Below are 70,088 nucleotides of genomic sequence, written 5' to 3'. Positions count from 1 at the left end.
TCAGCACAGGCCGTCACAAAGCAAGGGCACGGTTAGCAGCCCTCCTAACAAGCTGGTTGCCCTGTTTCATATTTGAGCAGTTAAGCCACTGAAGTAATAACAACTAATATGCATTGATTAGTTAGTAGGAGCCAGGAACTCTTCTAAGTACATTCCAGGTTTTAACTAACTCATTCCTCATGCTGTCGTGACCCCTATTTTGCACAGGAGCAAACTAGGGCACCGAGAAGCTTACCCAAGTTCCCCCAAGTGATCATTGGCAAAGGCACCCCTTGAACCCAGGTAGTGTGGCTATACGGTCTGTGCTCATAACCACTCCATGACACTGCCCGTAAGCGTTCGGGCTGAGGCTCAAAGCCAGGTGTGTCGTCATCTGTGCCTGAGCGCCGGCCACTCCCCTGCGCGGCCCATTACATGCTGACACTCTCAGCAGAATCCCAGGCCTCTGGCTCCCCACCTGCCCTCCTTCCCGGGCTCTCCTCCCTCCAAAGGGGCCAAGTGCAGCCCTGTTGTCCTCCGGGGCTTCTCCGCCCACCTCGCTCACCTGGGATGGACCTGTCCTGAAGCTCACCTGCCCTCCAAGCCTTCTGGTCAGAGGCGAGCTAGGACCCTGATTAGTCAACTCTCTGGCCATCTGCTGTTCATTCTGGGGAACCTCAGGGCCCTTCTCTCGGGTGCTCATGGTCAGGTCAGGACTCTCTTTCTCGGGCTGCATTTAAACCCTGCCTTTCTAAAATCAGAGGCCCCTCTCTGCCAGACCTTGGTCTCCTCCTCTTCTGAAGTTTCTGGAGCACATTTTCCCAGACACATGCCCACTTCCCTTCAGCTCCAATGTCTCCTCCAGGGTCACCATCATGGCGCCCTCGGCTCCCACCCCACTGCGTGAGGCTGTCGGCAGCGCCACCGTGGCCCTGAGAGGCTGTGTGGACGGCAGCTGGCGCAGCTGCCTCCTGGGCCTGCTCCTGCACAGCAGGGCTGAGTGCTGCCAGCCCAGGCGAGATGAGCTTCCCAGCACCCTCCAGAGGCAGCACAAAGGAGGGCCAGACAAGATGCACGCTCGGGTCCCTGGCACTTATGCACCGTGCTCTCTAGGCATCCATTTCTTTTTACAAGAAGAGGTTTCTAGCTGAGCGTCCTCTCTTACAAAGCTTGCTACACAGCATCATGGTCTCTGTGTGCGGGGGAGGCACAAAAGACGGGCCGACCTCAGGCCTGGAAGGCAACTTCCAGGTGGCCGCCAACAACACGGGTGGCTGAGGGTCAGCTTGGAGTGGCCACATGCCTTGGCATTGTAACAGTTCTCCATCCTCACACAGGCAGAGCTGGGCTATTCACAAAGCCCATTTTTACATGAGCTTCTCTCAAACCTCATAACCCAGGAAGACAGGTCTATCTGGATGCAGTTCACCAGTGAGGAAACTAAGGAGCAGAGAGATTGACTCCTCCAATATCGCCAGCATATTAGGGGCAGAGCCAGGGAAGAGCCAGTTCAGCCTGTCCCCCCAGGAGAAGCTGTGGCCGGCAGCCCGGCCCAGGCAGGCCACTGCATTCCCACGTGGGAAAAAACTTAAGGCCTTTGAAGACTTGAGACCAGCAACTCTTTGGCTAAGTCTAAAGTAGTTAGGTTTCTCCGGGTCCAGTGAAGAGCCCGCGTCCCTAGAGAAAATCCCTGGTGTCAAAAGGGGCAACGTCTCGCTGGGGCGGGGGCTGAGGGAGGGCGGATAGGCCTCCGTGGAGTAGAACCTCTGCCCGCCCTGGAGAAAGCAGCAGAGCGGCAGAGGGCTGGCCCGGCCTTGGGACGGAAGCGGTGGCTGGTGGAGCATGTGGACTGCAGGGGTCCGCGCCAGGCCCCACTTAGAAGCGGCTTCTGAGCGTCTTCTGGGGGCTCATCAGTGGCTCCTAGGAGCCTCCTGCACTTTGTGGGAGGGTCTTAGTCTCTGGGAGTCCCACAGCTTGGAAACCCCACCCCTTCGGCTCACGGGGTTTGCCAGTGTGGCCTCGATGGGCAAGTCCGGCAGCACGGGCCACGGGCTCTCACGGGGGTGTTCGTGGGTGCGACTCACAGGAGACCACAGCTGTCATGGCCGCCCTGAGGTGCGTCTCGACCCGTTCCCAGAGGACAGGGCTGTCAGCGTCTCGCTCACCTCTCAGTGCCCGGCACCCCGCACCATCGCCCAGCTCTGTGGCCCTGGGCAAGTCACTGACCGCTCCCCCCAAACAGAGCGGGGACTGGGGCTGTGGGAGGTCTCTGAGGAGACCAGGAAGCACCAGGGCTGCCCTCTGGGCTGGCGTCCCTGTGCCCCAGAGCACCCAGAAGCCCGAGCGCTGGCACCCAGGCTTCTCCCGGCTCACAGTCATCAGGTACAGGGACTTTTCGTCCTAGAAACTGGAACCGTCATCAAAGGAGGAGGCTAAAGTAGCTGGAAAACCTGAAACCTGGGGAATGTTGTTTACCGAGAACACTTCACGAAAGCAATCCTTGTTTTTTCTGAGAAGCAGCTCTCCAAAGGGCACTTGAAACACCTTACCAAGAAATACTCCAAGAACAATTGCTGTGACTTGCTTTGAGGGCTGCCTCAGACAAGGAGACTCCTAGACCTCGCTCCATCCAGATCCAGAGAGGTGAGCCTGGGTCCAAGGCCAAGGACAGGGCCAGCTCCTCCCGCAGATCTCAGCTTTAAAACCCGGGGTTTAAAGCCCCGACGCATCGACTTGTGAATGGATCTTAATAGAAAAGGACCACACTCTGTCACAAAAGGAAAGAAACAGCATTGAGGCATAGTGCTTAGCATGTCTCAAGAGATGTCAGCTATAATAATAATTATTACTTATATGTGAATATTATTCTTATAAATATATAGTAATGCTATCACGCTATAAAAAATGAATGACATTGCCTGGAAGAGTAGGACAGACACTCAGGTGCCCCCCCACATTCGTCAGTTTGGACAAGTTCAGAGGAAATTTGGCAGGGTAAGGCTGGTGGAAGCTATGCAGAGAGTCAGGGATGGAGGTGGGACACGCCCCAGCTCCTGGCTCCCAGGGTCCTGTTCATCCGACTCCAGCCCTTCCCCCTCACTGCCCTGACAGAGCCCTGCCCAGTAGAGGCACTGGCAGCCTCCAGCCGGGGCCTATGCTGTCTCTGGGCAAAGATGGACACCAGCACCTCTCTCTACCCTCACTGATGAGGTCTACCCACATCAGCTCAGTGACAGACCTGGGAGAGACCAGGGCCACACCAGCTGCCAGCCTACCCTGCATGGAGGGGCCCTGAAATGGCCAGAACCGGCAGAACGCCCCTGGGAAGTCTCTCTTCAGCCTTCACTTACACGTGGAGGGCAGCAACTTACCCAGGGCCTCCAATTCAGAAAAGGCAGCAGCCAGCAGGGCTGTGAGCATCAGGGTGGCTCCCTGGTCCCAAGAGTTTCCGCAGGAGGCTGGGCGGCTTCTCTCCCCGAAGAGGGCCATCCAGTACTCACTCTCCGATGAACACTAGCACTTTGGAATGAGAAAGAATTTTGAAGTTCTGAAGCCAGCTTTGCTTTCTCCTGCTCGCCAGGGGGCTGGGGGGGGGGGGGGATAGAATCTATTTATTTTATGTGCATACTTAGCAGGGGTGCACAGGCTCAGACACCGGGTTTGAAACAGGCAGTCCCCTTTCCAGTTGCTTGGTCTTGGGAAGTCCTTTCAGCTCCCTGAGCCTCAGGTGCCTCCTCTGCACCTGAGGGGTGCCCACTCCCGGAGCTGCTGACGGCAGGAAGCGAGGCGTTAGTGGAGATGCGCTTAGCCCCGCCTCCAGTGTCAGCCACTGCGATGAGTGAGGGGAGGGGCGTGCGGCAGCAGCTGTAACTATTTGCTTGGTGAAAAGTCTGAAAATGTTCATCAAAATGTTAGTGGGCCCGGGTGGTTATCACTAAGGGGCAGGATTTCATCCACTCCATTTTCATGTCTTCTTTCCATGTTCCTGAATTCATTGTCATTTCACACTGATAAAGTGAAGAAGAAACTTGGGCCCGCTGTGGTGAGTGGCAACCTCGGTGCAGAGACGAGAGCCCTGGGGCGACGGGGAGGATGCCCCTCCCGGGGAGGAGAGGACCCCCCCCAGCCAGGAGGGGCGGCTGCGCCTGGCTTGCTCTGGTTGCGCCCGGCTCAGACAATGCGAACACACAATCATTCATTATAACTCAATTACACTGATTAAAGCTGGTGGCATGCAGAGGCAGGAGGGAGTGTTGCCAACAAAATTTACACTCCGTGTCATCAAGGAGAGATAACAGCAGCTGACGCAGTCGCGCGCCTCCCCTGCCATCTGCTCATCGCAGGGCCACCTCAGGGTTTGGCAAAAGAGGACCATGCCGCAGAGAGCCACCGCGACAGGGTTGCCCAGCCTAGGACCGCAAAGAGCCCGCTGCGAGCTGCGGAGTTGCGGCTGCACCCCTCTCTGCAGATACGGCCGCCCAGAAGCCCAACATCTGGAAGAAGGGGGGTCTGGAGAGGCCACAGTACTACTGTTCTTGGGTTCAGCCAATGGAGGCGAGGGTGGGACTCTGAGATCTGCTTTATTACCTCTATCTTCCAGATGAGGAAACTGAGGCACAGACTCAGGAGGCCCACAGACAGTAAGCCTGGGGCAGGGCCTAGCCTCACACCTGCTGTAGCTCTCCTGAGGACATGCAAACGGGGGCCGCTCTGGACTGCCTTGAGATGGGAGGGGCTGGGCTGAAGCCCGAGACCCTAGGGGCTCCCAAATGAGTCCAGGGTGGTGACAGGAGGGCCCATGGGAGCAGTGCAGGGGACACTGCAGGCACAGGGCAGGTCTGTTGGGGGAGTGAGGGTGCAAGAGTTGGTCCTTGATTAACAGGTATCAGATTCAAACATGGCAGCTTCTGGGCAAATGGCCAAGACCAACTAGGGAGAAGAGAGGAAGGCAAAGTCCGTGGCTGGGGTCTGCACCACCATGACAGAGGGATGGGGCAGGTGGAGCTGCCTTTCAAGGGGCAGCAATGACCTTTCCAGAACACCAGGCCTCCAGGAAGCAGGATGCCGGGTGCCGGGCCAGCTCGTGTGTCCGTCCCCCACCTGGAAGAGCCTCCCTGGTGAGCTCCTATCGACTGGAGGTGGTGTGGGGACAAAGTGGGTGTGGGCGGTAAGAAGGAACTGAGGTTCACCCCACACGTTTTTCAGGCTGTGCCAGGCTCTGGAGCTGGTCACCACGGTCCTGGTCCAGCTGCTGCCTGCCCAGCCCGGAAGCCCTGTCCAGTACCATAGCTGTAGCTGGTGTACCAACGCCCACATTCTGCCACGAACTGTCGGTGGCTCCCTGGTTCCCGGGATACATCTGACCCCTCGGGCGTCCTCCTGGGAGCCTTATCTCTTATTGTCTTCTCCCCGGGGCCTTTGCATGTGCTGACTTTGCACACACACGCACAGACTGAAGCACTGCCACCCCTCCTTTGGCCGTCTTCATCCCACTTGGCCTTCAGAGCCCAGCTTAGGCATCTCTCCTCCAGGAAGCCATCCCGATATCCAGGCCAGGTGGGCACCCATCTTCTGGGCTCCCACATTCTCAGGCCAGTTCTCCTGGAGCACTGGCCAAGGAATATTGGGGTGATGAGGACAGTCCTGTTCCCCACCTCCAACCCTGGCAGGAACTTGAGGATACGAGCCGGGCCCTCTTTACCTCTGGAGTCTTAGGGATAACTGGATAGATGCTGACGGTGGGTGGGCGGGAGTGTGGCCCAGGCTAGAGCTGAGAAAAATGGCTGCTCAGGAGGACCAGCCTAGGAGAATGCACAGCCAAGCCCACCGGTGAGGTAGAGTTCAGTGTCCTCAGAGGGAAGAGTGAAGGAGGGAAGGAGAAGGGACAAGAGCCAGTTGTCCAGCCCTGGCCTCTCCCACACCTGTGGGGCCCCTCAGTCCATGCCCAGCGGGCCCTGTGCTGCTCCCTCAGCTCCCAGACAGGCCAGATGGGACCAGCCCTCGGAGCCTCTGAGAGAGTGAAGACCGGGCTGCTGCCCTTTGTCCCCTGCACATCGCACTTCAGGCCACTGGAGACTGGCTGCAACCACAGGGGACGCCTGGAGGCAGGGTCCGGGCAGGACCACACTGCCCTGTCCGAGAAGCACAGTCCCTGGAATCCCCCAAGAAGAACTGAAAGAGGAAGCTGGGGAGAGGTGTTGGAGGCCTGGCCTGGGTGGGGGAGTCTGCGATGCAAACATCACTCAGGGGCAAGAAATCTGGCTTTTAGTTTCAGTCTTGACTCCCGACTGTAGGAGATACACCCTCGTTCACTCTGCCAGCAGAGTTAGGGACGCAGAGAGACAGAGGCTGACAGTGGTCTTGCCTCCGTGGAATTCCATTCCAAGTCACCTGGGCTCTGTGGGCCTCAGTTTCCCCATCTGTAATGGGGGCAATGGAGTGGATCTGGTCTTCAAAAGTGAGGTGAGATGGGAGACTTTTAAGTAAGACAAACGGGCACTGAACACCATGGACCCACAGAGCAGAAAAGCCATTCCTTTCTGCCTCTCAGTCATTCTGATTAGCTCAAGGAGCACGTTCCCTGCGGGCGCAAAGGGCCCTCGGCACCTCTCCAACACCACCCTGGTCTCCTCCCCACTGTCTTTTCCTAATGAACAGGGAGTACGGAGGCCTGGAGGTAGGGCCCCCAGGTTTGCTTTCATTGCAGTTACTAGCATAGTTTTTTTTAAAAGGTGAGATTTATCTAGGAAAATAATGTAAAGTTAAAAGATACTTATATTTAGGCTTAAAAATGAATTTGTCTAAAGAAATACTATCAAGTTACTTCTGGGTTGGTAAGGTTTAGCAAACCAGGGAAACTATCACTGGATGGTACTTTAGAGATGATGGCGATTCTTTGATCCGTGGCTCCAGCCACTCCGCATTGCCAGGGCGGCCCTGCTCTTGTTGAGGGGCCGCACTCAAAGCCCTGGCGGCGGTGGCCCCGGGAAGCAGGCCCGCCAGGCCCAAGGCGGGTGCCTCCCCGATACAAAGGTGATGGATGATGAGTCAGCTGGTGGAGACTTGGGACTCCCCAGGGACTAGGGAGTGTGTCCCCAACCAAGCTGGAATGCAAATTAGTTTGGCTGAGGAACAGGCTGATTTACATCCTGTGTGCACAGCAGTTGGTAGTAGTTCCTGAACAGCACTCTGGGCAGCGGGCACCTATCTGTGTTCCCGAAAGGGACTCGGGCCTGGGGCCCCCTCTCCCTTCCTTCCTCCCTCCCTCTCACAGCTCCTGCAGCGCTCTCAGGGGAGATACTAGGGATCCTCCGAGGAGTAGCCCCGGCCCCAACTCAGGGGATCTGCAAAGCCTCAGCCACCAGCAGCAAACTAACTCCGCACTACAGTGGGGCAGGCAACAGGGACCAGTGGGTCTAAAATGCCTTTTCTTCTCCCAACCTAAACCCCTCTTCATCCTTAAACACCCAGGATGAATGTGGTCTCCTCTGCAAAGCCTTCATGGACATCCCTCGTTCTGACCCTTCTAAAAGGTGCCTGATTCTCCTCCCCAGGCCCCACCAGAAACCACTATTCATGAATAACACTGTTTCAGAATTGTTCCACCTGTTGGAGTTTGTTTTCCCCACTGAGCACATTGCCGCAGGGAACTGACCCTTCGCCCCTTTACCCTGTGTTCCTAGTCTCCAGTACTGGGTGTGCTCTCTAATGTATCGACTGAGTTAATAGGTGGGTGGGTGGATAGCTAGTTTTCAGATTCCACCCACCCTACTTCTCCATTTAAGAAGAGGAAACTTTTTATTAAAAACATTTTTTCAGGCATTCGATAACTATTTACTAAGCACCTCTGATGTATTAAGTACTCTGTTAGGAGCCAGAAATACAGCATGATCCAGACTTTATCTCTCTCCTCATGAAGTTCGCAGTTAACTGGAGAGTGAGGCAAGCAATTAATGGATAATAACTAAAGAATGATTTGACCTTCACCATCACTTCGGTGTAAACTGCTCAGAAATTAGTTTTCTTTGACAGGAAATTCAAATGAGTTTAAGTAAAAATCCGCAACCCTGAATTTGAGCTAGAAGTATCAACAGATTTCATGATGTGTTTTATCTTTAACAAATACACAAACACAGACACGCACATATTTCTCAGCTCTGCTATAAACATTGACCAGTCCCTAGCATTAAGCACACCTAGCTCCCAGATTATGGTCTCTAAACACCACCTTTTGCTAAAAGGAACTGGGACTCCTTGGAGAAATGGCTGACTCCAGATCTCGGACAGAAAATGTTCAAGGCAAACCAGAAACACTGTCTTACATCAGAAAGCAATGGAGCCGTCAAGACTCTTAGAGCCTGTCAAAAAGACTCTGAAGGCATCTTCAAGAGGTTTTCTAAAATAAGATGACTTGAGAAGCAAAAAATGGTTTCTCCTGACTGAAACGTATCCAATATGTTTAAATACATGAGTTCGTAATAAGATTTAAAAACTAGTTAGCTTTCGAGGATACTAAGAAACTAACACATTACTTTGAAAAACTGCAAATAAAAATGAATCAAGCACTTATTCTGCATTTAAACTAAGCTTCATGATTGCCAAGTGGTTGATGAGGGGCAGTTTCTCTGTACAGCAGTATTCAAGCAAAGAGATGGAGTAATCGATTAAAATATCGCCATTGTTAGTCCCTCATAAACTTATGACTTTAGGCAATAATCATCAGTGACAGCTAACACAAAAGGAGAAGCATCTAGACAGTACGTGTCTCCTGAGGACCAGTGGGGTGTCCTCACCTCCTTCCCCTCCCCGCTGGCCTGGATCTGGTCAATCTCCAAGACCAAGCATAATTCAGCCATCAGCAAAACTCAGATTCTGAGAATCTCTCAGGACAAATGATTTTGTTTCTTCAAGAAATAAATGCGTGTGTGCATGTATGAGAGAAAGAGGGAGAGAGAGAAAGAGGAAAGAGGAATCTAAAAGACATATCAATCATAGTGGCTTTGTGTGCACCTTATATGGGTCCCCATTTAAATGAAGTTATTAAAAAAATCATGAGAATCGAGGAAGTTGAAATACAGACGGGGTGTTTGATGACACTGGAGATAATTGGTCATTTTTAGGGGGTTAGTAGTATTATGGGTATATTTTTGAATTCTTTTTACATCTATTTGTCAATTACAGTTGACACAAATATTATATTAGCTTCAGGTATGCCTGAACATCGCGATCACCCATAAGTCTCATACCCATCTGACACCATACATTGTTATTATATTATTATGTTCCCTTTGCTGAATATTTTTAAAATAGATCTCGCCTTTTGGAGATATGGAAATATTTACTAATTAAATGGTGAGATGTCTGGGATCTGCAGCCTGACACTCCGTGACGGTGGCCGGGTGGAATGGGTAGGCACAGATACAACCAGATCAGCCCTGAGCTGCCGCTGAAGCTGGGGGATGGGCACATGGAGGTTCATTACAATGTTCGCTACTTTAGTGGCTGTCCAGGGTGTTTTACAATGAACAGCTAAGCAAACTTAACCCATGTTGTCCCTGCATGACAGCTGCGCCTGCACACCTGCAAAATCATGAGTCATAAAATACTTAGGCTGGAGGGGTCACAAAAACTGCTCATCCAGCCTTCCAGCCTCACTCCGTAGACGAGAAGAGAGAGGACGCGAGAGGTCCAGCGGCCTAGGGGAGACGGCACGGTGAGTGGGCTTGGGCTCCGCTCCCGCGCCGCTGGCGTGGAGCAACCCCAGCCTGCACCCACCGCGTCCAAAGGGGGCTTCTAGTCCCCAGAAACTGTAATAGGAATGATTTATTATCAAGACCTGATCTTTGTGGCTTTTAAAATTGAATCTTCGGTTGTGAAACATACCGAACTTGTAGAAAGGAACAGAGAATACGACACTACCGAAGCTGCCACGCACGTTTCTAAAATGCGAACATTTAACTGTGTGCTTCACATTTTTTAAGGCAGTACGACCTGACGGGCACAGCAGAGCTGCCACCGCGCCTGCTCTCCCTGCCCCGCCCCCGCGGGTGACCTTTATCCTGGTGCAGCGCTGTGCCCCTCCCGTTCCCGTGTGTGTTCCGACTCGTGATTGTTTAATGTGGATTTATACGTGACATAAACAGCACCATTTCATGTATTTTTCACAGCTTGCTCTTTTCACACATTGTTTTTGAGATTCATCCAGGTTGATACATAAATATCTAGCTCATGCATCTTAATGTGTATTTCATTATACGAAAATGCATAGGCTTTTTTCTTTACCGATTCCCCCATAATAGAGACGTTATTTCTAGTTATTTTTGCCCCTTCAAATAGCGAGGCAATGAAAGTCTCCATGCACATCTCTGTGTCCTCGTGTTGAGTTTCCTCAGGGCACGTGCCTGGAAGCAGGAGTATCAGGTCATGGGCTGTGTCTATTCTATCTGACTGGCGTCAAAGGCTCCACAAAGTGGGGGGCTCGGTTTTGCTCCCACAAGCAGCCTTTGACATATTAATCATGCCTCATCCTCTCGGAAGCTTCATATTATTAAACAAAATTTTTGTTTAAATTTTTAAATAAAATGAGTTGTACTCCCTCGCTGTTTTTAATTCGCATTTCCCTGGTAACTGGTGAGGTGGGGCACTTTCATGTTTACTGGCCATTCTCCTGTGAGTGGCCAGTCTCTGTCGTCCACTCAGCTTTTCTGGGTCATGCGCGTTCACAGACGGCTGTGGAAGAACTCGTCACACGTGCCGGGGCCCCTTGTTCTGTCAGTGAGAGGTCCTGCATTTATGGGGCTCATGCTGTGTAGCTTTACGGCACGCGTTGCTGTACAGGTGTTTTCCATTTCGACACAGTCAAAGTGATCCTTTTTAATTTTTTCATTATAGTTTTTGTTTTCTGTGTTGTGTAATTGCTTCCCTCCTCAGTTGTTCTCCAGTCTTTTATCCTGAAAGTTGAAAGACGTTAATCCCGCTAGAATTTATTTTTGTGCAGTGTGTGAAGCAGAGATCTATCTTCTCCCCATAACGATGACCTTTGTCCCACAACTGTTTGCTGAATAATGCTTTTCTTTGCTGACACATAGTGCCACCCAGGTCACAGTCGGATCCTCCTCTGTACGGAAGTCTTCTTATCAATTCCATTCTGTTCCATTGGTCTTTTTGTCTATACGTGCACCAAGAGTGCACGTACTGCTGACTGTACCTTTACAATAAGTCTAATATCTGGACAACATGTCCTCCTTTCTTATTCTTCTTCAAAATTATATTTGTGGCTTGGCTGGTGTGGCTCAGTGGATAGAGTGCTGGCTTGCAAACTGAAGGGACGCCGGTTCAATTCCCGGTCAGGGAACGTGCCTGGGTTGAGGGACAGATTCCCAGTAGGGAGCGCGAGAGGCAACCACACATTGATGTTTCTCTCCCTCTATTTCTCCCTTCCTTCACCTCTCTCTAGAAAATAAACAAAATATTAAAAAATATTTCCCTTTATACAGTTATATCATCTGCAAATAATAATTTTCTTTTATTTTAACCATTTTACCTTGTTTATTATTTTGTTGTATTGCATTGGCAAGAGCCTCTAGCGCTATGTTGAATAGAAGCAGTAATAGTAAGTATTCTGCTGCTGACTTTAAAACAATGCTTCTAAAATTTAACCTTCATCTAGTATTAAGCCCATGGTCTGGTTTAGCTACCCAGTGTCAGCCTACTTTATTTTATTTTATTATTTTATTTTATTTTATTTTATTTATTTTATTTTATTTTATTTTATTTTATTTTATTTTATTTTATTTTATTTTATTTTATTTTATTTCTAGTTTGGTACTTTAAGAAAAGTCATGAATGGGTGTTAAACTTTGTTAAGTGCCTTACCTGCTTCTTTTGATTGGTAAAAACGAACTCTTTCAGGCCTGCTGGAGAATAATTTGTGCTGGAAAAAATCTTCAGTAGTTGGTCCGAGGGTTCTATGTCTCGAGTTTATGAATTATGTTCAAATCTTTTACATCCTTGTAAGTTTCTTTTAGCTCAAAACTACCGACTTCTGTTAGTGGTATGTTAAGACCTCCCATTCCTCCTCATAATCCCATCATTTCTGGCTTTACGGGGTTTTTACATATTGTTCTGAGCTTGAGAGCTCCTCACTCTGCCCTTAAAGTCTTTTATTTGTGACATTAGAGGATTCCTTTCCTTTGAAGGTAGGCTAGTAAAATTGTTTTAATTTTGTCCAACATGTCAGTCTGTCCACAGGGTTAAAGGAAATCTTTATTAGTTTGCTGTTTCATTTGTCAGAATTGGAGATTCCAGACCTGCTTTTTTCAAGTTTCGTCACCTATTACCAGCAGGGCTTTCTTTCACTGGTGACATCCAGGAGAGACAAGGCCATGGCCCCATCCCACCTCAGCAGGCCAGGAGGCCCAAGGCCCACCCCTGAGCCATCAGCCATGCCCTGTGATCTGCCTAAGAGGTCGGCTCAAGGTCAGGGTGAGCACACTGTGGAGTTGTCTGGTCAATGAGAGGTTCCCTGAAGAACACGAGGAAGGCCTACGCTGGTCACGGGGCACATCTGTCCCTTAACTTTCCCTCCTATGTTCTTCATCTCAAGGTCACTCATCTCCTCCTCCATCTGTGAGATCAGTTCTTTCCGAACTTCTGAGCCAGTCCTAGGATGCAGCCAGTCCACCATTCATTTATCCACTCATCCAGCCAGCCAGCCGGCCAACAGCAATATCATATAAACATTGCTTGTCGTATGAACTTGGGCTAGTTGAACTTCGGTTCCCTCATATATAAAATGAGCGTAATAGCCTGACCAGCATGACTCAGCTGGTTGGGCGTCATCCAGCAAAGAGAAAGGTTGCCAGTTCAATTCTCAGTCAGGGCACATGACAAGTTTGTGGGTTTGGTCCCCAGTGGGGTGCAAGGGAGAGGTAACCAATCGAGGTTTCTCTTTCACATTGATGTCTCCCTCCTTCTATTTCTCCCTCCCTTCCCTCCTCCTCTCTCTAAAAAATACATAAAATCTTAAAATGAGCATAACAGCATTGACTTTAAAGGGCAGTTATAAGTATGGAATTAGACAATGTTTACAAAGCACTGACATATACTAAGCACTCTATCAATACTAGCGATTATCTTCATCACAGACACTGATTCCTTCAACTAACATCTCCTGAGCACCTACTATGTGCTAAGTCCTGGAGATACAAGATAGAGTCTCTGCTCTCAGAGCTCATTGTCTGGTGGGAGGGTCAAGTGGACATTAGACGAAAGGATGATGTCATGAAACTGATGGTCACAACACTGTTCGGTACGTGCTATGGAGCCGGCAGAGGACACTCCAAGGGCACGAAGGAGACACGCCCAACCCAGACTGGAGGAGTGGGGGCGGGGCAGGGAAGGCTTCCTGGATGAGGTAACCCTGAAGCTGAGTCCTGAAGTATGAGCAGGGGTTCAAAGAAGGATGCAGGACACTCCTGGCTGAAGCCTAAAATCAGTGCCGTTTTTCAGGGCACTGGAGGTGAGTGCGGACTGTGCACAGTGAAGCCAGCAGAGCTGAAAGCTGACTAAAGGTGCAGGGGCCGGGTCTGGTGACAAGCTAAGGCGTGTAGACAGTGCTGTGCGGAGGGCCAGTGAGGTGCTCCAAGCAGTGAGGGCAGATGTACAGTCTGTGAAGGTGCTGGATGAACGGATTGAGTTTCGATGGCTGGACTCCCACAGAAGGGGGTCACCATGCACAACAATGCAGTGCACATTATCATCATCATCATCATCCTCATTCAAGGGCATGCTTACCGATTTTAGAGGGAAGGGAAGGGAGGGAGAGGCAGAGAAACATCAATGCAAGAAACATGGAGAGGATCTGTTGCTTCATGTAGGCGCCCTGACTGGGGATCAAACCCATGACCTTTTGGTTATGGGACGGTAAGTCCCACCAAGCCACAGCAGGCCAAGACCAGATCCCTAGGTTTCTGAGTGCCAATTATGTTGAAGACTTAGAGCCCTGAGTGTCCTCACAGGCCTTCTCTGGGCCCCTGAGCTGCAGCCCAATCCTTCATTTCCTCCCCAACCTCCTGCCTCTCCCGGCTCTGGCTGGAGCCCTGGTCTCTGCCCAGCTCCCTCCTGAGTTTCACTCTCCTGCTCAGTGCAGAATCCTAGCCAGGCTCCTGCACTGGAGGAGACTGGCCAAGGTACAGTCACCAGGAACCAGGACCCGAGCAAACTGGATTGGAGCTGGAGCAGGGAGGAGCAAAAACCACATGGGGTGGGGGAGAGGGGTACTGGGCAACATTCTTCCCTCCTACCCAGGCGTTAGCACATGCTGTTCCTTCTACCCAGAACATGTTCCCCCATCTCCCTTTGGCTCAGCAGCTCTCCAATCTTCAGGTCTCAGTTCAGCCGATACCCACCAGGAACCCTTGCTCAGACGGTCCCTACTTGGGCTAATGTGCCGGACCGTCTTCTGGTTTGTGCTACATATCTCATGGAGTGGCAATTAGCTGACAGTTGATGTGACTGTTTCTCTGAGCTGGCTGAGAGCTGTGAAAGCAAGCAGTGTCTCCCATTGATCTTTGCATCCCAGCACTGAGGGCCATGCCTGCCACGTTAGATTTTCATCCCATAAACGCTGGCTGGATCGATGGGTGGATAAGATGGATAGATAGATGGACAGATAGATGGGCAGGTGATGGATGGATGGCTGGATGGATGGATGAATGGAAGGACAGGTGGAAGCATGGGCAAGATGGGTGGATGAGTTCTCAGATATCGAGATGGAAGGCTGGTTTCCAGGACTTCCTTGGCCATCTCCCTTCTGAGAGGAACTTCCTCTCCAGCCCTGCTGGAGAAGGAGCAGGAGGCCTCATTCCCTGGACTCTAATCCTCCTAACACCATGCAGTCCTGCCCTTTCTACCCTCTCCTGCTCCCAAGTATGCCAGGGGCTTAGGGGAGGCGGTGTGATCTGTAATCTCAGCTCTGTGTGTGACTCATGTAAGTCACCTGTCCTTTCTGGGCCTTAATTGTCCCATGCATAAAACCAGAGGCTCAACATAGACATGTCTTCAAATCTCAAAGGCCCAATTTTGGGTAATGTCTAAAAATGCTTCACGGGTACCAGAATAGAGTACCACATGCAAAAAAATCAAGTGGTGCCTAACCATGCAAATAAAAAAATGTCGATCACATTTACTTGCTATGCTTTATATTAAAAATACTCATTTTCAAATTTGCTCTTGGGAAAAAAACTCACATTCCACCATCATGGGGTACTGGATGGCCAGCCCACAACACCTGGCACCCCAGCTATGTCTCCGTGCCTTCCTGCTGACCCTACAGGCTGGGGCAGTGGCTGCCTGCGCCAGGTGGCGCTAAGGGAGGGCGACAGCAACGGATGGGCAGTGACAGGCAGAGACGCCTGCTCAGCTGTTGCCAGGGTTGACCTACACACTTACACACAATCCGGTGTGAACCAAAACCCTGAGGGCTGCCTTCCGACACCTCCATCCTCTTTGTCTAACCCAATGTCCTCACTTGGAGCAAAGGCAGCAGGAGAGCACAAAGAACTGCAGACATCTATCTCCCTTCCCTGGGCTTCAGCTCCAAGCACCGTGACACCCGGCTCACCTGAGAACCACGAGGATAATCTCACCGTTCTCTAGAACTGCCCAGAGCTGGTTAAGTCCTGGACACTGTCCTCCAGGGGAACTAGTCTAGCTGGGTGGACAGACAAGCAAACAGGTGTGGTGTAATTGCTATTGGTCCAAGCCAGGGCTTTTGCATGAAAGGAGGAGGTTAGGGGGTAATTTAAAAAGGCTAGACAAATGGTGGCAAGGCCTTCTGCCATTCGGGATGGGGGAGCGGGGCACCTGGGCGGATTAGGGACTGCACTGGATGGGTGTCCACGAGTGAGGCCCTCCCCACAGGGTTACGGTGTGGAGGAATCACCCATCAGTCAATCACTAAAATACCCATTCACTCCTGCAGAACTGACAGATTCTGGGTCTCCAACAAGCTGGATGGAAAGCCTTGGAGTGGTGGGTGGAGGCACAGCGTGCAGCGAGAATCCCTGCGGAGGCTGGGGGCACTCCTGAGGACAGTGGTAGTGAGAACAGGCGGCAGTTGGGCGCCAGCAGCTGAAGCCGAAGCTGTGTCCCCACTGCCACTTGCACAAGTCAAATAAAGGGGCTGTGTTGTCTCTCCTTACGCTGCACTTTGAGCTTCTACGGCCAGGACTGAATTTTGGTCATCTTGCCATCCTGGGTGGTGACCAGGAAATCTTGGTAGAACAGCCTTTCAGAGAACACTTCCCCTTCTCAGAAATGGGAGTAACACTGGCTTCACTCTGAAGAAGCATTCGCCGACAGCGGTCTTCCTCTTCCACTCACCGGGTCCTGTGCACTCCGACTCCAACGCTGCCATGGCAGCGGTGGCAACCCCTGGGCACACACAGAATTTTCTGGCTGGAGCCTACCATCTGACCCTCTGGCCAATGTACGGACCTGGACAAGTGAGCAGCGTGGCCCAAAGAGGCGCCGGTTTACTAGACACCGTCTGATCTCACTTTCTTGTGGAGTCTGAAAAACAGAATAAACTGATGAACAAGATAGAAATAGGGGCACAGCCACCCCGTGGAACAGACTGACAGCTGTTGGGAATGGGGGACAAATGGAGAAGCCGAAGGACATAAATACTCGCAGTCACAGACAGCAGTGTGATGATGGCCCGAGAGCCAGGGACACAAAGGCTGGGGGTTAGGTGGGCAAGAGGGGAAATGGGGCCACCTGTACGAGTGTCAGCAGTAAAGGGGGAAAGCCAGCTGATAGAAGCTGTAAGCCGAATCGCAGCTGGAGCCTCTCCACAAGCCCCTGGGATGGCCTCTCTGGCTAAATGGTCCTGTGTGAGGACAGCTGTCCTTTCTATGCCTAAGATGTGAAATTGTGCTTTATTCTGTCACTCTTCTTTAACAAAATTTTTTCTTGCATGAAGTGCCAGCAGGCAATTATTTGTGACTTACGACTTGGACCCAGTAAGGAGTCGGAAACCTCTAGTCCACGGTTCTGGAAGACTCCTATCATGGAGACACGAAACCCAACAGCCTGGAATGGCCCTGCCCCAGCGCCCTGGGCGCCCTGACCTGCACTCCCGCCCCTTCCGCAAATCTCTCCTAAGCCCTGAAACACTCCTCGGTGACCTAGGGATGGAAGGTCGCCCTTCCTCCCGCCAGAACATCTAAATTTGTTTTAAACAGTGAGCTAGGTTTTCAGCACACAGATGTTCATGGACACTGGGCAATTACACCCGCAGCTCACATTTCTCCAGTTCGCACCGACAGCTGTGTAAGACTCAGTGTCCACCTACTGCGGCCCATCCTTGGGGAACTTGGTCCTGCCACCCGCCTGGGGGAAATCACAGCTCCCACCCCCATTCTCTGGGGGTTAGACCAGCCGGGCTGGGAGGCAGGGACGAATGTGAAAAACTCCCCTTCAGTCTCCCACACAGTCAGATTGGGGGGGGGGGCAGCGTGGGAAATACTTTGAAATGAGAAGAGCTTTTGTTTTGAGATGACAAAGGCCATCGCGCAGGATCCAAGACTTGAGGGTGACAGTGGCCCAGACCCTCTTCTGACAAACTGTAGGGGGAGGCAATTAAAACGCAACAATCCAGCCAACCTTTAAATAGTAACTTTTAAAAATATAAAAACAGCTCATTACAATGACTTTTCATTTTCTCTTTTCTTCAGTAATCAACGTCTACCCTCACCCTCCCTTGTGGCTATAGCCTTAACAGTGGCAGATGAACATCTGAGACAGACAGAGAGAGAGACAGAGGGAGACCAACGCTAGCCAGCCTCTCCCCCCGCCTCAGAAAGGTGCGGGGCGCCTGGCCAGTCTCGGTGGCCTCCCCCTCACGGTCGGGGGCGCCGCGGGCACAGGAGCACGATCGCTGAATACAGGCAATTTTCAATGGAGCCCCTCCTTCCTTCTCACCAGACAGAATCACACCTTATAAAATAAGCCATAAAAATGCAGTATAAAAATTATCTTCCATATGCTACATCCATGGAGAGCCCATCACCAGGACTCAAACAGCCTTTAGCTTTTCCTTAGAAGAAGAAAAAAAAAAAGACCAGAAAAACAAACAACAAACAAATAAACAAACAACCCAAATGCTAACTCCTCAAAACATACCGGTAGCAAAAAACAGTACCTGCAGGAGATGATGTTCTACTTGTAAGCTGTCTGGGCTGAAGAGAAATCTGCAAGAAGCCACCTCAGTGCACCAGGCCGTCGGTGTCCCAGCCCCCAGCCCCCGCCCTGCCTGGCGCCTGGGTGCCCTGGGGGGAGATCGTCCTCTCAGCCTCAATCCTGCAGGCTGTATACTCTTTCCCCATAACAGGCAGGAAAGGGGCAAAGGCATTTTATAAAAGGACATCATTTCTAATTCTTTATTCAAATTAAAAAAAAAAAAAAAAAGCACCCACATCAGTTGCTCTTTTTCTCTGGTAGCTCCCTGAGCTGAGTTGCTATGCTTTCTTCTAACTTTCTGTCCGGTTGGGTTCTGTCCGCAGATTAAGAAGGGGCGAAGAGGGAGCGCCTCTGAACTCCGTTTCTCAACACAACTAAGTGCGCACCCGAGACAGACGGAGGCAAGGAGGGAGGGAGGGTGAGTGAGCGAGAGTCAGGGCCCTGAGAGAGAGTGGCGGAGAGCAAGGGACAGACGAAGTGCAGAAGGCCACAGGAAAATCCGACCATCTCTGTCGCCCTTGGCCCAGGCTGGCCCCCAACACAGGTGCTGGTCGGCGCAGTGTCCATCTCGGTCCCCGCCCTCCTGGGACGACGCCCAAGCCCACTCGGAGGCACACTCACCCCAGGGTCCCCGGCTGGTCAGGCGGGGTGCCAGCTGCAGCGCCCCTCCTCCTCCACCCCGGGATCTCGCTCCCCAATTCCTTCCCCTCCCCCTGCAGGACTCTCTGTTTAAAACAAAAAACAAAGAAACGAAAACCACCACCACGAGTGGATTACAAATACAGCAGGCGAATACACGGCTAGCGTTTCTGGTGAGAAGCAGCCTCCTCCCCCGCCGCCCAGTCCAAAACGTGAGTCTGTTATGTACACTTTTCACAGACCTTGTGCGCTGCACAAGGGCGAAAATGAGATCCCCTCCCCCACACAGATGCGGTCCTCTCCAGTGTCCCCGGCCCGGGGCTGGGGCCAGATCAAAAGAAAGGGGAAGGAATGACAGAGGCAGGTGTCTGTGGGGGGCTGGAGCCGTGAGCCTCCAAATAAATCTAGTAGTAGCATCTGCCAGGACGGTGAGGGGAGGAGCAGAGAAGTCCGTCGGAGTCTGTGAGACGCATCAATGCAGCGCGGAGTCCGACGTGCAGGCGCGCCCTCCCAGCCGGCCACAGCGCAGCCCCGGAACACTGGGCTGCCGGGGCCCCTGGCCAGGATCTCCTTGTCACAGCTGAGTCTTTTCCTCCCAGAGTCTGACAGCCCTGTTACAGTCCTTGTTTAGTAGATGACCTCGTAAACTGTGGCCTTCTTGTCACCAGAGCCTGTTACAATGTATTTGTCATCTGCCGAAATGTCACAGCTCAAGACAGACGAGGATTCCTTAGACTGGAGGAGAGGCAGCAAGGCACAGGAAGGAAAAAAGGCAAGAGTCACTTTCTCTCCACCCCACTTCAATGCTCCGAATTAACCACCCCCCCGCCCCCCAGAACCCCGCCCCAGAGTGCACGCAGCGTGGCCTCGGACACAGCAGGTCCCTTCCCTCACAGACGTCCCTTCCCTGGGCTTCTCCAGGGACTTCTCCGCAGGGAGCAGCCTGCTGACAGGGCCCCCTGCCGTCTTCAGTGCCCGGCCCCAGATGGTAGAGAAATCCTAAGCAGCTTCCTTCCTCTCTCACCTCTTTGTAGGTCCCTTTTGCTTTTGCCCCAGCTCTCCTCACAGTGATGCAACACAAACTTAAACAGCAGGCAGCTCGGCTCTGAAAAAAGCTGCCCTGTTTGCCCACTGCCAACACCCCCCACCCCCAGAGTGCTCGGTGACGGCCAGAGCCGGGGGCCTGTTTTTCCTCCTGTCGGGTCTGCAAACCCTACAAAAGCCCCGGCCTAAAAGCCCTCGCCTGGAGCAGTCAGACGCCATCAGCAGCAGACAGCGTCCTGCTGATGTGCCCAAGTTTCTGGAGACCCTCACGGGACCCTGCAGGTTAGGGGCTGGAAGGGCCACGGCAGGTCCTGCTTTGCCTCCCAATCTCCCCACGGCCGTCACCACAGCTCTGCCCTGACTAGGGGCGGAACCAAGACGGTGCTCGGGTGGCAGGTGGTACCTGGAATATGCTGGCTCCATACGGTGTCCTCCAGGCGTTGAGAAGGTTATCTTTCCCAGTGCTCACAAACCACTTGCCTGTAGGCAAGAGGCAAACAAAGAAAGGTCTGGTTGGGACCTGCTGGCCTCTGAAGTTAAGACCCACCCCAGACCTGGCCAGCTGCCAAGGAAATGCAGCGTGAACCGCTAACCCATGCTTAGCCGACTCTGCTTTTAAGAGCCATTTTTTAAGCAAGACGTATAACAGATACACGGACACCCGGAAAACGCCTTTCTCTGCAATCAGGGCGGAAAAGTGAGCAGGGCTGAGATGGAAAAAGATAGGTTTTGCACTTAATCACAGCAATTACAGGTTTCGAAAACATTCTTTTAAAGCCACAACAGTGGACTGCTCCTTCTCGTTTCTACTGGAAGAGAGCAGGTATTGTTGGAAAATGGCGCAGCAAGCCCTGCATCTATAGATCCAACTGAGGCCTGTGGTCAGCAGGCACCTGTACTCTGCCAGGGCGCCATCAGCAGCAAGGCACTGTGCTTCCCTAAAGCCATGTATGTGGTGAGCGCTGCGCTACTCCCAGGCTACAGAGTAAGACCCATCGGAGTCAGAGACGACGAGATGTGTCCCAGGCTGCACACTTGTCAGTGGAGGAGCAATGTCCAACCCAGGGCTCTCAGCCAAAGCCTGCAGTCTTAACCCTCTGGAGGAACCACCTGGAGAGGGACTGCCTGCAGTCTGACTGCCCTAGGCTAGCAGCAACTGGCTCTGGCCTGGTGTCGAGAGAGCTCAGTACCCTGTGGCAGTATCTGCATTTGAGGGGCAAGGATGGGGGACACCAGTCAGGGCCAGGCGGCTCTCTCTGCTCCTACTGTAAGCATGGGACCCTCATCTGTCCACAGAGGCCAGACCGGGCGGCCAGGGCCGCCCCTCCCCCGGCTCACCGCAGTAGGCAAACTTGAGGGAGAGCACGCAGCTCTCGTGCAGGTGCAGCTGGTACTTGTCCGGCTTGGTGTGGTGCAGCACCTCCACGTTGCTGCTCTCCATGCCCACCGCCAGCCACTCCCCGGTGGGGCAGTAACCCAGTGAGAAGATCTGCGAGGGGGGAGATGAGCTCAGCCTCCTCTGCCTTCCCGTGCCCCGCCACTCCTTCCCCATCACCTCCCACCCGCCCTTTGCAAAGCCGAGCCCCCCCTCTCCCTCAGCCCGGTAGTCCAAGGGTATGGGGTGGCCCCTCCCACCCCCCACTTTATAGGAGAGGAGGCTGAGGCTCAGAGAGGTTGCTGACTCGAGGAAGTTTAAGTGGGAGAGCCAGGATTCACACTCAGAGTGGCATAGATCTTTTACTTACGAAGTTGCTCTCTGTCTGTGACTTGCCTTACCTTAAGAAAAACTATGACTAAAACACTAAAATATTATGTATGACTAAAATATTAGCATGAGCAGTAAAAACAACAAAAAAGACCTAACGTCTAGCATTTACAGAATGTTTCCTACGAGCCAGGCTAATGGCTGCAGCTTTTCCAGGAACCAGTTCAGGTGCTTACAGCAGACCCAGGAGGTGCTGCAGCCGCCTACTGTAATTCCCATCTCAGAAGTGAGGAACTGAGGCCAAAGTGCCCAGCAGTGGAGGAGCTGGGGATGAAAGCTGGGCAGCTGGGTCAAGTGTGTCTAATTTCAAGGCCTTGTTGAGTCTATTTCATTGCTGCTTCCTTCAGGAAGCATTCCCAGATGGCCCATTGGTCTCGAATCCCTTGGCAATGACCGCCTATGAAGGCCCCTTGGTCCCTGACCCCAGCTCAGTGGGTCCCAGGGGGTGGGGAGTGAAGAATAGCCCCGGTGGCTCACCTGGGAGGTGAAGTCATGCTGCTGCAGCTGCCGGCCCTCCCGCAGATCCCAGGAGCGCACGGTGTTGTCCAGGCCCCCGGTCCACAGCTTGGTGCCGTCGTGGGAGATGTCTATGCAGCTGGCCCCATCCGTGTGGCCCTGGAACTGCCTGTGAAGGGCAAGCGGGGAGCAGGGGTGAGCTGAGGAACCACTGGATGCCAAGCTGGCAGCCTCTTCTGAACAGAAGAGAAAACTGAGGCCCAGAAGGGGGTTTACCAAGTACCCATGTCCCCCCAGTGAGCTTGCAGCTGAGCCAGGCCTGGCCCCTCTCCCATCCACTCAGGGGTCCTGTCCATGGGCAGGTTCACAAAAAAGGGATCTCGCTAAGCAGACCCTTGGTGCCTCCTCAATGTGCATTCTTACTCCCTCTCCCTACCCTGTATGACTAAGGGCTGATTACATAAGCCGAACAGTAACATGATAAACAAAGACGGCCCAGGAATACTGAGAGCCGACTCCGGGCCAGCCCCGCTGCTGCTGCTGCTGCTGCTGCTGCACTAGGTCTCATTCTGAGAAAGGTACTGCCCATTTCACATGACGGGACTGGCTGACTTGCACAAGGTCCCTCCCATGGCCTCACCGGACCAGCGTCTGGTTGTGCAGGTCCCACACGGCGATGTTCCCATCACTGCAGCAGGAAAAGCAGACTTTGGCATCAGGGCTGATGGCCAGGGCATAGCAGGCAGGGGCAGAAGACGTCAGCTCAGCCTTGATGCGGGGTGTGGGAGAGGCCAGGTCCCAGATGGTGAGCGTGCTGGCCTCACCGCCCACGATGAGCGTGCGCCCGTCAGGGAGCAGCTTGCAGGAGCGGATGTAGTTGTCCCTGTTCTGGAGGAAGAAAGGGCAGTGTGGGGAGTTGCCCACCTCCCTTCCAAAAGACCAGAAGAGTCCCGCCCAGCAATTCCGAGCACCCTCGCCACCGCTGCTCACATCCTGCCAGGCCATTTCCATTGCTCATTCCCAACCTTTCAATCTTCGATGCATTTTTTCACAAACCCCAGAAAGTACCGTCTCTATTTAGTACAACCAGGGTTCAGGGAGGTTAGCCGGCTTGCCCAAAGTCACCCAGCCAATTATACAGGGCTGAGCCAGAGCAGGTCCACAAGGCTCCCCCCAGGCCCCGGCTCCCCCGCTCCCCCATGCCCATAAGAGGTGCCGACAGCTCTGGAATCCTCACCAGGCAGTCCAGCTGGGAGATGGGGCTCTTGCTGCCTGGCTGGCTGATGTCCCAGATTTTCACGCAACCCTTGCCACCTGTGTAGACGTGCCGCGTGGGGTTGCTGATGGTCACGGCACACACCACCTCGCCATGACTGAGTGTGTTGATCTGCCGGGCATGCCTTGGGATGCCGGGGCCTGCCAGGGCGTCGTGGGGGAAGGGCACAGGCTGCATCTGCCCATCGGCGCTCACGTGGAAAGAGTATGCTCTGAAAGGGCGAGACCTGTCACTTCTGCTGTCCCCAGTCCTCTCCAGTCCCTCCACGTCCCACCCAGTTCCACCGGCACCGCCCCGACTGGCGTGCCTGCCTCCAGCTTCCCCCCAAATCTTAGGGAACCCAGTAACCCCAACTCTCTTGGCTAGGCTCCACCAGAATGGGGAATGATTAATATTCCTGCCTTGGCTTCTGCTCCTGCTTACACATCCTTACTCAGCCAAGTCACTAGCCCCACCTGTGCCTTGGAGTGGCCTCTCCCACTGCCTTTGACAGGGGTTACCTACGACATCCCTAACACACTGACCACCCCTGAAAAGGACCCTCCTCCTTCAGGAGCCAGTGACACTGAGCTGGAGACCTGCTTACATCTCCAAATAAATCATTAAGTACACACCAGAGCAAGAGGCAAGCAGGCGCGGTCTGCCTACCGTTTTAGGCCATCGTGGGTGTCAGCTGGGGGCGTTTCAAGCAGGTAAGAACCCAGAGGAACCCCAGGTCAACCGTCTCATCTGATTAGGAGGCCCTAACATCTGCGATATTCTTTCCCTTCCAGAACCCACTGACCATACCCTCGAACTCCTCTCAGTTCCCCTTTCAGAACGAACCCGGGGCTGGTCAGGAGTGTGGACAGACTACAGGCTGGCCTGTAAGAACCTCTCAAGGGAGGAGGCCCACCAGGGCAGGGGATGGGGAGGGGCGTGTGCTCTCTTCCGCCCCCCCCCCCCCCCGAGAAGCATGCAAGAAGGACAGCCAGAGCTTACGGTTTTCCCCCAGGAATGGAGGTGAGGCTCGAGGGCAGGCCCGCCGCCCGCATGGGGGGGTGAGGGTCAAAACCAACCTGTAAGGCGAGACAAGGCCAGCCCTTCGTGAGAGATACACCATATATCCCCCCACCCGGCCCCTCCTCCTCCTCCTCTACTTCCTGGGTCCTGCCTGCACAGCACTGTTTCTTCGGGCCCCGAAGACAGACAAGCAGAGCAGACCCCACTGATTCAGAGGAAACAGGCCCGGGAGGGCCAAGAGCTGTGCCCAGGACAAGGGCAGGGACGGGGTGACAGTCCAGACCTCCCAGCTCTGAACCAGCATCCTCTGCCCCCCCCCCATTTCCGCACCCCACTTCGGTTCCTCCAGTGTCCCAGTGGGCTTGTCAACATGAAGAGGAAGCCACACCAGGTATAGGAGATAAAAGAAGCTCACCCCTCTCTCTCTCCCAACCCAGCCCGAACCGCTCATCAACACTGACATATGGTCCCTGGTATAACATGCAGCCCTGTTTGCCGAGCCCCTGCTCCCTGGAAGTCACCCGACTCATCTTGGGATCCCATCCCAGGGGGGCCCAGAGAGACGGGGTCAGCTCTGCTACCCAGCCAGGGAGGTGCATCGGGAGAGGAAATGACAGGCAGGCCGGGGTGGGGCCCAGGTCTACTGATCCCCAAGTTATTTCTAAGGAGCACTTTTCCCCAAAGGCAGCTGGTTGCCTGGTTGTGAGACCCTGGGGTCCCCCCTTTTGGTGTACATGAAGTGCCCTCACCAGCTCCCTACTCCTTGCCAGTCCCCCAAAAAGGAGCCAAAAAGTCTACGTACAGCTCCAAAGCTCACCATTGGCGATCGGCCATAGGCGGCTGCAGCGGCAGCGGCGGCCGCGCTCATCTGGGGCGGGATGTTGTGGAGGCCGGCATAGGCACTGGGGCTGGTGAGGGAGCCGTTCATCTCGTGGTGGCTCATCATGGCAAAGGGCGCCGCGTAGGAGCTGGTGATGGAGATGGGCGTGCGCAGGGCTGAAGCTGCAAGGAGGTGGGCATCAGTGGGAGGTGGCCATCAGGGCAGTGGGCCCCACCCTTCCTTCCAGGACAGAATCCAGGCCACTAGGCCACCTAGCAGCCATCCTCTCAGAGAGAACCCTTCTAACCGGGACCCCCATCTCCACAGCTTAAGAAGGTTCAAAATGAGAGACGTGTTCACCTTGTTTTACAGAGCAGGTCTTGGAAGCCCAAAGAAAGGAGTTGTTCAAAGCCTCACAGAACAACAGGAGGCAGGAACAAAGAGTGGGTACCCTGACCTGTCCGAGGTTCCTAGCACACGTCTAGCCCAGCGGTGGCCCCACTAAGCCCTATCATCAGGGCTGAAACACCAGCTCCTCTCCTCCTGAAACCTGCCCACGAAGTCCCCCCACAGGCAGGCCCGGAGAGCCGCAGCCCATCTGTGTAACTGCAGCTCTGGCCTGGGCAGACCCCCCACAACCACGGCGCCCCGGCCCCATTGTGCCTACCCATTATACCTATCGGGTCCATGCCTGGAGGCTTGCCTGGCATCGACCGAAGCCCTGGGGTCGTGCTGGTGCCTGGAGTCGGGGCATCGTTCCTGGGGGTTGGGGTGTTGGACTTGAGCCCAGGGGTGGAGGATTTGTCGTTCTGAAAGGAGAAGACACAGAGACCAAGGGGACCGTGAAGCTCTTCGCCTCAAGCACCAGGCACTCGGAGCCGGCCACAGGCCCAGGGCTGGTCACCACACTGAGCGTGGGGCCAGCCCCAACCCCAGTTTTGAATCTTCCGCCCAAAAGTCACTCAACTCTTGCCCAACCTTGTTGAGCAGAGACTATGGTGACCGTTCCCACTTGATAGATGTAGTGACCAAGGCTCAGAAACATCAACTAGTCAGCACAGGGCTCAGAAAATTAATGGTAGAGCCGGCATTTGAGCCTGGGCCGAACTCCGAGGCATGTTCATCCTACTCCACCCTTCTGCCCTCCAGCCGGCACCACCCCAGCTCCTGTCTCTCTTCCAGGACCTTCTCCTCTGCCCGACCCTCCCCAGCCCTCGAAGCACTGGGGCAGACCCCACATACATGACCAAGGTCTTTGGTCTTGGAGGAAGGTGTGCTACTGGAGGAGGCCACCGAGGCGGGGCTGGTGGGGGCGTCCTTTTTCAGGCCACGGGCTTTGTCCAGCCCATTTTCAGGAGGGGAGTGTGCAGGGCTGACCCGGGGCGTTGCTGGGTCCTAAAAACACAAGCGATGCAGAACTGTACTCAAAGCAATAACCAGTCTAGACACCTTGCTGCCCTGGGACGGGAAGGGACTGAGCACGGGTGACACAGACGGAGCCTGGCTGCAACAGACTGGAGACCCCAAAGTGGGGGCTGACTGCTTCTTAATGATCTAGTCTGAATCCTTAGACCCCCAGATGAGGAGACTGAGGCCTGGGTGGGGGAGGGGTGACCAGCCCCAAATCACACACAGTTCAGGATCAAATCTGGGCCACTGGGCCTCTGGTAGATCTGCTCCAGCTCCTTCTCTGTGGAGGCTGACCCAGGGGCTCACAAGCCCCTCCTCCAGACCCCAGGGTGGTGGGCGGAACACAGCTGACCTGGAGGGACAGAGGAACTGGTGCTGGCCCTGCTCTGGGACCTCTGAAGGTCTCCTCTCTCTGGAGAGCTGCCCTGGAAGCCCTCACTGCCCATGCTTACCCAGCCACCAGGCAGCAAAGCCCTGCCCTGTTCTTCCCCGCCAGCCTGACGGCCCAACTTCAGAGGCCTCACCACCCTGCTCAGGCTGCCGATAATGTCAGCACAGCAGCTGAGACACAGAGCTCCCACCCAGGGAAGGAGCACTCCCAAACCTCCCAGACTGAGGGCTACTCTGCAGCCCGGGTCTGCCCCCCTTACCTCATTGGAAACATCCACCACCAGATCGTCACTCTTGTCCCCATCACTGTCCTGCAAACGAGAGAGAAGCCACTAAGAGGCCACACCCTCCCCACCCCACAGTGGGCATGAACCATCCTCGCCCTGCTTCCCCCAGCCAGGATCTGATCCGGGCCAAACCCCGAGGCCTACCAGTCAGCCCTCCTCCTCAGCGGATTCCTAGCTCTGAGGTCACTCTGCCCCCACACGCACTGGCAACCTCACCAACACCTGCCCCGTTAGAGTTCTCAGCCCCTTGAACTTGTCTCTCTAGAGCCAGACACTGTTTCCCAGTGGGTTTTATATCTGCTATCATTTACAAGGAAGTGAACCAGTCTCACTTCACCATTTCCACACTGTGTGGGAGGGAAGATGAGCCTCATTGCCCAGAAATGCAGCTGAGACCAGCTGTGCAATGGTCCCAAAGCCATAGAGCAGCCAAGTGGCTGAACAGGTCTCAGCGCAGGACCCGGTGGTCCCAGAACAGCATCGCCCTTCCCTTCGTCCCGGCTCTCATCCCTGCACACTGCATGACCATGCAGTAGGGTCAAAGTGTGAGCAGCCAGGGACAGCTTTCTGAAGCAGACTGGGCATTCTGGGGGGGCTGCGATGGCAGCTGGGGTTGCTGGCCTGTCCACGGCAGGTACCCTCAGTTCTCCCCAGATCCCTCCCTACCCCCCCCCCTTCCCCAGGCTCCACCACTCCTATCCTTACCCCCACCTATCTCTGAGACTCACGACTCGGGTCCTGTGAGTTCTCCCACGCCCCCGCCTGCCCAGCACAACCCCAGCAGAGCCCACCACGCCCAGACGCACGTATCGACTCAGGCTGTCCTTCTCCTCGGCCTTCCGCTTCTTGGCTTCCATGCTGTAGTCCGCAGAGCTCCGGTGCTTCTCACTGGCCCGCAGGCTTTCCGAGGGGGACACCGAGTTATTCTGGAAGCGGGAAGAAGACTCAGTGTAAATATTCCACGCACACAGTCACAGCTAAGCATGGTGACTCAGGAGGTCACTGGAGGTGTCCTTCATGTCCGCAGGTCGCGGCTGCACTGGTGCCTCATCAGGAAAGCCTTCGTAACTCCCCAGACCACGTCCCCCTGAGAGAGTCTCTGGCAGCAGCACAAAGCCACTGCGATGCTACACCGAGTAATTAACCTTGCAATGAGCCTGTGCCTTCTAGACTGTGGGGCTGCACGCTCCGCTCCATCAGGGCAGGAGTCGCACCTGCTCCCTGCACCCCAACTCGTGCCTCCACAGTTACTTGTTCTTAAGAAGGAATAAGCCACATTTGCACCGAGTCTTGAAAGACGGGTCGGGGCTGCCAGCCTGGGGCCACGTGTAAGAAACCACTTCACCTACTGACCCTCCTAGGAACAGTGGCTGCCAACAGGCCTCCTCAGTGGTGGTGCCACTTCAGAGAAATGCCATGATTACAGAAAGACAGAAAACACAGTGTCATCTTCCCTCCGAAAGATGGGAAAGAGCATAAAGGTGACAATCCTCCCTGTTCCTCTGTCACAGTGGGAAGGAGGCCGGGAAGTGTGCCCCAGGCCCACCAGCAGGAGGCAACCGGAGGGAAAGCCAGGTTCCGTGAGGCCGGGATCTGGAGGGAGAGCTCGTGAGTTCTCCCTTCAAACGGGAAGCAAGTAAGGATGAGAACACTTTGGAACTCGAGGCCTGGGGAGAGGGAAGACGGGCCAACAGCTGAGGCAGCAGAGCCTCGCAAGCGGCCTGGGAACGATGCTGTTCCCAGGTGAGAGAGCCACCGGCACAGGACCCGCCGGCTCTGTCGTGTCGGTGGCAGAAACAGCACTCCGTCGCTGTCAGCACCAGGCTGAAGAGTAGCGAGTGGCACCTGCCAGCAAACCTCTGTGCCCAGACAACTAAGAATCAGTGCCCCCCCAGGGGGGCTGCTGTGGTTTACTCTGGTCTAAGGGCCAAATCCCTAACCTTTCCTCACCACCACCACCTGTTCTAAGCACCCGCCCTACACTGGGCCGGGGGGGGGGGGGGGGGAGGCCCAGTGTGGAGGAAGGAGCCGGCAAACACTGCCCCCCAGGAGCTTCTGGCCCGGGGAAGGACAAGACCGGGCCACCGACATCCCCACGCAGTGCGGAGGGACACACGTTCACGAAAGGGCATCAAGAGGGATGAATGTGCCCCTCTGTCTCCCCACTTTCTGGGGGCTGGTGCCAGCGTTTGGGGGAACCAGCCACAGAACTTAATTTCCTTTGCTAAGCCAGTTTCTGGGCAGCCCTTCCCTGCCAAGTTTCTGCCTGAAGCAAATTAAAATGGCAGAGTTATCAAGCCTTGAAGAAAAGAATGGAGGTTATAATGGAACTGCAGCTCAACCTTCCCCACAGCCGTGCGCGCGGCGGCGATGTGCGCACGGCCGCAATTCAATTAGCCGCTGCGAGCCTGGCAGAAAAATCACCGTCATTTCATTTCCTTTCCTCCGATGGTGGCCGCCCCGTGCTAAGCAGAAATGCTTCCAGGCCCTGTCCTCGCGGGCGGGCAGAGAGGAGGGGGCGTGCGGCAGCTCGTGTTTCTCCCTGCGACCCAGAGCGCGGCTGGGAGAACAGCGAGCTCTTTCTTCTCATGCAGTCAGGCTGAAAACCCTTGCTGCTACTGGAGAGTCATGTCAGGCATTTAGCGGCATCGATCCAGCCCGCCTCTGGCTGGCAGGCAGCCAAAAAACTAAGTATTTTTTATTGCTTCGGCTAGGCAAGGAAATATGAATGAAGCTACCTCTAATTGGACTCCAGACTAACCCCTCTGGGACAGCTTCCAGCCCGTCCAGCCATCCCCCCTCCCATCTGGGCACAGGCCTGTCCTTCCAGCCGTGGGCCACATCTGTTGACAACCTGGTTTCCAAAGGGCTGATTACTTCAGTCTACACCCCTTGAAACACCATCCCCACATGCGCACAGCCTACTGGCTCTCCCGAGTGGCCCGGCCAGCCTCAGGATGGCATCCTGACTCATTCCCACTGGACTCTCCGGGGGCCCAAGCCTGCGCCCCCCGCCCCTGCGAGTCTGATGTGCATGGATATGGGAGTGTCAGAGTGAAGAGCTTGGTTCTTGGGGGGGGTTCCCCGTGGGTTTCTTTTAGCAGAAAGCTTTCATAAACTAGAGCACAAAACCAAGAGCAAAGAGCAGTGAGGATGAGGATGACGCAGACAGGGAGGGTTGTTGGGCTTCAGTGACCCATTTCACTCTGTAGCAGGTCCATTAACCAGGTCATCTCCAGACCTTACGTCCTGTTCCGGGTGGGGTGGGGGGTGTCTTCCTCACTAAGCTCAGAGGCTGGCTGGGCAGGAAGATGCCTATGTTAGAGATAAAGAAACTGAGCCTGAGAGAGGCCAAGAGAGCCATCCAACGGCCCATGAAACCAGGACCAAACTAAGCCACGAGGCATCCAGTGTGGGCCGTCTCTGAGGCAAGCCACCTCTCCCAAAATGCCACTGCCTGAGGACCAACACTAAAGTCATCTGAATTGGCCCATGGCCGACGTACCCCGCCACCCCTGGAATTCAAGGCACACAGGCAAGTCCAAAGGGAACAGGAGCACCGCTGCTGAGGGGAGGCTGAAGTCAGCCTGGGCAGCGGCTGCAAAGGGAAACTGGGGCGGATGGTTGGTTAAGTGCCTGACCTTCCAAGTTCTACTTAACGCGAGGTAATAACCAAGGCCATCCTAACAGATTAGATGGCCCCAGATACAAGGACAGCGATGAGGAATAAAATAGCTTTGCTAATCGCTGGAGGATTTTTTTTTATCCAGACTCCACTGTGCTTATTCAGAAGGCTTATTCACTTGAAACAGAGCCTCTGAGCCTCTGTGTGATCGGAAAGATTTACAGCAAATCTCAGAGCTGGCAGATACACTGGCAGCCTGGCCTTAATGCTCGCTTGCTAGCACTTTCTTAAACCCGGAACAGGAAGAAACCTCAGGTGTTCAGAGGAAATGAGGACACAGGATTGTATGGGGGCGGCCAATCCGGGGAATGGGGAAGTACCTCCACCCAGGGGGCGGGGCACCTGGGTCCTCAGCCCTGGCTCTGCAGACCTCCTTGGAGGACCCGGGGCCAGCCAGCTGACCTCTCCAGCTAATCACCTGTTCTGTAAAGGGAGTTAGGGCCCACTTAGTCCAAGCTCTTCATCTGACAAACAGTGGACCAAAGCCTGGAGAGGTGAAGGCTTCCCCAACTGAAGGTCACTCTCAACAGGTGACAACTCCCAGTTCATGACAACACCGCAAACACCCCCAGTTGGTCCCAGAGTGTTGCCACTTACCGCGCTGGATTCTCTCTCTGTGGGGTCCGACGCCAGGACAGGAGCAAGGTCAGGGCCACCAAGACAAAAAGACAACAAAAAGAACCAGAGAAAAGTCAGTCTCGTCCAGCCAGGTTTTATCCTTTGCTAGTTGATGAGTTTTTAAACGAGCAGCAGGCCTGGCTTCACTGCAGGTCAGCCAAGGCAGGGAACTTGGCGATGTTTCTCAGTTTGGAAGCTGACTACCCCGATTCCCATGCTTCCCCTGGCTACCAGTTCTGGGTGTGGGGGTGGGGGTCGACCTGTGGCCTGGCTCTCTCGGACACACCAAGAAGGACACCGAGACTATTGGCAAGCAGTTTTTAAGCCATTAATTTTGGAAGGATCATGCTATGCAAAACATCCACAGGATCTGGGATTGAGAACATTGCTTTTCAAAAGAAGCTGTGAGGCTGGTGTTTGTTACTAAGGAACACCACTGTTTTTTGCCAGAAACCCCTGGAAGCTGAAACCTCTACCTGCCAGTCGGCACTGACACCTGACTCTCCTGTCCGCCGTGGGGCGGGCCCCTCCCCCTGCAGGGAGGACCACCTGCTGCGGGGACAGAAACGTCAGTCTCTGGTCCCACGTCCCGCTACCACCCTGGGGCCAGGGCAGGATGGTGGCACACCAGGCCCCCAGTGCCCAAGCATGAGGTGCCAGGGGCCTCGGAAGGTGCTGCCCTAGTATATATCTAAGCACAAATCAAATCATCACGCTGCATACTTTATAGTTACATGATCTCTATGTCAATTATATCCCAATAAAGCTACAAAAAACCCCTAAGGGCAGACCGCACAAGGTGGCAGCATTTGAAAGGGTCTCCCAGGAAGGCAGGCCCTTCCAACCAAACTGAGTCCTCGGCTTGGGCCAACTCTGTGCAGCTTGCTGGATGCTCACAGAAAGGGAAGGGTGGGGGCAAGTCCTCATTCCAAGCCCCTCCCTGCAGTAGCCTAGCTGCTGCCTCTCTTTAAAGACAGTCAGCTAACAAGTCTTTACTGGGTGCTGACTGTGTGTGTACCTTTTCCAAGGTACCTGTGTCGGTAAGACATAGATGCTAAGCTTGACCCCCAGGAATTGGGCCCCTGTCCTCAGAGGACTAATGACTTTGGTGAGGACAAAACATTTTCCAGGGGTAGGATATAAGAGGTCTAAGCAAGGGCTTAGTCTTGTGATTCCACCTCTTAAGCTCTTAGAGCAGTGTGTAAAAGACCCCAGCCCGGCCAGGAAGGCATCTGGAGGGCATGGGACTGGGGCTGGCCCTTAAGGACAGCAGGGTGTAGCCGGGACGATGGGAGGGTACTCCAGGCTGCATGAACAAGGTGTCTTCCAGGGCAAGAGTCCCAGGTACACATCAGGGATTGGGGGGTCTGGTTTCCACACACCAGGAATTTAAGAGATGGCTCCAAATCTTTCGCTAACTCCTGTCTTAGGGACAGAGCATTTTCTCTCTCTACTCACAGTGGAGCCTATAGGACCCCTGCCCCCAGCCCAGCCCTGCCCCCAGCCCAGCCCTGCCCCCAGCCCAGCCCTGCCCCCAGCCCCAGCTCCAGCCCCAGGCCGCACCTCTGTGGTCCAGCTCATGATGGTTCTTCTCATCCTTAACCGTCAGGTGGGCCTGGCTGCCCAGGGCTCCGAGTGCCAGCAGCCCCGAGCTGCTCCCCGTCACCGGGGGGATCCCTGGAGGCTGGAGGCCTGATGGGTGGGGTGGCAACTGGACTGGGGGGCCGTGCGTGGCGTGGGAGAGGTGCTGCGCCTGGAGCTGCTGTTGCTGCAACGAAGTTGGTGGTGAGCACAGCTATGCGGAAGAGGGCAGGGGAAGCCACGGGCCATCCCTCTTGCTCCTTCATGTGGCAGCAGGGAAAAAAAGCCCCCCAAAACCTTTGTCCCCGTCTCAGTCCACATGCTGTCTTCCTGAAGGAAGTCTGCCGATGGACTGCAATTTAGATTCAAGATTTATGTCTTCAAACACGCTACCCCGTCCCTCCACCCAATTTAGATAGAATTTCTCCATGTATGTTTAGAAGTCCAAGATAAATAAATCATGCATTTAAAAACCAGAGTCGTCAGGACTCCCTCCCAGTGAGGGCATCCATTTCTAAGCTCCTGCCCCTCCACGTTCGTTCATGCTTGCATGCCTTCATTGTCAGCAGCCACAGCCCCGTACCCTGAGCCCAGATCCCGAGGAAGGCTCCCTAACGCTGAGGAACTCCAGGCTTGCCTTAGAGAGCGAGGGCCGGCTACAGCCGCCAAGTCCCAAGGTCAAAAGGAGGCTGGGATCAGTGAAATGACAGCTAATGCCCCTGGACATGAGAATGGACAAGAAGAGCGGACTTTTTGGAAGCAGATACTTCAGGACTCAAACCCCAGCTCCGGGCACCTACCAGCTGTGTGACCTCAGGCAGGCTACTCGTAACAGCAGCTAAGTTCAGCGGAGAGCTTACAACGCCCCGCCTCCTTTCGAAAACCTTGACCTGATTAACACAGCACTATCATCAATAGCAAAGAGGACAGTCCCTAGTAAAGGCCTGTGGCCCTCTGCTCCACGTGCCACCCCAGCACTAGCCTCAGGGTCCTCTCTTCCCCTCTCCCCGCCTCTCCCCAAGGCACTGGCTTAGGCAGGCTCTGGTCTATCCCCAGCAACCAGAACTACAGGCCCTTTATCTTAACATTCCTAAGATTACACCAAATCCTTCATAGGGAACAAAATATTTCTTAGGAGTGGCTGGGACCTTGAATACGCTGTGCACACATCTTTCTCCTCAGGTAGCACAAGAGAAGGGAACCAACGTCCGTGCATGCTGGGCATTTCCAAATATTCCCTCTGCCCCTTCCAACCACCTGGCAAAGGAGGGGTGGTGCCCCTACTACACTTGGCAAACACACTCAAGAGGACGGAGCAGGTGGCCAGTAACCAGTGAGGTCCCATTTCTAGTAAGTGGGGTCTGGACTCAACTCATTCAACCACTAGCCTCATCCAGAGAATATTCCTAAGGAGACCCCCAAACAAGAAGCGTTCTTAACCGAGGACAAAGAGCAGAAGTCTGACAAGCTCGCCTGTCAATGTTAACTGTGGCTTTGGGGCCACTGCTGACGGATGGCAGAACAAAGGAAAGGCCCACAGTTCTGGTTGAAGGTGGGGTCCACAAGGCGGCATGTGAGGTCAGAGGTCACCCCATCCTCCCACCGCCGAGCGGTACACGGCCAAACTGACCCACCTCAAAGTGAGCAGCAACCACAGCTACCAGTGCGCTCCTGGCCCAGAGGGCTCATTTCTCAGCTGCGGGTGAAAGGCTAGGACCTGCTGCTGCCCAGACCTGGGCTGTCTGTTGCTGGGCAGTTTACAGAAGCCGCTGGTGGGCACTGGTCCCATGCGGCCTGACCCCAGATCCGCCCCAGGCCACTCAGGCCAGAACCAAGCCCGGGGCCTGCAGTGGCTGGAGTCCTGGGGACCCAGTGCTCGGGCTCTGGTGGGCCTGGGCTTAAAGGAAACGTGATTTTTATATCATCACAAAAATAACACATGCTCGCCATCGGGTACAAATAAGCAGATTAAGAAAACTCTAAAAAACAACCTTACCCTTTAATCCTGCCCCCGCCCAGAAGATCCACATTATCCATCTGTCTAGATTTTCCTTCATGGAAATCCACAAATTTTAAATGTATTTCTACATAAATGGGCTCCTGTTAACCTTACTGCTATGTAATTGGATTTTTTTAATCCTCACCCAAGGACATTTTTTTTCCACTGCTTTTAAGAAAGAAGAAACACTGATGTGAGAGCGAAGCATCGACTGGTTGCCTTCCACACGTGTCCCAACAGGGAACCACACCCACAGCCGGGGCTGGTGCCGTGACTGGGAACGGAACCTGCGGCCCTTCGGTGTCCGGGACGACACTCCAACCAACTGAGCCACCCCGGCTCGGTCCAACTGGGTTTTAATTCACAGTGTTATGAACAAATCAAGTTTCCTTTCTAATGGCCACACAGTATTCCCAGGTGTGGCTGGACCGTTCGACTTAATCTAAACACCCAGTTTTAAAATGAGTCTCTACTGGGGGCCCTGTGAATTTAGACCACTTGCCAGTAGGCCCTCTAACTCTACTAAGGTTTACTACTTAGTAAAATCCTAGAAAGCAAGACTGGAGGTATTGAATCTGTTCTTTACAGTATACGGCCAATAAGATCACTGGAGGGAGAAAAGAAAGGAGAATGGCTTCACAGGTGCGGCTCTGCCGCCTGGGAACAAGGCTGACTCCTCCATCAGCAACTCCGTCTCTCCTGAAAGAGCTTAGTGAAGAGGGTTCGTGCCCAATGGAAAGACTCTTGAATAATCCCAAACACCCTGCTTCTTACCTTACCAGGTAAGACCTGCCCTCTGACCCGACCTTCTAGGCTCATCTTTCCTCAAATGCCACCTCCTCCGGAAGCCTCCATCATCCCGGTCAGTTTCTCCCTTCTAAGGGTTCCGACAGCTCAGACTCTGGACGTTCGACAAAGGTGGACGTCCAGCTCTCCTGTAACAGCTGAGACCTTAGATGAGTCAGAGGACCTCTCGGGGCCTCAGTTTCCTCATCCACAAAATGGGAATCAGAATGCAGCCTAGTTCTTTGGGGCGTGCAAGAATCACATGCTTTACTATACCCAAAGGCAAAGGAGGTGCTCATTTCACATCAGCAAAAACTATGACTGGACCGTAAACATAACTATTTCTTTCATCTTTATATGCACGGTGCTTGGCAACTTGTGGCTTCCAGAAAAATCAAGGACCTTGTTTGATACATCCTAGCACTTCAAACATGGCACCTGGCATGTTTGCTCAGAAAAGGTAGGTAAACACAGGCTGGGAAGTAAGTCAGCAGAGCCGCTCTGCCCGAAAGTGACCCCCCACCTCCCAGATCCATGCCTCCTCTCCAAAGCCCATGGAGGTGCAGCTGAAAGTTACTTGGAACAAGGAGCATCAGTGAGGCTTCCTACTTCTCTGAAACATGAGTAAGTGAACCAGCATCAGAAACTTGGGAAACAGTGGCTTTCAAAGATGCTGCGCTTCCAAGACTGAGAGTGGCGTCTGCCATTAGCGTGTAAAGCACAAATGTCTTCTTTGCAACAAAAGCTAAAAGAAACTGCCATGGTTCCATGTACTTCTCAGCCTCTAGTACAAGAGTACCCCCTGCTCAGCCAGAAGGTCTCCCCTGAGCGGTTTAAAGGCACAGTCGGGAGTGACCTGACAGGCTCCAGGAATCAGAACATAAAAGCCGGCCTCTGAGGCTTCCCTCTCAGGGTCCGAGCAGATCCCAGGGCTCGTTGCATGGGGGCCTACTGACAACAGTCTTCATTACATTACAACAGACGGTGAAACAAAGTTTTCTCCGCAGTGGGCAGGGCAAGCCAGCTGGCTATGGGCAATGATGCTCTTGTCTCACCGTTGCCCCGTCTCAGCCCCAGCCCCTGTGCGGGCAGGCAGGCAGGCAGGCAGAGCCATCCTCAGGCTGCATTTCTACCCCGTGACATATCCCTGACCTCAGAAGATAATGTGCTGAAACACAGAGCATCTCAGTGACAAGGGGACCATGTTTTCAACTGGGGAGAAACAGCACCGAGTCCACAGTCTGAGGAGGGGCTCGGCCGACCACGTGGCAGCAGCCTGCTGCCTCATTTCTGCTGTTCCTTCTAATACTGGGACTTCTTTCCCTATCCGTGATGTGAAAGCGAGTCTGCCATCCCCTGCCCCTTTCAATCCCAAAAGTGGGGCCAGGAAACTGGACCCAAGCCCACCCCTGAGTGTTCTTCTCCTTCCTTTAACATTTCACGCCAGAACAGGCATGTCCAAGAACGTGTCCTGTGGGGCACTCATGTATGCCCATCCTCCCTCCACACGTGTGCCCAGTGCCCTGGGCTCAGGAGGTGTGGCTGCCTACAGGAGATGCTGTGGGCAAGCCCCCGTTTGCAGGGTGTATGTGATCGGATTACACACATCATGCCTTTCTGAGCTGGTTTAATATTTAATACCTCACTTCTCAGGTGCATGACTCGGGTTAAACTTAGTGAAGTTCTCTAAGCATTTCCAGGGCCACAACACACTGAGGATTGTCCACCAAAGGAGCAGAGTCCTCAATGCATAGAATGAACACCTCCTGCCCTCCAAGGAGAGGGAGGGGAGGCCTAGGGCTCTGCTAGTTCCTTTATGTCTCATGGCTGATGGGCCCACAGCTTTTAGAGCTGACAACCACCTTCTGATTCCAGTTCAGAAATGGGGCAGGCTCAGAGAGGCTAAGGGACTCTCGCAGAAGCAACCAGAGCCAAGTCTTAACCCCAGCATCACTTCTCAGCACCACGGCGGCCTGGCTGAAAGAAACAGGTGCATTCTAACACTCTCCATCCTCCTCCCTCGTGTGAAATGCAATCGACTGAATCCAACTCATTGACATTCTGGAGTGAAGGCAAGAGTCTTAGGTAGGGCCTCAAAACACTCCAGTCTGCGATAAGATGGATACAACCTCCCGCTATCTCCTCCTCCCCCCTGCTTAAAAAATGTCTACACTTTATAACATCTTCTCCAGTAGTTACTTCCAAGGAAATGCAAACCAAATTGTCAGTGGGCAAGTGGGGTGAGAGCCCCTCCACTCTCCAGATTCAGCGACCTTGGGCCAGCACAGAGTAACGTAAAAAAGGGTTTGTAAGTGGTTGCTGTAATGTCAGCTCAGTCTTTACTGCACCTGGGGATGCCTTCTGCAAGTTGCCTCCATGGGACCAAATTTCCCCGCTCATGCTCAGTAATCCTGACCCTCCAAGGATCCCCCCAGTAATGTGGATCCACGAATAAAGGGTGTGTACCAGTAAGGGCCCAGCAGCAACTGGGCCCTGCCAGGCCCCAGCTAGCAGAGACGCGTTCGGGCCTGTCTTCCCCAGACGGACACTTGAGTTCCCTGTGGCCCCACAGGGGAGTAGGTGGGCTGGGCCAGCAAGCCTGGGGTCCCCTGATCTGCCCCCTTCCCTCTCATACCAGCCTGATGCTGGATCCTGGCCTTTCTGACCAGGAAGGGGGTTGCCTAGAAACCCCTCAATCCATGCAATAACTATGCCGCTAGCTCCAGGCATGTCCACACCAGACAATACCTAACTCACCTCTCATCTCTCTGAGCTGAGCCAAGATGCAGCCTCGGAATCCTTTAACTCCATGCCCAAGAGAGCCCTAAATGACAGACTGAAACAGGCACACAATATGGAACTTGTTTATCTCTTCACAGGCCTTTCCCAAATCGGGAAACTGAGGCCTAGAGGGATAAGCAACTTGCCCAAAGCCTCCTAACTCCAAGACCAGGGGCCTGGGCTACTACCCTTCTAGAACCGCTAATCCAACAGCACCGTGGGCACTGCCACTAGTTGCTACTAAGACCCCCCCTAGGCCCTTCACATTGCTGCCCTTTACAGCTGGGCACAAGACGCCTACACTTTGGCTTCTGGCCTGCGGCCCTCCGGCCTCCTGCCATCCTTCTCCAGCCCACTCTGCCCAGTCCCTGAGGAGACCAGCCACTGCCTCCCTGCTGGTGTGCAGACCAGCCTGGCTCCCCGGCACAGCGGGCCTCGGCCGTCCGTAATTCCTGCCTGTGAGGCTCTGTCAGGCGCAGCGATTAGACGGCTGCCTGCTTAATGACAGGGCGACGGCTGTATTCACTCAGAGCCGCAGAAGCAATTACCTTGAAAATGGGGGTCACAGGCCCTACTCGTTGGCTTTAATTGAATTCCAATATCTGCCTGGAGCTGCCTTGACCTAACTTGTAGCTTCCTAAATACTACTTAAAGGAAGTGGAGCTAATCCAAGCAGTGCTTCTTCCCCAATTTTCCTCTTTTCCTAGAACTTAAGAAAATTATTTTCGAAAGAGGATTTTCATCCAAGGAGGGAGACTGGGGGAGCGGGGACCCTGCTGTGGCCACTGCCCGGAGGGGAGGGCTCGTCCCGGAAAGAGGATGGGGACGAGGAGCTGGGAGAGGGGAAATGTCATAGGACAAGATGCACAGCCCGCTCGCGGCCCCTGCGGCCCCCTCCTGCCACTGTCGGCAGGGCCACTGAGACGGGAACTGATCACTGACACAAAGGACACAGGACGGGGCCAAGCCGCAGGCTGGGAGTCGGCCCTGGGTCTCGCCTGGCTGTGTCCCTAGAGTGTGACCGTCCATGAACCACTTTCCTCTCTTAAAAACAAGGGCACTGTCTCTCAGGGTGTCCAACCCTCGGCCAGGATGGCTCCAAATGAGGCCTGACATGAAATTGTAAATTTACTTAAAACATTATGAGGTTTTTGTTACTGTTTTCCTTAGTGTTTGTGTATTTAATGAGCGGCCCATGACAACTCCTCTTTTTCCAGTGTGGCCCAGGGACACCAAAAGGTTGGACACCCCTGAAGAGAGGACAGAACTAGAACATAAGTCTCCAAGTTTCCGTCGCGAAATGGAAAACCAAGTGTTACCAGCCACCCCACTAAGCAGAGAACTCTGGGGCCTGCAGTTCCACCTTGAAATAATGACCTCACGTTAAGAAAAAAGGAATGGAGACCAACCAAGACCCCAGAATGTTCGGGCGGAAAGGGGCCTCAGCCAACCAAGTCCACTGTTTCCCAAGCCTGACTATCCTTTGAAACGATCCAGAAAACTTCCGAAAAACAGACTCCAGTCCAACCTCCAGACCTATGGGAAAGAACTCTATGGCCACCCCCTGAAATCCATATGGTCTGGAGCCCCTCAGGGACCTGACCCACCTGTCTATGGAAGGGAAGTGGCGATCTCACCCACCCCCGAATTTTATTGTTTTAAGGACAATACGTGAATAGGTGCACTCCAAAGTAAAAACCGTGTCCAAAGTCACACTGAAGAGCTGTTTTTCCTCAGATGTTTATCTTAAGCATCTGTCGTCTCAGCCAAAGTAGGAAGCAAGAGAAAGATGCTATCTGCACCCAAGAAATACTTTATAGATACAAGCCAGGTAGGGGCTGGGGAGAGACCTGGCTTCTTTCTTTCACAAAGGGGCCAGACTGGAAGTGGGCCCCACAGAGAGCTCCGGGATACTTTTTTCTGTTTGCTTGACCCAGAAGGTCAGGATGATCTGTCTGGGCGCCCCGGCTGGAATTCGCAAGGGCACGTGAGGAATGCTCAGGCGGGAGCTGAGTGCACGGGACAGCAAGGCCCCACCCCAAATTCCACAGCACGTTTCACATCCACAGTTCCGCAGAGACAGTTCTGATCCCGGGTGGCCAAAGAAGGGCAGACCTTTGCCAGGGAGGGGGCCCGGAGCAGACGGCCCCTGGGGAGGCACGAGATGGAGGCTGGGGACCCACACGCCAGTCAGCCTGGCCTTGGAGGGGGTCTCAGAGCCCACTCCCCTCAATGGTGGGAACACCAACAGTGGAGGGAGGACAGGGATGATGAGTTTAGAGGTAGATGTGAGAAATATCTGGCACCCCTTTAATTCGGGGACCGGGAGGCAATTGGGGACCCAATGGGGAGAGAGCCCCCAATGGATCCAAGCCCACGAAATGCTTTAGGAGCCGGAGTCCTGGGGCCGCCGTTCTTTGAGGCCAGCTAAGATCAAAATCAATCTCTGGTTATGATAAATGAGAGGAATAAAAGGGCTATACACACGGTAAGAGGCAGATTGGGGAGTCCACGTACCCCGATGATGGCATTCAGCTCTGTCATGGTGACCTGCTTGGCTCGTTCCACAGCCTGCGCCACCTGCTGCTGGTGCTGCAGGGAAAGGGTGGGGTTAGCAGCGGCTGCGGAGACAGGCAGCTGCCGGGCCTCAGCAGAAGGCAGAGGAGGTCCACTGCGCTGGCACAGGAGACGGATGGGATGGGGACAGGGCACTTCCACTCTCCTCTTTAACCCTCATCAGTGAGCATGTATTACTTCTGTAATCAGAACTTACTATAAATGGCTTTAAGATATAAATGAGCCAAAAGATGGGTATTAGTCAGTCACCTTCCCTCCAGCACACATGCAAAGAAACTTCCTCCCGTGCATTTGAGTGTGACCTGGACACGGAACACGCTACTGAACGGTTATTAGCGCTCTAGGTGCGGTGACAGTATCGCGGTCACGCAGGAGCCTGCCCACACTGTTGGGGGGTCTACAGCTGTCGTTCGAGGGTTCGGAAGGAAAGTACACGTGTCTAAGTAGCACCAAATCTGTATCTAAACACAGAGAAAAGAAAAATGTGTGTCTAGGCAGAAAGAGAAAGAAAAGCAGCCACACGAGCCCGAATGGAAGCAGTGAGTCGACTCTGGGTGACCGCGATGCGTCCGCGTTACCACCATCGGCTGCGGCGAAGGCACCCCTCTGGTGGGGGTGGCCGTGAGAAAGCTCTGTGCTTTCCACTCAGTTTTGCTATGCATTTAAACTACTCTAAAAAAAAAGTCTTAAAAAAAACACAACATTTTGGGGGTGCATTTGTTCCTCTCAGCCTTGAGGCAACACCCCCTTCGCAGGCAGCCCTCTCTCTTACTGGGCTGTGAGCTCTGAGGACACAGCTCCACCCTGAATTCAATCACCTGACGGTCACTCCTCTGACTCAGACCCAGGACCTCGGGGGGAGCTGAGATGGTCCCTGCCACAGAGGGGCACGGAGGGCAGGGCCTGCCTCGGCTGGAGCGGGCTCTGCTGGATGGAAACAGGCATCTCCGCAGTCTGTCTGCCCTGTGCCAAGAAGCCTCCTCGGACACGATTCCACTAGCTCAGCCCGAGTCAGGTAGGGGGCCCCTTAAGAAAGTGACTTAGAAAGTGATGTGAGCAAGAAAGCCACGCCTTTGTCAAGTATACTCTGTCCTGAAGGTGGGCTTCCTTTTGGGTATTGGCTCCCCTCACAGGGTCTGGCTCTTGGCACTGACTGGCCAGGTTTCCTGGCTCCTAGACATCTCCAGGTGTGGGATTTGGGGCATATGGAAGCAGTGGTTGGCTTGGATAGTCCATGAGGGGCACAGAGGCACCCACTGACCAATGCTACCCTGGCTGCAGGCCAGAACCCTCCTCTCTGCACTCAGGCAGTGGCAGAGAACTAGTTCTACCTGAAGAATAAGCAAACTGTCCATCTGATACAGCTCCCTGCTTCTGGAGAAGGCTCGGTAAAACCCTAGGTTGTGAACTTCAACTTTAGTCGGTATAAATGAACAGGGGCGGGGGCTCCAGGGAGACACAACCAGCCAGTGGGCTGTTTTGGAAATTAAAGGAAGACACAGCAAAAGGAGGTCTTACCTCTTGTGACAGGAAAGGCATGATCTGTGCTAAAATTGTGTTCAGCCTCTTGGCAATCTCTGTCTGCAAAAGAAAAGAGACCTCATAAAGCTCAGGCAAATGAATCAAGCTGCCGAAACAGCAGACAGTTCAAGTGCAAAGTCCCCCAACCACAGACCCTCCCAGCAGCTCCATCTTTTCCACTCTCCTCAGGAGCCTCTCGGCTAAATTGGGCACAAAGAAGTCTTCCAACTTCCCCCAGCCAGGCTGCCTACACCTGGGGGAGCCCCGATTTCCTATCAGGTCTGTTTGGGTCAGAACATAGTTCGTCTCCTCTGGACAGAAGCCTTAATGAAAGAAAAACAAAGCGACAGAAACAAGAACGACTGCGCACACCGCACACCCCAGTACACCTATTACCAGGGGGAGAGGCAGTGCGGTGAGGACGGGACTGCCGGGCCCAGGGCCCCCATGGCAATAGCTGGACAGGCTCCTGGACAAACCAGGAGGTGACGGGAAGCCCCTGGGTCCCCTGGGGCCAGACTCGCACAAGCTGTTATGTGGCTTGCAAGGTCTCCTGTGCCCCCATTTTTTCATTTCAGCCTCTCCCATCTACATGCCGCCCAGCTTGAAATCTCAGTTAACACTGCCATTTTTTAGGGTAAAGCAACTGCCTCTCCTAAAAAGCTGCTCAGAAGGTAACTCTTCAGATCCCTAAGCCTTCACCGACGCTCATCACAGAAAGCAGATCGACTCTCTGCCCCACCCCCAACACTCCAGATATCACCCCAGTTAGAAAAACACCAACTGTTTCTGCCACAGGGTCCTGTGACCCTCAGATCAGGAGTGGCTGCAAGACGGCGGTGCTGAGCCAGACGGGAAAGGCCTAGGCCCAGCACGGACAAGTCCCACGACTGCTTCTCTTGTCTCGTTCTAAATCCTGAGGCCACTGGGACTCAGGTCCCAGAGCTGGCTTCAAAGCTCTCATGAGCACACGGCCATCTTCCAGAAACAAAACCATGACAACAGCCTTTACACGTGTGATCATCTGCACGTCACAGTACTCTGGGTGAGAATTCCTTGTGCACTTAAAATAAAAACACTGTCTGTCGGCTTCCAAACAGACCCTGGACCTCTGGACCCAGGCGGGGTGGGTGTGTGGAGAATGCCGAGGGCCAGTCAGCCCCGAGCCAGCACTAAGGAGGACGCCTGTGGTTAGTGAAGAGATAGGCCATCCCCTAGGAACCCGAGAGGCCTCTGCAGCCATGTCCCGGGGCTGCCGGCCACCGCGGCAGGTCTCACACAGGGAGCCTGTTCCCTGTACCAGGGCCTCCTGGGTGGGGACAAACGATCGCTACGCTCTCCAGGAACGGGCCAAGGTTTCTCGCTGTGGGCATCTGGAGCAGAACAGCTCTCTGTTGTGAAGGACTGTCCCTTGTATCCCAGAGCAACTGAGTGTTGACAATGGTTTCCAAGGCCAGGGGGGTGGGGGAGTGTCACGGGACCCACAGCCACATCTGTGCATTTGGGACACACACGTTCCAGCAAGGACACTGACCTCAGGGACCCTCCATCTCAGTGCCACTGACATTGGGGCTGAATGCTTCTTCGTTGTGGGGGGGCTGTTCTGAGCATTGTACGGCTTTTAGCAGTGACCCTGGACTCCACCCACTACACACCTGTCATTCATATTGTAAGGAACCTGGGAGGATTACTAAGTGTTTATTGTATACATTGTCAATCTAGGTAAGTAGGATGAGTCAACTCCCAAATAAGAGTTCTTTCTCATTTCTGTTCATTTTCCCCTCCCCTATCAACTGACAGCAGGGAAGGAGAATGATGTATAAATGTCAGGGTCATGCCCTAACTGGTGTGGCTCAGTGGGTTGGGCACTGTCCTGCAAACCAAAAGGTTACCAGTTCAATTCTCAGTCGGCACACATGCTTGGGTTGCGGGCCAGGTCCCTGGTTAGGGGCCCGAGGGGCAACCAAGTGATGTTTCTCTCTCACATCAAATAAAATAAATAAAATCTTAAAAAAAAAAAACCTCAGTGTCCTACATGGCAGATGTTCTAGCGACGATCAGCTACCCTGCACCCCAGTCCAACGCTGCAGAGCAACCTGATCACTGAACTGTCACACGTTTATGTAACCAATAGGAAGAGAAAGATACATCAAGAACAAAGAACAAACAAACTAGGTGCATTGCTCACGAAGCTCACTGGTCCAAGGCCTCTTACCTCAAGTAACTAGCATAGCAATGCCTAGCATGGACTAGGTGCTCAATAAAGGTTCAGCTAGAAGAATCTCGCTGGCCTCCCCGCATTTAGTTTTCATTGTGCTAAGTGTCCCCCGGCCGCGGACCTGGGCCGGCCCCAGTGTGGCCATCATCTGTGGGAGGGGCCATGGTGGATGAAGTGCTGACATACTACTGGGACGTGGGGTGGGCAGCAGTCAAGCCTTTTGCCAACAGGGTGAGGCAGTGCCGTCTAGCCGGACCAACCTCGAGCCGCCTAGGAGTGTCTCTGGCTGCGGCCCCTCCCCACAGCCAGCAGGGCAGGCAGCAGGCTCAAATCTTCCTGGTCACCCCAGTGTAGGTGGTCATGAAAAGGTTCCCAACTATCACCCACTTCCTTTAGCAGACAGGCCAATTCTCAGAATCTTGGTAGTTACAGGAAAAAGGAGCTCTACCTTCCCCTTCCCCACACCAGTGGCAAACACACAGCCACAGGCTTCCCCTGACTGGATGGATCTTCCCCCGAGGCCTGGCAGGAGCCCAGCATCCTCTCGTTAGGAGGAAAGGGATCTGCCAGGATTTCACGTAGCTGTACCTGACTCAAGGCTTGGCGTCCAGGCTACCAGGTGACCACTCAGCACCATCAGAGCAAGTTCTCTCTCAGGCTCACCCTTGCACTGCTCTGGAAGCAGTTTCTGCCCCTCTACCTGCCTCCATGTACCACAAACACCAACCGAGGACACTGGAACAGCTCCACACAGGTATGAAGTGTTCTGGGGGCCTGGGATGGGCATCCAGGCTCTCTCCTGGGCTTGCGCTCAATGAAGAGAGGCCTTCCTGGGTGGCAGTTAGAACTCGGGTTTACCACAAGAAGAGACTGGACAGGGTTGGGGGGCCGGCAGAGAAAAGGGGGTGGTCTTACACTTGGAGACATACTGTAATAAACCACAGCTTCCCTGTCCTTGGATACAGAGTTTCTCAGGCTTGGGGGGGAGGGTGGCTGGGGTGGAGAAAGTGTGCAAACTGCATCCCTCTGCCACTGTGCCATCACCTGCTGCTGAGTAGCACTCCCCTCCCCATCTCCCTAATAAATGGAAGCAGATGAGCCCTGCTCATCTCTACACAGGCCATCCAACCCTGAGGAGGGCTCCGGTGAGTCAGCTAATGAACAGGAAAACTGTTCACCGAATGATTTCTTTCACGATGATTTCTCGGAGGGTGGCGATAACAAGAGGGGAAGCTCCTGAAAATAGAAAGTTGGCCGGACAGAATCACTCTTAACAACAATGCCAATAATAATAGCTCACATCCGCAGCCCCAGCTGTTCCAAGCATTTCACGTGTGAACACGCAATCATCCCACACGGACGGCGCTTATTAAAATCTCCATCTTTCAGATGAGGAAACTGATATTCGGCAGTTAAGCAACATCACTAAATGACTTCCTACCAAGAAGCCAAATTTCCACATTTTGAGAGCACTCAGAGAAGTATTTTTGAAAGAAAAACTACCGTCAGGTTAATGATCAACAGCATTTCTGATTAAAGCAGCTGTGGAAACGGTGTTTTATCCAACTCGAACACAGTTCCAAGAGGGGAGGAAAACCAAGCCGAGTGGCTTCTGCAATCGGGGCAGTCGCCACCCACAAACTGGAGGGCGATCATCGGCTGGAAACTCCTCCGGGCACCTCTGTTATCGCCAGGGCCACCCTCCATCTCAGTCCCGCCAAACCACCGCCTTTAAGCCAGAGCCTCGGCCTCAAAGTGGCCAGTGTCCACGGCAGAGAAACTGCTGCCTGTGGAAAAAGGTGTTTGGGGAGACTGACGCTGCCTCTGAAAGGTTCCTTTCAAGTGTGCTTCAAAGAGGCGGCTTTGCTGGTGGAAAAACACTTGCTCAGAAGAAACTAATCTGCGACACACAGACACTTCAGAGATACTGCGAAATTCAGACTCTGCACTCCCAGCTGGGCACTGGAGTAACATCTGCCCCGTGTCTCTGCCGAGATTGTTAGGCAGATGAATGAGGGAAACAAGATAGTGGGGGGCAAGTGTAATTTCCCAAAGAGCAATCTGCTCAACGTGCCTTAGGAGCTCCCGTTTGCCCCATCGTCTCCTTATTAAAGCAGGACCCTTAAACGTCTTGCCGTAAACTGAGGGTACTTGAGCATCCTCGGAGCATTTCTCCCCCACCCAACACGCTCGCGTCTGCTCTGCTGCTGCTCGCCACCCTCGGGCAACACTAAAGGAAGGAACGGAGAGGGAACCTGCTGGTGGTCCTCGCCCACAGCAACCTCTTGCCCCTGCCTCAGCACCCCTCATCCCCCCTCCCGCCGCCATTTAGCTGACTGCTCGAGGCACAGCGGACAGCCACTTCCATCAGAGGGTCTCTCCACTACTCCATTTTCAACTGCCCAGGCGGTTGTACCCGTTGGCTCTTGAAAACGCACACTTTTTAACCTCCGCCAACTGAAAACAAGGAGAGGGAGAAACCTGCCACTTTAAAGAGCATGTTATGACCCAAAGCCACACAGAAGTGGCCTGGCTCCTACTCCCGGCTCTGCTTCCATCCGGCTGGAAGGCTTTGGGCAAACCGCTCCCCTCCGCTGGGCTTCAGCGCTGTCGTCTGCAGAACTGAGGGACGCACTGGGGAACTTCCATTTAGTGTCTAGAATGCTTGACATTTCTGAACTGCTCTGTGACTTTCCACTTCTTCCCCAGAGCTCGGTGAGACCGCATGGGTTGGGTTTGGAGGACGAGCAGAGAAGCCAGCCACCTTGAGACGGAGTGATGGGATGATGCTGGGCTGGGCTCAGTGCCACCGCCAGTCTTCAGAGCAGGAGCCGTTTGAATGTGACCGTTGCAAAACTGCACACACCTGTCACAGAGCACTGATGTCCTAGATCGGTGCGTGTCAAGCGACTGTCTGGGTTCTCTGGTTCATGAAGGAAGACTGCTTGTGAGCTCAAAACAGCCAGGCAAGGCCTCTTCAAGACACACCATTTAGTGGCAAGCATCGGCAACTTCCACGTCTGTGAGACACCAAGGGTCCACCAGGAGGCTGCTGGTTTCATTTCGACAACCAGCACTCCTTCCCGGGACAATCAGGGCGGCACGATGGGAATCCGGACTCCCGTGTGTGCGCGTGTGTGAGAAAAACGAGATGAGGAAAAGACGCCTGACCACGTGTAGCTCCCCAGCCAGGTGGAAACGGTTTTCAACTCCGCCCCGAGCCTGGCATGCCAAGTGACCTCTAAGAAGACACATCTGGGGGCTGGGCCTCGGGTCATGCTTCTTGAGGCATGTACATTTGGGAGGGAGACGCGGTCTGCTGTGGGGTTCTTGAATTTGGATCAGATTTAACCTGGTTCTCTGACTCAAGTCCTGGGTGTTCAAAGTCAATCTGCTTCACCTTGAATTAAAACCACGGAGGGCTGGGGGGCTGTGCAAAAGGGGGAGGTTCTAGCAGCCGGGGGCCACAGTCACCCAGCAATCAAATGTTGGAGGACTGCAGAACAATGTGACTGGGCAACTTTAACTTAAAACACCCTACCGCGTTTTTCCAAGGCAATTTCTAAAATGATAGACCCTCAGTCACCGAACTACAGGATGACATTCCTTGCCAGGCAGTTTCTCCTCAGACTAAGCCGAAAAAAAGCAAGTGGGTGTTTTATTGCTGATGGGAGGGAAGCCCAGGGGCAGGGAGGGGTGAGACCTCCAGCAAGAGCCAGCCCGGCATTCCCAGGCCCCCGCCACAGGCTGTAGGAGAAAGCAGAGCCAGGGACTTTAAGAAGGGGGCCAGTGCATACACGCTCCACTTAGCAACCGAGGGAGGTAATGACCCCTGTTCCTGGAGGGGCTGGGAGGTTTACATCCCAGGTCACTCAGTGATAGGGGAGCCTCCTTAAAGGCCCTTTTAGCACTGACATATTGATCAAATTATATATAACTACAACACCATTAAATATTTATGTTTCCGAAGAAGCCTGCTGAATTCTTTATGCTGGGAGGGCTTCGCACAAGAAAAGGCCCAGCCCTGGTGTGACCCTGAGGATGTGTCCCGTGGGAGGCAGGGGGGCGCGGGCTGGGGCCAGCCTGGGACGGATGCTGTACGCACCAGACCCCGAGTCCTTCACGCAGGGGGAGGGTGGCAGTGAGGACGAGACACAACACCCTCGGCCAGCCACGACATCAGAGAGACAAGGGAGCGCCAGGTGCAGAGTTTGAGACATGACCCTGCCGTGTGCTTCCCTGAAAGGAACGTGTCTTCCCTCTCTCTCCCTACCAGAAATCTCAGATATGTTCTGCCAAGAGTCTAGGGGATAAGCGAATTGGAAATAGTAAATGAGGAAGTGGGAAATGGGGGGGGGGAAGATTCCGGGCCACTGACCTTGGAAAGAGTTGGCAACGCAAAATCCAGAGACCTGCACTCCAGCCCCAGCTGTGACCTGCACGTGAGCCCCAGGTTCGGTCACGTGGAGTCACCCAGGACGACCATCCCAGAAATGAATGAAGTGCTGTGCACACATGCGTGCCCCATCCTCGGAAGCATGGGCTAGATACCACTCCACGGGAGGGACCCTGGCCCACAGGACAGCCAAGTCCCTCCCTGGCTCTACGACTCTAAGACTTGCATTTCCCAGGCTCTCAGTTACTATCCATAGGGCTTCCCGTTAACAGGATCCAGTAATCTTTAAATATTTGTTCACTTTAATTTCTTGGTCCCAAACACATTAAACTCTGCTTGCCTCCCACCCCTCCCTCTTCTGGGGGGTGGCCTCAAAGAGCCTGTCTGTGTAGACAGAATGGGAAAGTCTTTTCAGATTACACCTTCCAACACTGCAGTTCATCCCAGGCGCCAGCCCGCCTACCCCTCCCTCCCCTCAGATAACCCGCCGCCCCTCCCCCACCTTCCCAGCTTCCACCTGCTCCCACAAGGAGGAAAAATTCTCAACCCATCCCTCAGGTTGCCACAGCAAACCCCCACCTAACCCTCCCCCCAACATTATGCAAATCTCCCCTTGCCCCTGGAGAGGCTGTAAAAATCACACTGCCCTTGCAGAGGTGGCCTCTTAGATTTTGGGGGGTCTCCCCATGAGGGCAGTACTGCAAATGAAACACTGGCCACGACCTTTAAAAGACAAGAGCTCTCTAGGAAACCCGGGTGGCACGGGAGGGACCAGCCTGTGGACAGAAACAGAGCCCCTTTCATCCACCTACCACTGGTTCACAACCAGAGAGCATGCTGGTCCCCTGCAGGGTCAGAGGGTCCTCTCATCCCAAACAAGGGTGACAGGAGTGGTGGCATTTCATAGGCCATTGAAATCAAAGTCAGTCATTGAGAACCGGTTCCCACGACGGGCTTCCTCTCGAACCCACTGCCGCCCCAAAACCACCATCCCACTGGGCTAGCCCAGTTTTCCCTTAGGATAAAAACACACAGTTGAGAAGCTGTGAACAAGGCTTATCAAGGATTTAGAAGGGCAATGAGATAAGGCTGAAACACTTCGAACTCCCTCCCGAGCTGAGAGAGACAGTCAGGGCGTGACAAGCAGAGTTTACTACTGTACCTCCCAGCCACTGACCCGAGTGGCTTCCCGCTGCTCAGTCCTTCCTGTAATCCAAATTCAGCAAGTTTGTTATCTTTCCCCACTCCTAATTCCCCCATCTCTGCTTTATCATCTCTCTGCCGAGCCATTTCTGTGCTCACGCCCCTTCCTTCCCCTCACACTGAAAGTATCCATAATGCAAGATGAAAAGAAAAATGCTGAAGCTACATTAAAGACTTTAAGATAAAGGTTTATGACACATTTCTTTCTAGAATCACAATTTTTACAGCCAAAAGGCTTCAAAAAAAAAAAAAAAGGTTTCTTTCCTTTCCAGAAAGTCCGCAACGCCACACAGAGTTAGGGAGAACCCCAATCTGGAACATAACCCCACTGGAGTCCTCCACAAAACGCAGACTGTGCGGCCCAGTACGGGGCCAAGCAGCGTGCAGAACTCGCTGGGCTTCTGGGAACACCAGCGGGCCTGTCCCCCAGGGAACTCACAGCCTTGTCAGTCCACATGACGCTGCTCGCCCCGCCCCCACCAGCCCCAACTGCAGAGCACAGCCCTCCGGGCCCGGGAGGCACAGGCCATCTTCAAGCCCAGGCTTCCGTCCTGGTGTTTGCTTGTCTGGACCAAATGCCTATTGTTTTAGGTTCCTCAGATGAAAATGTCTCATCTGTTTGATAAACAATCAGTGCTACTTAGGATTATATTATAACCCATGGTACTTGGAAGATCAAAACTTCCAAACTGTTTATCCTCAACAAAAGCCTTCTTTCTGGGTTTACTTTGTGGTGGTGGTTGTGGTCGCTGCCCCAGAACCGCCCCCCCCCCCAACAGCTGTCCACTGGGGAGAGGACGACAAAGCCAGACTCCAGACCCAAAGGGTCTGCCCCGCCCCCCGCCTTTCCCAATGCTGGGAACATGCCCTTTTTCTACACCCATCAATGGATGCGACTGGTAAAGGGAGGTTTTGGTGACAGTGGGTGGAGAGCGCCTCTTCCCAAAACGTTGCTGCATCTTTAAAGTAAGGAAGCTGGCTGGGGTGAAGGGGAGGGAGGTAATTGTTCTCAGGCAAAATCTTCAGGGCTGAATAAATGGGGCCCCTGGGTAAACCCCTAAGCCTGGATGAGCCTCCACTTGAGAAGATAAATCTCTGCCCCACCCACCCTCACATTTCCAAAGGGGCCTCTGCACAAAAACAGCCACCTAGAATGTCTGAGTTGAAAGGGGCTTAGAGGTCCCTGACCTGACTCTCCACAAGGAGGACCCTTCCCGCACGACCCCCACAACCCCCCAAAGGTAGCTTCTGCCTCAAACACCCAATGACGACTAGGAAGCCTGCCTGCCTGCCTACTGTGCCGTGCTGACTGTGCAACTTCCTTACCAAACAAAAGAATTCAAAATCAATCTCGGTGAGAAACGCCAGGTCCTAAGAACCCTCAAGCAGGCGGCACAGCCCTCCCCTGTGCGTGCTGTCTGCCAGGGATGACTCGCAGCAACAAATCTGGGGAATCATCCTTACTTACTCCACAGCAGGAAAAGCCCCTTCCCAAAGCTTCTCCCTAGCCCCAACTTAAAAAAAAAAATCGCTTTGGAAGGCAAAAGAAGTAGCCAACAGCAAAGAGAGAAAGGAAGAAAGCATCTTGGCTGTGAGTCTCAGAGAGCATTTGCTGAAAACAAGATATTGTCCCTTTAAGCATATAAAAACAAGGCCCTTGAGCACGCAGTTCTCACTCTGGTACACAATTATGGGTGCTTTCAGCTGTCTAGCACTACTTCAAGTGCGCTCTTAAACCAGACTGTCAATGGCATGTTGAAAGCTATTTTGCTGGCTGCTATCATTAATAGCAAAGTGGAGAGCTGGGCTGATGAGAATTAAATATGGGGGAGGGGGCAGGTCACAACCAGTCATTACGGAATTATCAGTACGAGAAAGGAGACAATGCCACATTAGGAAATAAAGTTCAAACCAGCATATTCCGGTGAGGACCCAGACAGGGGAAGCGAGGCCGCGGAAAAACAGTGTGCCCCACCCCCACCCCAGGCAGATGGACTCGGGCCAGCCCTGGAGAGCCATAAGGGGAGGCAGGAGCCACAGAGTCGGGAGTGTGAGAGCAGAGAGGCCTCGGAGATCAGCGCTGCAAAATGTCACCACCTCTTCACTTCGCTCCACACGATACCTAAAGCTTGTGGACTTGCGGCTTCCAGAGTGCAGGAAATGCCTGCCTTTCCACTGAGCTGTTGCCACCCCTGGAGGGGGCTCCAATGCTGCTGGCAGCCTAGAAGCCCCTGCCCTCCCTCTGACACATGGCTTAAGTAACAGCCCTCAGGGGCAGCCCCTTGCCCAGGAAGAATCAGCTGTTCTGTCCCGAGTGCTCCTCCTGTGTCACTCGGCCACGTTAGCACTTACCTCACTGCATTGCAATGACTTATTTAGATGCCCGGCTCCCCAGTAGAGGGAAGGGTGTCTCTTTCACCAGCCTCAGCCCACACCCAGCACATCCCGGTCCCCTAATCACCATTTTGGGAATGAAGCCAACCCCCTCATTTGACTGATGAAGAAACTGAATGCGGAGCAGGAGGAGGAAGCCCGCAGAGCCGGGGGCCAGCCCACAGTTAAAACCTCCACTTCCCACTCACAGCGCACAGGGAATCAGAATTCTGCCCTGAGTCAAGAAAAACAAACACTGTTTACTGAGCAACTACTATGTGCCAAGTGCACATAAGACACCTCAGCAGAGGGCCTTCCTCCACAACCACAAAAACGAGACAATGAAGTGGGGGAAAGGACATCACCATTGCCAGATTGCAGGGGAAACCCCACTGAGATTTGGCCTGGATCACCGTTTTGTTCCTGGTGTCCCAGGATTTTGTACAGCAGATGGGACAAGAAAACATGTTCCTACACAGGAACAAAATGGAAATGAACTCTGACACAGACTAGACCCTTCCTCCATGAAACGAGGAGGAAGGGATCCAGAGAGAAAGAGCTCTGCGCAATCTGGAGCCCCCTGGTCCGGACGCTCCATGGAAAGAGTCTCAAAGGCGCAGTGAAGCACCACACCCCCCACCCCGTACAACATCATCAGCAACAAAGGGGGGCTAAAGAAAGCTAGAAGTCTTGAAGGGTGGGGGGCAGGCTTCCTCCGAGGTGGACAGGGCAAAGTGAAAACAGCACTGAGCTCAGCAGAGCCCAAAGCCGAGTGAGGGACCCAGGACGGTGACGGGAGCCGTGTGAGTGGAGGAGCCGGCTCCGGGGAAGAGCGGCAAGGCAGGAACAGTCGGATGGAAACCGGGGCGCAGTGGGCTTCTCGGATGCCAGCACTGTGACCAAAAATGATACCAGGATCTCTTCTTACTTCAACAAAGGCGTCGCACAAACAGGTGTCCCCATTGACTTTGAGGGTGATCACCTTCTCTCCACCAAGGCAGACCACTCCTGGGCAGGGTCTTGGTGACTTTGCCATCTGCTGGCTCCCTCTGGCCACCCACACCTTCACAATGGTCACAGAACTTCAAGCTGTCACACGTACAGGTCTTCTAGCCCAAGCCCCTCATTACTTGCAGGAGATGACACAGACAGGGTGGTGACTAATGGAGGTTTCCCCTCCCTCCCTCAGCCCCTGGGTTCAGGGCCACCCCCGTGGGTTTCCGTATCCATAGTAGAAAGTTCACTGGCTTGACCACTATACCTCCCCCAGGAACCTTACTTCTGGGACCTTTCCCACTTACACATTCCATGTATTATCTGCACCTCACATCACTAATGGTGCAAGTAGCTAGCAATTCAGAAGAGGAACACAGCCAGAGGTCCAGCTGATATGGCTGGTTATACAACCCAAAGTGGGGTACTTTGGACCTTGGTGTAGCCGGGTTTGTTGCCTTAGGCTCTTGAGATAACAGCACAAAAAGAAGCAACCGTAATTAAAGGCACAGAGCGCTATTAGTTAGTTCACACTCTTCATGCCCTGAGTCTGGCTGAAGAAACTGGGGTCAGGAGGAAAGGCTGTGGTGGCAACTCTGCTGCTAACACGGGACTGGAAGGCTCAGGACACACCAGCTCCCAGCTGGGCCTCAGCTTCCTCATCTGTATCTTGAAAGGTCTGGGTGAGAAGCCACAGGGCTTTCCCAACTCCGGCATGGCAAAAGGAAATTAGAGGAAGAGTCACTGGGTTTCTAGAAAAAGGTGACCTTACAGCGCTGGCTTGAGGCTGCCCCCAAATCAAAGCCCTCAAGACCTCTTTCAAACCCTCAGCACTCACTGGCAGAGAATGCAAAGTGGCCTGATGACGCGTTTGTTTCTAAGTGGCTTTGTGATTTGTGGCTGACATCGCAAAGTCTGCGCAGGAACAAGATGGGAACTGATGAGTTGGGCAGCTATCCTTGCCTCCCTGGCCTCGCTGAATCACCCTTGACATTCTGCCTGGAAGCAAGGGCTTGGAGGAGGTGAGTGACCTCTTCAAGTCTTCAGGCCAGGCCTGTGATTCTGTAATCTTCGCTTTACCATAATTAGGGACGAAGGCAGAGGAGTGGGAGGAGAAACCATTTATTACTTCTCTGGGGTTTGACAGCTTGGAAAAAGAACAAGAGGCAGACAGAGACACAGCCAGGAGAGGAGCCAACCCACAGTGAATTTAACCTCTCAGTAAAATAAAAATGGGCTGGATGCACCTTATCAGCTGCCCTCTGTCAATACAGGGCCCATCTGACAGAAGCCATGGTTCCCAACTAATAGGCATTTCCCATGGTGGTAAGAGGATGTGCGTGCGAGAAAGCAGACTAAGGACCGCCACACTTCCCAAGGTGCTAACTCTGGAGATCATCTATTATATAAAAAGTACAGACAGTCCTTACCCCCAGCCCTGAGCTGAAAGATGAAGAATCCAGCCTGTTTGTTCCAGGCAGATGTAATCACACGAACAGTCAAGTCTAGAGGGCAGGACACTGCATGAATAATTCAAGCACTCCAGTCACTTGATTGTGTGTGCAGATAAAACACCAGTCAACCGCTAAACAGGTCAGCTGATAAACTTGTTTGCTCAGGCCTAACCACCATCCGCCAAATGCACCCAAGACCCACACTACAATTAGTGGCCCGGTTTTCTTCTGCAGCAGAAAGCTCGCAAGCCCAGGGAGTGGCCGGCCCCATCAGGTCAGGGTTGCACTTCTCAGCAGAGCTTTCTTCACCTCCTTGTCTCTTTGTTCCTAACACAGCCACAGGGTGACTTCACCCAACTCTGAGATTGCCATAAACCTGGCAAAGGCACAGCATTCAGAACACACACATTTGTGCTGGGAAGCAAACGGGAACTGAGGCTGGAAGGCAGAGGTGAGGAGGGAAGGATGAAGCACCAGGCTGGGAACCTAGAGGCACAGATCTGAGTCTCAGCTCTGCCCACTTGGCGTCCCCGAAGCCTCCTTTCCTGGCCTATAAAAGGGGACAGAGAACCCATCTATCTGCCTCGGGCAGCTGACAGCATTAAATGAGCCGATGCAGCCAAACCTCAGGCATTCTCCCCCTAAAAACCCGGTTTGGGGAACGGCCAGAAGCCCCAGATGCACACAGCTGCTCTTTATGAAACCCCACCACCAAATGCGTTAAGGTGGCTCACTCTGCCTGAGTTCAGTGTCCTCAGGACTCTGGGAACAGCTGTGCTCCACCGGCCAAGATGGATTTCCTCTGCCAAAGAACCATTCACTCCCAGACACGGGGAGGAACACCTCAACATGCAACAACATATTACACCTTAATGATGAAGCTCTCAGAATAACTGCTGCTATAAATTTTAAACCTGAGTACAATTACTCTCTTTAAACACACCCAAGATATTAAATGCTGGCGGGGGGGGGGGGGGGAGAGGTGGGAAAAGGGAGGAGATGGCACCTTGCGTAACACCCCAAGATACATGAACACCTGGGACCCCAATGCCACTTCGAGCAATCTTATTGCACCCATCAAGATTGGTTAGTTCCACCTCAGGTTGGGCTGAACAATTCTGCCCAGAAGAAACACCTTTACATACAACGTGGTATCTGTCTATGACTTCTAAATCATAAACAGATATGATTTCCTTCTGAGATTTCCACAGATACGAGTATCTTCCTAAAGAGCTAATCCCTCAGGAAGCCACAAGCTGGCTTCCCACGTTGCTCAGCCCTTTCTGGCTGCCCTTCACCCAACACTGGAGCTCCCTCCAGGAGGAGAAAGGAAACTACAGACTGACAAGGCTCTACACGGGCCACTGGAGCAGGCAGGAGTCTCGGAGCATTCCAGAGTTCACCTGCCCTTCTCACCTGCCCTGGGTCCTGCCCCCCTGAAAGAGCAAAATGGAAACCTTGTAAACGACTGTTAATTTACAGCAGAAAATCCATTCAAGTCACGGTCACCAAAGGCTAGCATGAGTCAACAGCCTTCTGAGATTTCAAGAACAGCAATTGTTAAAAAGAACAACAGGCCTGTGCCATTTATACGTGCCAACACTAATCGCTGGCCAAGCTAAATTATAGGCAGCCTCTCCTTGGAGCACAAATACACAAACAGGCCTTTTCTAACGCCCAGCCTAGCACCAGGGACTACTTACTGATATGCACCCAGATAAAGGGTGTTTGTATTTGCTCAGCTTGAGGTATACTGTTATTAGAAGAGTGACAATAAGAGGTAGTTTACATATCCATCAAGCAGCACCACACTAGCTAAACTGGTTTGACTTCAGGATTTCAAAGGTGAGCTCAACTCCCAGTCATCTCAAAAGTCCTGGCCAGGCTGCCCCCTGGGCAAGTTACTTCACCTCTCCTCTTCACCTTCCTTCTCTGTAAGAGGGGAAGGAGGCTGCCTTCAATTAAGAGGAGATGAGAAAGCGCCCTCATAAATGCAGGGCGTTAGGATTTTATTTCATTCCAGTTATATTTTTAAGCAGTTAGTGACTTGTTCCATTTGAGTTTTGACAGCTCAGCTTAGCTTTTAAGACTCTTGAAGTTTAATCTTATCAAAGCAGAAAGAACATCACATTTTTGCACGGGCAAGCAAGCAAGCAAACACACACACACACACACACCCTCTCCTGCATTTCCTCTTGAGAATTTTACATTAAAACAGATAAAAGCAGCCAGCCGATTCTGGGTTTCAGGAGTTCTAAAGCAGATCCTGAAAGTACAACTTTCCCATTGCTCCTTTATCCTCCACCAAAATCTGAGACAAGGACAAATTTCACAAGGTTGAAAGCTCCATGTTCAAGAAATCAGCAAAGCCTGAGACCCTGTATTTCAAGGACTGGATCCATTCAATCCTAAAGGATAAGTAGGAGGCAGAGAAAAACTAGGCTCATTTTCAAACAGGAGGGGCCATGACAAACCATGCATTATATAACTTTTTAAAAATTGTATATAGCTATTTTAAAGGAGAAAAGTACTTACCTGCTTGTGCATTTCAATGTTCAAGCCATAGGACATCTCATAGTACTAAAAGTGAAAACAACTGCTATTAACAGACAACCCAGAAATCTCTTCGTTTTCCTAAATCAGCTGTTGGGAAGGTTTTGGTCAAATTGTACTTTCAGGATACATGTGCTAAAGTACTTTAAATCAACCCCCAAAGCCAGTAATAGAATGGTCTAAGGGCTGAGAACAGCCCAATTGAGTGCTGTTCTCTACAGAACATTATACATCCAGTAGCCAGAGAAGCTGGGCCCGCCCTCCCTCCCACAAGCACCGCATGTGCCATATATCCTGTTTGTACAAGGTTCAGGTTCAACAGGGAATTGTGTGTACACTGGGACCCTCTTGTCCTCTGAGAGTTATTTAGCAATGTGTCGAAGGCCTCTTATGTGGAAAGCTGTGCAGGGAGCCGCTGAAGTGCCTTCCATGCCCTTTCACAGAGGGATGATGTAAACCGGCTGGAACAGACACTGGGAAAAGGGGAGAATGGCCATCTACTGCCCTGGGCTGATAAGATTCTCAGTTGGGAAATCCCGGAGAAGGCCGTGGAGGCTCTTCCCCCACTCTCAGAAAGGTCTAGGGAAGAAAAGAGGTAGGAGGGAGGGCTTTTGGCCCACTCCGGCTACATCCCTGGGCGGCAAAGTTTCCAAACACTCCCAGGAGGGCTCTAAGGGAGATTTTCATCCAAACCCTTGACCTGGGCTAATTGAGCCCTGTCCTACTTTGCCAAGATAGGGCAATCAGCCCTCTGGGAAACCTTCAAAATATGAACTAAAGGGGCACAAAGGTATCGCAGAAGCGCGGGCCTGGGATTTGGGTTTCTCTTTCTGCCCCTCTTTCAACCAACCTCCTCCAGCGGGCCCTGGGGGTGGGGGGGCTCGTGGCGGGAATCGGCCCAGCCAGCCTCCCTGCCTGCGTGCCCGCCAGCCAGCCCAGCCCTCACAGCCTCTCACCATCACATAATGGCGTTGCATCTCCGTCTTCTCATTCGCCAGCTTGTCGTACTCCACTTTGAGGCTGCAAGGGCAGAAGCATTAAGGCTTAGGCCTGGGGCGTGCCCGGCCTCCCCAAGGCCCCAACCTAGGGCCTCTGAGAGCCACTTTTCCACTTCCCTGATGCCCCCTATTACCCCGCAGCCTCAGGGCGAAGGGGAGTTAAACAACTAAAACTTCCCGCGGCAGAGTGAAGAGACTGATGATACCGGCCAAGGGGAGGCAGGACCCTGACGCTCACTCTCGACCTCCAGAACCCAGAGCAGGCCTCCCAAGACCCGGACTCACACCCCAGGGACCCAGCAGGCGGCGCGGGGAGCCAGGAGGCTGCGGGCAGCCAAGGGTTAAAGCGCCGCGCCTGGAAAGGGGAAACAAAAGGCGGAGGCCCGTCTGCCCCGCCGCCCCGAGGTCGGGAGCCCCCACCGTCTCTGCGGGGGTTGGCAGGAGCCAAGTGGGGACGCCCCCTCCCCACCAGCCCTGGGGCGGCCCCCAGCGGCCTTACCTGTGATATTGAGCTTGCAGGAACTGGAATTCGTCTTTGATCCTGTCACAGGACTCAGCCACCGTGAATTTAAATCCCGGCTGCCCGGGTTGATGGGGAGCCTGGAGCCCGCGAGGACAAGACAGGGAGGGGGAAGGAAAGAGGGGGCTCAGACGGGGCTCCAACCGCCCGCGCCCCTCTGCAGCTGCCCCTAGTTACTCTACCCCCAGTCCCCACCCCACCGGAGAGAACACGGTCTCAGCCGAGAACCTTCCCAGCAAGTTTCTCATCTCCCCGACGGGGCAGGAGGGGGTGCCCCAACCCCTCCCTATTGGCTGCAGGGCTCCCATCCCTTTCAGGAAGGGCCCCCCGCATTCCCAAGTAAGATGGGGGCGGGGGAGACACGCGGCTGAGTTGGGAGACTTAGGGGAGGGTGCAGGGACAGCATGAAAACAAACAGGTCCCTGGAAACACAGGCAGCCCCCCATGCCACTCGGGTGGAATGAACCTCCTCTCTCAACGGCGCCCCCCCCCAAGTCCCCTTTGTGTGAGCGCGCGCGCACACACACACACACACACACACACACACACGAGAAAGGTAGCAACAAGCAAAATGGAGGTGCCAGATAAACTGCCTCGTTTACCCAGCCATGATAGATGCTTAAATAAACCGAATTACAATTACTCACCGGATGTCTGCCTTGCGGATACATGGCAGGGAGGGGTCGTGATTCTGAGATCGTGGAAGCACCAAGAGCCCGGGCCGGGGAGGTACGGGGGAGAGGGGAACCAAGCCCGAGAGGGGGGCGGCGGGCAAACCGAGAGCTCGCCCCCGGCCCCCCCAGCCCGCTCTCGCAGCGAAATCCCAGAGTCGAGTGCCCACCCCAAGCGAAGACAAAGAGCCGCGGAGCGGGCGGCAAAGTCGTCGGCGGGCGCCGAGGCCGGGTGGCGGGCGCGGGCTTTGTGAGCCTAGGGCTCGGAGGTCTGCGGCCAGCAGCCTTCCCCAGGCTGCGTGGAGCGCGTCAGAACCGGGAGCTGGGCGGACATCGTCTCCTCCCCGGCGGGTACAGCGCGGGGACCCGAGGCCAGAGCCTCTTCTGGGGCGAGTGCTGGCCCCCTGCAATTACTCAGGTGGGAGGGGGACGTGCCGGGGCAGCCCCAGCATTCGCGGCGTGCGGGTCCAAGCCTAGAGGTAGCTGTCGGCTTGAAGAGGAAGAAGGTCGGCTCCGAGGTAGCGGCTAGGGGCCGTAGAAGCTCTGGCGGGTGAGGGCGGGAGCCGGGCTCCCAACGCCCCCCCTTGGAGAGGAGAGCCTGCTGCTCCGTCTGCTACTGCTGCTGCTGCTGGTGCTGCCGCTGCCGCCGCCGCCGCCGCCACAGCCAGCCCTTCCCAGGGCCGAGGAGGAAACTCCGGCTCAGCGAGTGCAAATCGGCCGACTTGGCATCCTAACTCCAGCGGGCACAGGAAGCCTCCTCAAAAGGGTCCTAGCAGTTCCCAGCTCAAGCGCGGCGTCTCCAACAAGGAGCACTCGACGCCACCTCCGCCACCTCGGAGCGCTCTGGCGGTAGAAGGAACGCCGGAGGGGAGACGCAGCCCGACACTCGGGAGCTCTACGGCTTCCTTCCCCTCGGCTCCGCTTAGTTCTTCGGTCTGCACCCCGACAAACCCCTCAAACACACACACTCAAACACACACACATACACACACACATACACACACACCCCAAAGAGTGCCCCGGACTTGCGGATACCACACACAGACAGACAAGGGGGGACGAGCACGAGGTCTGAACTGCCGCGAGAGCAGTTCCAAATAGGGACTGAAAAGTAACAAAATAATGTGGCAGCTTCACCCGCGCTGGCCAATGGGAACGCAGGGCCCCCACGTGGGGCCACTGGGCTCGGCCTGCGACTGGGCGCCGCCAGGCGCAACGTCACAATGCCCTCTTGTGTCTAAAACTATGCATGAAAAGTAGCAATCAGGCCCTACCCGCTGGTGACTTTCGCATGAGAGTGAAAAACAGCGCTCCTCAGATCAGGAATTAACCGAAAGGCATATAATAAATAGATATATATTATAGTCCTGGGCTGCTAGAGTTTTTTCCACTTCTTATCCCCCCACGATCTACTAGCAAATAACTATTTGGCGGGAGGGGAAAGAGAGAAGACAGGAATAATAACAAAAGGGAAAAAAAAAGACAAGCTGTACAGTCCTCAAAACCTGTGGCTGGTGTAATGTATGAGTTTATTCTGCAGTGGCGGCAAACGATTCCTCCCCTTAATCTCATTAGGTCTGCAGAGCAGTCCAATTAGATACTATATAAAACAAACAAAATCACTTTGTCACTTTAATGTTTTCACTTCACAAGATTTAGGAGGAAGAAAATGGTGGCTCCCAAAGTTGTATCCCACCTTTAAAATTTTGCTCACAACTGAGGGTGTCCCTTTCTTCACTCCTTCTCCCACCCCCTATAGCCCCCAACTATTCTTTGTTCATTCGTCCATCTTTTCGGAAAGCCAAATAAACACGTCTTTGATGTGCAGCGGATGCCTGCGAAGATAAGTCTGGGGAACTCTTGCTCGGAGGGCAGAGCAGAAGGGCGGGCCCGGCTGCCCGCGGACAACCGGCTCAGTTTGCGCTGTCCCCACTCGGGACTCTTTTCTAGTGGGATAAGCGACGCCCTGACCGCAGCTCCTCACTGTGCGCCAAGGCCGGAGGAGAGGAGTGGCGTACCTGCCCCGCCCCGACCTGGGTGCTCCGAGTCCGACCCGCTTTTCTCAGCCCGTAGTGCGTCGGCGGAGGGCCTGTGGGAGTACGGTCGTCAGCCCCAACGCCCCGGGGCGGGGGGGGAGGGGTACAGACGCTCACCCACCCCGGTGCGCGACTCCAGGACTCCCCGCAAGGTTTTAGAGAACGCAACAGACCACTCAACTCCCGGGTCAGTTTGCCCGCAAACACACAGCCTAGCTTTCAAGGGCTCGGGGTTACGTTAGGGCGGACAAACCACGGGGAAGCAACTTCCAAATCAGCTCCGAAGCTGAAGTGGCCGCACCTCTGACCCTGCGGGCGCCTCCGCGTGGGCGGGCCCAGGTGGTCCCCGGGTCTCTCGCCAGCATCTCCGCCAACCCGAAAGCACCCCAGGTCAGTGGCGGCCGCCCCCGCCTCAGGATCTATACTTTCCCCTCATTAGAAGCTGAGTTCGCTTATGCATCTTAATGAGGAGCTGCTAGTGAGCTTGTGCTCGGAGGCCGGTGCGTAGGGAGTTACACGTGAGCGCCTGCCTCGGAGCTGAACTTCTCCGCGCCCACTCCGGCCGCCCTCCCCAACGGCGCTCCTCTCTTCATTTATTTATTTTCCTAAATAAAAACATAAATCGTGTGCGGCGCGCACCGAAGGGGGGGTGGGGAGAAACCCAGCTCGACAGATGCGAGAATCTGGCCGCAGCATTCATTAGACACAAAATGGCTCCTCTTTGGAGCTTCCTTTTTCCCCCTCCCCCTTTTCTGCCCTCCCCCTTACGTCACGGGTGGGCGCTCCCGCTTCCTACCAGCCCCTCCTCTTTCTCACTCCTGCCCCCACGTGGGGCCACCAGCCCCGCCCTCCAAGCCAGGCCCGAAAGACCAATCGGAGGCCGCTGAGAGGACTCTCAATTACTGATTGGTGGGGCTCCTGCGAGCTGTCAGTCCGTACCAGAGCTGTCAGTCAAAACCACGCGGGGTGGGGGAGCGCTGACAAACGCGGAGGCTTCTGAGCCTCCCGCTTGCAAATAGTGCTTGGAATGGCTGCTTAATTAGCTTTGAATGGCTTTTCCTTCCAGCTCAAACAATCTGTCACTACCATGTGGTATAAAGGAGCCATGCATAAAAAAGTAAGCAGAGGCTAAATATCAATTTGATTTTGTGTATCAAAGGAATATTTTATTTTTCTCCCTAGTAATGAAACGTATCAATTTAAATAATAAAAGGTAAAACACACACACACACAAACCAAAAAGAGAGAGAGAGAGAGAAAAAAAGAAAAACACCCGAACTCCACGGTTCCCGACTCCTGCGCACGCCTGAAATAGGTAATTTCTACGGCCGATGTGCAAGGAGGAAGCTTGAAGATCGCCTCCGCTCTTAAACTTGCATTAAGTGTTTTGTTGTCCAGAAGCCTAAAAGGAGTGGGTGGGGGAGAGGGGTGGCCTGTAAAAAGGGAGTGGGGGATGGGAGGAGGAGAACTTTAAAGCTATTTCTTTGAAGCCGCTAATCAAAGTAGAGGGGGTTTTAAGACCCCATAAACTGGGGATCCCACAGCAGGTCTCGATTTGGGATTCTAGAGCAGAGGGGGGAGAGCGGGTATACGTCTCGCCCGGATTTATTAAACACAATGCCTTCAAGATGCCGGGACTCGGCGCCTCGTCAGGCCTCTCAGTCTCGGTCTCACTCTGGACTGGCTCAGACGGCGCACGCCCACAGTTGGCCTACGAGCTCCGGCCCCCAGGCCAGGTCTACGGGGACTGTGGACAGAAAAGGACAGCAGCTCTGTCTCGGGTTCGTGCATCGCTTCTGTCCCGGGCACCCCAAGACCCAGAGAGCTCCTACAGGACAAACTCCTGTCGAGTTCACCTGTGAACCTCAGCGCCAGCGCTGGGTCGGGCACCTCAGGAGCCCGTGGCAGCTTGTGAGGGACTTGGCCCGGCAGTTGGGAATGAGAACTGCGCTGGAGTGCTTAAATGTACAAGCCAGGGCACTGTTACCCAGGATAGAACTCTCTCCTCACCTTTCTCCCGACGTGGTAGCGCCATTTTATAGAGGGGGGGGGAAGCCCGAGAAAACTCAGTAATTTGCCCCAAGCTGGGCAGAAATGTCAGCATTCGAATCCAGAGCAGCGAACTCCGGAGGGAACCTCAGCTCCCCCTTTGCTTGCTGGAGCTGGATCCGTGCGAAGATTTGCTGAAGGAAAGGCGTGAATTCATTCTTTTCACATTTATTCACTCATTCATCCGCTACCAGCTCTTTTTGTAGGGCCACAGGCCTAGCTGCCCGCAGCTGGCTCCCAGTCACTCCGCACCCAGAGTCAATTCCAGCTCTCCGGCTCTGCCTGAGCCCGAACAGCAGGAGGAGGAACGGGAAGGTAACTAACTAGGCCAGCACCCCTTGAAGCTTACCACCGCTCTACCCCCACTCCCATGCCACCCCACAAATCAGGAAAAACAAGGAGAAAAATAAATTTCTTTTATGCTCGAGAAAGAGAAAATAAAAAACATGTATACAACACACTGTCTAAAGCGCTTGACAATTATTTTGAAGAAGGGGGGGAGTGGAGAGAAAGAGTTCAAACGTCTCTGTCTCCAGTTCTAATTGGAAACGTTTCAACTGTTTATGTTACAAGAAGTGTCAGGGTCATTTGCTACCGGAGAGCTGACTTTTCATTGGCTGCTTAATTGAGTACCTCGGAGTTCACCCCACGTGGGAGAGGAATTCCTGGCACAATAAAAAAGAAGAGAAAAAAGTCATCTGGGTGAGACAGAAAGCCCGGCCTGGATTCCCAGAATGAAGACTTGCAGCACCTTTTGGGGTGCAGGGTGGTTGGTGGGCAGCTGCTTGCTAGCTCCAAGAGCTGCTCTTCTGGTTCTTTAAAAACCATTGTCAAACAGTTTAGATAAACTTAATTAACTGTTTTCTTCCTTTCTCTGGAACTGAAGGATCTCCCTCAGGTTGGCCATCAGGCTGTGGCCTCCCGTTTGAGGAACTGATCCCAGTGCCTTGGGAGGGGTTGCATCCCTTCCCTTACAGCCTCTTCTGGCTTTGGTTTTTTGGAGGGTTCTGGTAGGGACTGCCCAAAGAGAGGATAAATCTCCCTTGACCACCCCCTTTTTTGACTCTGTAAGCAAGTCTCCTGTGATTGTTGGCTATTGACTCCATTGCTAGGACAGTTCTGTCCTCCCAACATTCACTCCCACTACCCACCAGTCATCCCATGCCTTTCTCTACAGGCAAGCACCTCACCGTACAGTGAGAGGAAAGGGAATTCCTATTTATTTAACCAACTCTTATATAGTGCTTACTCTGCCAGACACTGTTCTAAGCACTCGACAGATGTTAACACACTGAATCCTCTCACAGCAAATGAAGTGGGTGCTATCAGTATCATCCCTGTTTTGTAGAAGGGGCAATTGACATGCAGTGGTGCAATGACTTGCCCAGGGTCACTTCAGTGGCTCATGGAATTGAACTGAGGCGATTTAGCTCCCCGCTATCTCTACAAACTTGGCTTTGCTGAAAATGCAGATTGGGTTTTTAGGGCAGACTATAGGATGCTGGAGGGCCCCAGGAAATCCCGAAGGGAGCCCCTATAGAGCTCCCCCTGAAGCCACCTCATTTCAGGGAAAGCCACTGAACTCTGAGAAGTCACTGGACCTCCTAGGGCCCCCCAACCTCGGTTCCAATTTTCTGGCTGGTGGTCTAAGCTATGCAATCTTGGTGGACTTATTTAATCTCGCTAAGCCTCTGTTTCCTCATCTGAAAAGTGGAGATGCCAATCCAGTCGGAGATGCCTCCGAGGATTGTTCTGAGGATCATACATGTGATGAAGTTAGTAGAGAACCTGGCACGTTAAGTATCAAGAACAGTTGTTGGCTATGATGATGATGTAGAACAAGTGAGGGGTTCAGCTCCTCGCACATTTTCTGGGTGCTTGCAGAGAGAGGAAGGTCTAAACTCCCAGCCCTTGTGGGGAATAAACTCAGCAGAAGCCCCCGACTTTTTCTACATGTTTATAAACACCCAGCTCCCCCCTCCCACCTTACCCACCCCATCCAGCTGAGTTCATCAGGCCTTCCCCTCCCTTCTGGAATTCCCAGTTTTTACCATGGTCCTCAGATGACCTCAGCAATCCCTACTACCCAAGGACCCCTGAGGTGTGTGGGGAGTGGTGAGGAAAGAACGAGGGGACAATGGCCCTGTGGAAGCGGAGGTGCAGGAATGAGGCAGAGGTAGAGAAATCCCAAGACTCGGACAGCAGCGGAGCCCATAGCGTCTTCTGAGAAGATAGACCACAACAACGGAGTATATGAGTATAAAGCAGTCTGGCCTTGAGGGAGAACAGGAGTCAGGAAGGGGGGTTCTCAGAGGATTTCCTGGAGGAAGGCCGGACCTGGAGCTCAGGCCAGAAGGAGGGACAGAAGTTGCAGTGGGCAGTGTGGCCAGGAGGAGCAAAACTTCTCATAGAAACACTTTCCTCCCCCTCAGCCTGCCTCCTTGGATTCTTTCTGTGTTTTGCCATCTGACAAAGTATCTTTGCTCCCTGAGGAAGGAAGCTAAGAGCTTGCTTCCTTCACTCCCACTTCCATTTCAGGCTGTGATGAAATCTGTCTCTGAAGACTCCTAACGTTAGGAGAGAGGAATCCACTCAGCAGTGTTGTGTGGCAGCTCCCGCGTGTGCGTCAGGAGGCCCGAGGACCTTCTCTCTCAGGTTCTTGGTGTCCATATCTGCAAAACGGGAATAGTGGCACTTGACTGCTTACCTGGTAAGGCTTTACAGAAAGCCCACTCCATGTAAGACCACTTGGTAGGTACCAAAATCTAAGTGAAGCCCTTGTCTTTGGGATATATACAAGGCCAGACAGCTCTGGATTCCAGCCTGTGTGTAGGCCCTTCAGAGCTAAACAGAGTCTACACAGGGAAGCAGGGTAGAGTAGAAGGGTAGGGGTTGATCAGGAAAGCTGCCTGTAGAGAGTGGCCTGGTGTGTGGCCAAGTAGAGAGGAAGGGGAAGAGTTCCAGAAAGGGCCCAGGTGCCCAGCCAGGACATTGAGAGAACGTTGAGGATAGTTTGGTTTGTTTGGTGGCCCAGCTGGCAGAGAAAGCCACCACTTCTCTCCAGAAAGCTAAGGAAGCTGCACAGTGATTTACATGGAGGCCCCGGCATCCACCTGGGGCTTAGTGGGGAGCGGAAGTGCAGAGTAGGCACGAAATGTGTTTATTCACCTGTCTTGAGCAGGAGCATGACTGGAAACATCCTTCCAACACACCATCCAAAGCCAAGCTGAACTGCACCCTGTGGTTCCTGAGGCGCCCTGAGCTGACCTCTATTGACTGATGGCGCAGGGTTTCCATGCCTCATGTCCAACTGGGTAAATATTTACTGAAGTGATTGGGCGTCCTAATTAAAAGATTTGTGCCCTTTCTTTCTTTCCTTTTTAAGGATTCAAAGCAGAGGCTTAGGAGATTAAGAAATATTTTGCCAGCATTAATGCATCCAATTTTACAAGGGTGAGGCCCACGCTGCAAGAATGATCCAGGCCAGTGGAGGGGAGTGCTCTGGGTCAACCTGGGTGATTGCGTTAGAACTCGCACCAAGCCCACCTGGTCTTTTATGGTGGGTGGGGTCGGGGGAGGAGAGAGGAGAGGAGATTTGACGGAACATCGATTTTCACTTCCAAATCTGCTCTCAACTTTCTGTCCGTGGAGCAAGTGAATTGATAACTCTGTGTTTGTCACATACGTGCAATAATAGTGAAATTCACATACACTGGTGGTTCTCAACAGGAAGTGATTTTGCTCCCTAGGGAACATTGGACAGTATATTTGGTTGTCACAACTCAGGGTAGGGGTGCTACTGGTAGGTAGTGGGTAGAGGCCAGGGATGCCTATAAACATCCTACACTGCACAAAACGGCCCTGCAACAAATTACCTGGTCCCCAATACCAACAGCACTGAGGCTGAGAAACGTTGACAGATACTACCTCATTCAGTCTTAACAAGTAGGGTAGTTCTCTATATCCCTACTTTGCAGATGAGCAAACTGAGATACAGGAAGGAAAATATGTGTGCAGGCAGGGAAGGAGTGATTGTTGAACTCAGACCCTCTGTCTTCAAATTCTTTACCAGGGTCATCAGACCTCTTTTCTTCTCTTTTCTCTAGTCTCAGTGCTCTCTACCCTTCCCCCGCCCCGCCCCCCAAAAGAGCCAATAAAACCAACTGGCTCTGGGATCTTACCTTGTGTACAGATTAAGCCAATTTAAAGGTAGCTCTATAAATGAGCAGTTATGTATTCATTCAAATGAAGTCTGTCTGTGAAGAGTTGGCTCTAGATGAGCCCTTGGTAACTCCTACAAGACTGGGCCCTCTGGGCATCTGTGTTACACTGGAAAATAGTCAGACAAGTAGCTGTTGGCTTAGCTCTGAGATATATCAAGGTGGAAGGCCAGAGAGGTCAAGGTCATGTGCAGTTGGCGGTTGTGGGGGAGAGGAGAAGTGGCCCAGGAATAGTGTATACTTTGCCTTTTTTTGGGGGGGTGCCTTTCTTGGAATTGAGGTTTTGTAGGAACGAGTCTGAAGCAACCACAGAAGGGTGGGCAGGACGGGGGTTGGAGGGCAGAAAGGAGAGGGTAGTGAAGGCTCTACAATTCCAGCCTGCAGGTAGATGATGGAATTCTAGGAAGATGCAAAGAGAGGGACCGGAAAGGAGGGTGGGGGCTTCCGTTGTAAGAAAGGAGGAAATAAGGCAGATAGGCCATGTCAGATTTTGATGTTGGAATAAAGTTGCAAAACGAAACTCATTTTGAAAGTCTGGAGGTTTAACTTATCATTTGACCACTAACCCACTGCAAAACGTCTGCAGAATAAAGCAAGGTTCAAACAACCGACACCATTTTCTTCTGTGTTTTCATCCGAAAGCACTGTTATATCTATGGGCTCAGGCATGACACAACACGTAGAGCGGGAAAAATGATCCCCATTTAAGAGATCGGGTGAGGGGAGGTAGGAAAGGGTAAAGGGGGGATAAATGGTGATGGAAGGAGACATGACTTGGGGTGGTGAATACACAATACAACAATTTTACCCCTGAAATTAATATAATTTTATTCACCAATGTCACCTCAATGAATTTAATTAAAAATAATTTATAGAAAAGAGATTAAAAAACTGAGGACCAGAGAGAGTTAAGTGTTCACCACCACACAAGTTGATAACAACAAGTTCTGCCAGAATTGGGCCTCCCGGCACTGAAATGAGCTCCTCACGTAGAACAGCCTGGTTTTGGAATTGTGCTCTAAGGAGATCCCGGGGTCTGCAGAAGTCAATGGGTGGAGGCAGTGGCTGTGGGAGCCCTTCCTCCACTTCAGTGGAGGACATTTCAATGTTCATCCGTTTTATAGGTCAGGTTCAACAAAATATTTTGTTTGGGGAGAAAGTGGGGAGGTTTGGGGGGGGGGAGGAAATGTTAGAACCACTATTAAACTGTTCAGACCTTTTCAGCTTACAGAGAAGGGTTATAGAAAGTCCATGTGCCTGAGGGAGTCCTGGTGACCCCGGAGAGCAGAACCCTCTTGTGTCCGCTCACGCCTAGGGAGCCCTTTGGCTCTCATTTCAGCCTCCCCGTAGCTCTTGTGAAATAGCCTAAGAGGAAGGGGAGACTCTGAGAGGCTGTGGGCTGTACTTAAACACCCCCAGAGCAAGTCGGATGGCCAGGCTGCCCGGAAGGAGAGAGCTGCCGATTATTCAGGGCCACCTCTCTCTCTGCCACCACCACCCCTCCCCCTGCTCCTGCTATTCTTTTACACAGGAGAAAAGAGAGAC

The 70,088-nt window shown here is 53.5% G+C and overlaps 1 protein-coding gene across 13 annotated transcripts; it reads right to left on the bottom strand.

The window, feature by feature from the left end:
- Window positions 1-19,415: 19,415 nt before the first annotated feature.
- TLE3 (TLE family member 3, transcriptional corepressor) lies at window positions 19,416-61,331 on the bottom strand. 13 transcript variants are annotated; one of them, XM_037137237.2, is made up of 20 exons: window positions 60,215-61,331; window positions 59,547-59,647; window positions 59,006-59,069; window positions 58,032-58,076; window positions 42,857-42,919; window positions 41,249-41,353; window positions 33,178-33,382; window positions 31,594-31,610; window positions 28,118-28,237; window positions 27,285-27,335; window positions 26,467-26,619; window positions 25,892-26,033; window positions 25,207-25,406; window positions 24,384-24,484; window positions 23,364-23,613; window positions 22,767-23,014; window positions 22,148-22,295; window positions 21,244-21,394; window positions 20,309-20,385; window positions 19,416-19,596 (listed from the first exon to the last, which is right to left on the bottom strand). In XM_037137237.2, the coding sequence occupies exons 1-20, from the start codon at window positions 60,236-60,238 to the stop codon at window positions 19,489-19,491; spliced, it is 2,373 nt and encodes a 790-aa protein (XP_036993132.1). In that variant the 5' UTR covers window positions 60,239-61,331; the 3' UTR covers window positions 19,416-19,488. The 13 variants fall into 13 exon arrangements, with proteins under 13 accessions (XP_036993132.1, XP_036993137.1, XP_036993136.1 ...); XM_037137242.2 differs by having other exon boundaries at window positions 24,384-24,460; window positions 60,215-60,332; XM_037137241.2 differs by having other exon boundaries at window positions 25,222-25,406; window positions 60,215-60,332.
- Window positions 61,332-70,088: the final 8,757 nt, after the last annotated feature.

The sequence above is a fragment of the Artibeus jamaicensis genome, unplaced genomic scaffold (genome assembly GCF_021234435.1).
Source record: "Artibeus jamaicensis isolate MK-2021 breed Jamaican fruit bat unplaced genomic scaffold, CSHL_Jam_final scaffold_286, whole genome shotgun sequence".
NCBI classification, from domain to species: Eukaryota; Metazoa; Chordata; class Mammalia; order Chiroptera; family Phyllostomidae; genus Artibeus; species Artibeus jamaicensis.
This window is presented reverse-complemented; position numbering and strand designations above follow the sequence as displayed.

Excerpts from the sequence above, each read along its gene's own strand:
- TLE3 (XM_037137237.2), bottom strand. The coding sequence starts at position 60,238 with ATGTATCCGCAAGGCAGACATCCG. Across the intron at positions 41,354-42,856 it reads TGCCTTTCCTGTCACAAGAG|CACCAGCAGCAGGTGGCGCA; the intron begins GTAAGACCTCCT and ends CTTTCCCTGCAG. Across the intron at positions 24,485-25,206 it reads CAATGGTGAGCTTTGGAGCT|GGCTGGCCTTGTCTCGCCTT; the intron begins GTACGTAGACTT and ends TCTCTCACGAAG.